The sequence below is a fragment of the Gracilinanus agilis genome, chromosome 1, assembly GCF_016433145.1.
Source record: "Gracilinanus agilis isolate LMUSP501 chromosome 1, AgileGrace, whole genome shotgun sequence".
NCBI classification, from domain to species: Eukaryota; Metazoa; Chordata; class Mammalia; order Didelphimorphia; family Didelphidae; genus Gracilinanus; species Gracilinanus agilis.
The window spans coordinates 481,956,520-482,028,608 of NC_058130.1; positions in this window are offsets into that span (position 1 = coordinate 481,956,520).

The window sequence follows — 72,089 nt, forward strand, 5'->3', positions numbered from 1 at the left end:
ATGCTTGAATTTGGCTGGAGAAAGGACCTCAGTGTCTTGTGCTTTATCTTACCTGGTGATCTTCAGAATTTTATTAAGACAATTCAAAGAGAAGCAATTCAAAGTCTTAAGAAGGCACTAGTATACTGTTCAGGTTTCATAGACATAAAAATGAGAACAGAAAACTATAGCAAGTTATCACAAGAATTATTTACTTTGACCAGATGGAATTACAACCAGAGGAATGCAAGGCTGGTTTAATACTAGGTAAACCATCTGCATAACTCACCATGTCAACAAGCAAGGTAACAGATATCACATGATTATATCAATAGATGCGGAAAACAACTTTGACAAAATACAACACCCATTCCTGCTGAAAACACTAAAAATATAGGAATAAAATGGCTTTCCTTAAAATAATAAATAGTATTTATTTAAAACCATCAGTAAGTATCATTTGCAATGGGGACAAGTTAGAAGCTTTCCCAATAAGATCAGGAGTGAAACAAAGACGTCCATTATCACCTCTGTTATTTAACATTGTACTAGAAACACTAGCAGTAACAATTAGAGAAGAAAAAGAAATTGAAGATATTAATTAGGAGACTAAGCTATCACTCTTTGCAGATGATATGATGGTCTACTTAAAGAATCCTAGAGAATCAACTAATAAATTTCTGGATATAATCAACAACTTTAGCAAAGTTTCAGGACACAAAATAAATCCACATAAATCATTGGCATTTCTAAATATTTCCAATGAAAATCTAAACAAGAGTTGGAAAGTGAAACTCCATTTAAATCATTCTAGACCAGTGATGGGTAAACTATGGCCCACAAGCCAGATGCAGCCTTTCTTCTTCATAATCTTTCAGTCATTAATAGGGCTTATTTTCACAAAAAATACAAGAATTTTGTAAAATGTATCATTGTTATTTTTTAATAAATTATATTGGCCCACCTAAAGTTTTTTTTTTCCTTTCCTTTGGCTCATGCTTTAAAAAGTTTGCCCATCTCTGCTCTTGACAATATAAAATATTTGGGATATATCTGCCAAGACAAACTCAGGAATAATATAAACACAACTACGAAACACTTTTCATGCAAATAAAATTAGATCTAAATAACTGGAAAAACATTCATTGCTCAAGGATAAGATGAGCTAATATAACAAAAATGATAATACTACCTAAACTAATTTACTTATTCAGTGTCACACCTATGAGACTACCAAAAACTTTTTATAGAGAATTAGAACAAATTATAACAAAGTACATCTGGAAGAAAAAAATATCAAGAATATCAAGGGAACCAATGAAAAAAGATGTGAAGGATGGGGCCTAGCAGTACCAGATCTTAAACTGTACTGTAAAGCAATGATCATCAAAACAATATGGTAGGGGCAGCTGGGTAGCTCAGTGGAGTGAGAGTCAGGCCTAGAGACAGGAGGTCCTAGGTTCAAACCCGGCCTCACCCACTTCCCAGCTGTGTGACCCTGGGCAAGTCACTTGACCCCCATTGCCCAACCTTACCAATCTTCCACCTATGAGACAACACACCGAAGTACAAGGGTTTAAAAAAAAAACAATATGGTACTTATTAAGAGCTAGAAGGGTGGATCAATGGAATAGATTTGGGGTAAATGACCTCAGCAAACTAGTGTTCAATAAACTGAAAGATCCCAACTTTTGCGATGCAAACCCTCTATTTGACAAAAACTGCTCAGAAATTTGGAAAACAATATGGAAAATATTGTTTAGAACAACATCTCACACCCTATACCAAGATACATTCAAACTGGGTAAATGACAAATATAAGTAGGGAAATTATAAGTAAATTAGGGCAATATAGAATAGTAAACCTGAAAGATCACACAAGAGATAGAGAACATTATAAGATGTAAAATGAATAATTTTGATTACATTAAATTAAAACATTTTGTACAAACAAAACCAATGAAACCAAAATTGGAATGGAAGCAACAAACTGGGAAAATTTTATAACAAAATTCTCTGACAAAAGTCTAATTTTTCAACTTTATATATGGAAGTAAGTCAAATGTACAAGAAATCTAATCATTCCCCAATTGGTCAAGGGATATGAATAAACATTTTTCAGATGAAGAAATCAAAACCATCAATAATCACATAAAAAAGTGTTATAAATCCCTCCTGATTAGAGAAATCCAAATTAAAACAACTCTGAAGTACCATCGCACACTTAGCATATTGGCCAATATAACAGTAAAGGAAAATAATAAATGTTGGAGGGGATGTGGCAAAATTGGACACTAATGCATTGCTGGTGGAGATGTCAAGTGATCCAACCATTCTGGAAGGCAATTTGGAATTATGCCCAAAGGGATTTAACAGAATGCATGCACTTTGATCTAGCAATACAGCTACTAGGTTTGTACTCCAAATAAATTTTTTAAAAATGTTTGTACAGGGGGCAACTGGGTGGCTCAGTGGATTTAGTCAGACCCAGAGATGGGAGGTCCTGGGTTCAAATATGGCCTCAGAAATATCCAGGCTGTGTGACCCTGGGCCAGTCACTTAACCTCCATTGCCCAGCCCTTATTGTTCTTCTGCCTTAGAACCAATACCCAGTATTGATTCTAAGATAGAAGGTAAGGGTTTAAAAAATGTTTGTACAAAAATTTTTTATAGCCATGCTCTTTGTGGTGGTGAAAAATTGGAAAATGAGGGGGTTTCCCTTAATTGGGGAGTGGCTGAACAAATTGTGGTATATGATGGCAATGAAATATTATTGTGCTATAAGGAATAATGAACTGCTTAATTTCAATAAAAACTGGTAAGACTTCTATAAACTGACACGGAGTGAAGGAGAACATTATACATAGTCACTGAAATGTTGTGGGATGATCAAATGTAACAAAAAGACTTTTTTACATATAGCAATGGAATGATCCAGTACAATCCTGAGGAACTTATAAAAAAGGATGCTATCCACATCAGGAGAAAGAACTGTGGAAATAGAAAAACAGAAGAAAAACGTATTATTTATCACTTGTTTATATGGGTATAGACTTTATATCAACATACAGTGTGTCAGAATATGACTTATCATAATCCAGTGGAATTACATCTCAGCTCTGGGAGGGGGGAATTTGAGAGAAAGAAGAGAACATGAATCATGTAACCTTGGAAAAATACTTTAAAGTAAATAAATTTTAAATAAGTAATAAAATGAGGCCAGCACAATGGCTCTATAGATCTTCAGTTTGCTCATACTGAGCTTTTAGATATAAGCTGAAAAAAAGGCATTCAGGCTTCAAGAAACTTTGGGTTAATAACTCATATAGGAAGCATTTACATTGTGAGAAGGAGAGACAAGAAAAACCTAAGGGCATGGTGGAAAAATTCTGAAATCAAGAGGATAGTCTGGAGGATGATAAAGACAAGCTTGAGCTGGGAACCTTCTTCATAATAGAGATTATGGAAGCAACAACCATTCACAGGAAGACAGTGCAGGATGGAAGAAAACTTCCAGGTTGAGGACGCTTCAGAGTCACATTAAAAATCCTGGGTGAGAAGACTTCTGAATCAAGAGTGAAACCTGGCAAGGAATGAGTACATGCATGGTTTAGTCACTTTACTTTATATAGAGGTACTGGGATGTACTAAATAATCAGTGGAAAGGGCAAGAGAAATAGAGTCAGCTTTCATAATGATATTAATAATATTTTCCAGTTATTATCCTATTTGAACTTTATAATAACCCTGGGAGCAAGGTACTATTATTATCATCCCCATTTCATTGATAAGGAAACTGAGTCTGATACTATAACTTGACCAGGATCACATAGCTAATAAATGTCTAAATTCAGATTTGAGCTCAGAACTATCCTGACTCTAGATCCAATGTCTAATCACTATAGAGCTCTATTTTGCAGGTCCACCTTCAGTAGGGTGGAATGAACTTTCAGGATAAGAATTTTTCTGTGGAATTAGGAAAATCTCTTTTAAAATTCTGACACACATATTTATCTGTATGATGCTGGATGAGTCCCTTATCCTTTATCATCTTCAGTCCCCTCTTTTGCAAAATGGAAATAAGTATACCTGATCTACAGAGTTGTGAGGATTAAATGAGGTAACATAAATCATTTTGAAAACGTTAAAGATCTGTGGAATTAACCCAATGTAACCAAAATTTAAAAGGAAAAAAAGCAAACTGGGAGAAATTTATAATAATTTTCTCTGATTAAGGTCTTGTTTATCAAATTTATAGAGAAATCAAACATATAAGATATATATCCCCAAATGAGAAATGGTCAAGGGATATGAACAAGCAATTGTCATATGAAGAAATCAAAGCTATCAATAACCATATTAAATGTTTTAAACTATTCTTGATTAGAGAATTGCAAATTAAAATAACTCTGAAGTATCACCTCATAATTACCAGATTAGGCAATATAAAAGTAAAGGAAAATGATATATGTTGGAGTGGATACCGCAAAACTGGAACACTAATGTACTGTTGGTGGAGCTGTAAACTAATCCAACTATCTGGAGGGCAATTTGGAACTATGCCCAAAGGGACATAAATTTGAGCATATCCTTTGATCTTGTAATATATCCCAAACAGATAATAAAAAGAGAAAGAACCTACTTGTACAAAATGTTTATAGGCAGCTCTTTTTGTGGTGGCAAAAAATTCAAAAGTGAGGGAATGTCCATCAATTGGGGATTAGCTGAAAAAATTGTGACATATATTGCGGATAGAATACTCTTTTCCTATAAGAAATGAATAGCAGAATGATTTCAGAAAACAGTTATAAAGAATTACATGAACTGATGCAAAGTGAAAATAAACACAACAGGGAGAATATTGTACACAGTAACAGCAACATCATACAATGATTGTGAAAGACGTAGCTACTCTCAGAAGTTTGATGATCTGATATAATTCTTATGGCAAAGACTGCTATCCACCTCCAGAGAAAACACTTGGAATCAGATGCAGATCAAATTATACTCATTTCCTTATTTAGTTTTATTTAATTACATATTATTCATTTTATGAGTATTCCCTTAAAAGAATGACCAATATGGAATTATGCTTTGTATGATGATACATGTATAGTTCAGATTAAATTTCTTACCATCTTCAAGTGGGCAGAGGGAAAAGAAGGGGGAGACAATTAAGATCTTATAGTTTTGGAAAATGAATGCTAAAAATTGATATTGCTGTAATTGGAAAAATAAAATCTTTGAATATAAAAAGAACTTTATAGTTATTGTTGTTATTACCATTATTGCTAGATATAGCATTTATATAGTGCTTTAAGATTGATACAGTAATTTACATATATTAATTCATAAGGTCCTCATAGCAACACAGTGATAAAGGTTCTATTATTATCTCCATTTTACATATTGGTTAAGTGATAGGACCATAGTCACATGTCTACAAAGTATCTAAAGTAATATTCTAAATAATTTAAGTCTTCCAGACTCTAAGAACTTTATTCTATCCACTATAACTGTGGTTTCAAACTCAAAAAAGAAACAAGGTTCCATTTTGATTTCATTAAAAATATAATTTTTAGTTTTTAATTTGAATTTTCATTTTTGTTATTTCCCAATTATATTTCAGTCTGGTGCCCCTTTGGGAGTATTGTGGGCTGCCTGCATCCTGTTTGGCTTATATTTTGATAAATAACAGCAACAAAAATAAACCTACAATAATATATAAGTTTTTCCTTATGCTGATTCCAAACCAATAATTTATGATTATATTTTTATGTTGAGTATAAAATAATTTTAAAAACCTAACATATTAATAAGTTAAGTGATGAGGTGTGTAAAGAGTAATTTCAAAATAAGTTAAAGCAGATATTGAAAAGAAAAAGCATAATTCTTAAATTAAGCCTCTAAACATGGCGAGATTTTCTTCATATCCTTTAGCTTAACATGTTATTTACTGAACTAGACTAAATAGAAGATAAACTCACATATAAGTCAAACTAAAAAAGTGAGTACCCGCAAAAAATGCTACATGCTTATATAATTGTGATAATACCATATTATAATAATTTTACTGAGTTACTTTTATACTTATTTTCACTCCAATATTATTATTGTTGTTGTATTTTATCATTGCTTAATCGGTTATTTAACATTACATATTACATTTTTTTAAATTTTCTGTATTTTTGTTTTTGGTACAGTACAAAAGATCAAAATTAGCAGACTATATTCATATTTGTAGAAGCAAGACTTGTGGAAGAGAACATTAGTCTATATTCAGATCCATATAATAAATGTTTTACAAAAATCATACTCATAACAGACTGACTACATATGAAAATCATATATCCCTTCTTGTGCAATAAAAAGAAATGTGGTACCTGGGAGATGCTATTAGCTTGGAATAAATGAATACAATGAATTTCATAGTCTAATTTTGTATTTCTAAGATGGCTTTATGATTAAGTGCAGAAAAATTTCATTGAAATAGCTTTTATTTTGTACTCAGTAGAGAGATAGTCTTTCTACCTATGCATTATATATTTTTTCTGTTCTCAATGATATATATATATATATATATTTATATCAAGCTATTTCAAGTATACAGTTTATTGTAAACACCAATTCATAGAAGTATGTTAAGTATTTTTATATTATGTATATATCTCTACCTATGTTTTTCTCAAATATTACCCACTCATCTCACCTTCAGTGCTACAACATTTATGTATGACTCATGACTCTTCATGTCAGTAGAAATAGGCAAGATTATTTTTCATTTAACCTTCCTTTGGCCATAACCTGCCCATAAGAAATGTGTGAGAATGTGTATGTGTGTATACTGCAATTCCAATCTAAAATGTCTTTGAAAAAATACACACATGCAGAAAATAATAATTCATATTTTAAGGATTCAGGATATATGTATATATATGTATATATATATGCATATATATATATACAACTGAAGATATGTCTATATTTCAATGGATTCAGGATTATATATCCATATATATACTGAGAAATTATCTATATATACATGTATATGTAAAACATATATCTCAAGTGTTAAGGATCTCAGCAATGATATTTTCAGTATTTAAACCTAACCAACTTATCAAAACCTTCACCTTCTCTGTGACTGTTATATATGTCTTTTCACAATTTTTATGCCTATCTAGGAGCTAGAGGGTTTTCTCTATGTTATTCAATATTATATGGATACCAAAACAGTACTTAGGTTGTCCATCCATTATCCCTTGCCCTGGATACATAAAAAGACCCTTCTTTCTCTTATGATATACATATCTAGGATGAAAAATGCCACTTCTCACAGGCAAGTCATCTTTGGTAATGTGCAACCGTCAATTTAAAGCCACCTCGTTCTTTCCATTGCCCTTTAGATCATTCTCAATTTTATTTTTCCAAGACCATGCTATTTCATGATTTGTAGTCATATATAACTAAAAGAGTAATGATGTTTAAAAGATGGGCTTTTGTTTCTGGGAAAAGCCCGATATCATTGGGAGAGTTTCAAAAATGTAATTCAAATCACTCTCCTTGTCTTCTTAAAACCATGAGACACAGAAAGGAAAAATAATTTTGTACCATACCTTTGAAACAAAAATCTACATTTTCAGTAGAGGAACACTATAAGTTTTCCCCATTTGATGTAAGTAAAATTAGGATTCCCTTATCCCCACTATTATTTGATATAATTTCATAAATGCCAGTCACAATTATAAAAAAGAAAAATTAGACATACAAATTGGAAAAGAAGGAAAAATCGTTATTTTTAGATGGTATGGTTATTTGCTTTGATATTCTCAAATAATCAATCTAGCCATTTACTGAGGTAATTAATAACTTCAGTAAAGTATGATTAGAAGACATGCATAAAACATAAGGATTCTATATGAAAATAAAATTCTAGAGGAAATAGTAGAAAATCCCATTTTAAATAATTACATAAAATATCTGAGAGCCAATATTACAAGACAAGGTCAAGGTACATGAAAAGAGTTTCAAATCACTCCTTAAAGAAATCAAGAGTGAGTAAAATAATAACTAGGAGATGTATTGCTGCTGATTAAATTGCACTAATATAATATAAATGATCATCTCATTGTCAACGGAAATAACTTTTTTCTGGTTCTTTAGAGACTTTCAAAAACTCAAGAAGTCTTATGTCTACTACTACTGCTATGGCTGCTGCTATTACTACTACTACTACAACTACTACTATTACAATTCTTACAATACTACTTGTATTGATTTTCTAAATTTTCTGCCATAATAAACAATCAATGTGGTACTTCATAGAATCAGAAAAATTATTAACAAAAATCATTTTGAAAAATAAATCTAGAACATCAAAGGAGAAAATAATTAAAAAAAACGGGTTGAGGAAGAATAGCTTTTTTAGATTGCACCAAAAAGAAACAAACCAAAAACATACTTTTATTAAGCCATATTCATCAAAACTAGTTTGTTGACCCATTTTTTATTTTTCACAACTTTCTTGTATCACTCTTATTTACACTCCCATTTACTTTCCTCTATACCTCTCTATTTTATTTTTTAAGTCGTATTTTAGCTCTTCCAGGATTTCTGTTGGGGCCAGAGATCAGTTCATATTTTCCTTTGAGGCTTTGGATAAAGCTGTTTGATTTTTATTCTCCTGAGTTTGTTGAATGATCTTCCCTATCACTATACTAACTTTCTATGATTAGGTTACTTTTATTGTTTCTTTACTTTCTCATCTGTTTCTTGACTTTTAACTTCATTAAAGTTGTAATCTATTTCCAGGGTGGAAGGACACTGTTACAAGTTTCCTAGTTTCTTTCTCTGTTTTTGCTGCATTTTTCAGGTGGTTCTGGGTGTTTCTAAGTTTACAGTTCTTTTAAGGTCATATGATCTAAAAAGAAGTCTAATCACTACTCTCCTGCTCCGTGTCCTATTCTGTAAGTCACCACAAGCACTCTTTTCCACCTTTAAATTGTGATTAGGGTTCATACTTCTGATTGTTCTCCTCCTCTCTCTGGGACTGTAATTTGGAACCACTTATGGGAAATGTAACAAAATTCTTTTTCTAGGACCAATAAAAAAATCTCCTATAATTTCTATCTGACAAGTTGTCCATCCCCCTTACTATCTGTGAATTGAGAGCTCAGGAAACTGAAACTAATGTTCCACAAGTCCCCACGGGCATTATTTTCTTGCCAGGTGTAGTCTACACTTGACTGTGCTTTACTGTCACCCCAATGAAATAAATCCTTTCTGCTCACCTTCCAGAGGGGTTGTAATATGATATTTCAGAAGGCAAAGGAGGTAAGATTAAAACCAAGAATAACTTATCCAGAAAAACTGAGTATAATCTTTCACAGAGAAATTGGATATTTAGAGTACATCCAAACCTTCCTGATGAAAAGACCAAAGCTGATTAGAAAAATTTATAATCAAACACAAGATCTAAGAGAAGCATAAAAATATAAACATTCAAGAGTCATCATGACAGACTAAATAAAGTAACTTTTTACACACACAAAAAGAAGAAATGACTTGCCCAAAGTCTTAACTGAAGCATAATTTGATCCTTGGAACCTTAACTCCAAACCAGAAGTCTTCCTGCTGTACTATAAATTCAAGTCCCCAATTTAATGAGTCAGTCACTAAGTCAGTATTTGTTAGATATTTTCCATTTATGTGGCATGTTATAGGAGAACTATGGGAGAATATTAAAGCCTATTTATAAAAAATACTTTTCCCTTGTATGACATACAATCTAATTTAAGAAGAGAAATAGACTATTCATTAAGGAATATCTGATACAAATTAAGTTCAAATTGTGTTGCATTCCAATTTCCATTTGGAATATGTTGCATTTTATATATTAACTCTTGGGCATGTTTATTTAATGTTTGTTTATTCCAATATCTTATTACATGTCACAGAAATTAAGGTTTTGTCAAAAATATTTCTTCATCTAATGATAAAATCATATGTTTTTGCTGTTCTTGTTATTAGTGTGGTGAATTATACTTAATAATTACATATATTTATATAAATTCAGTCTTTCATTTCTGTAAATATCCAATCTTGACATAGTATATAATCTTTTAAATATATTTCTAATAACCCTTTGTTTGCATATTTTTCCAAAATATTTTCACAAATTTTCATTAAGGATATTGGTCTCCTTGTGTTCTTTAGTGTGATAATTAAATTAAGTCTAAACAAAGGTGAGAGCACCTTCCAACTCTGGGAGGTCCTAACCCATGTGTGCTAGAATCAGAATCAACGCACCATCCCATATGCTTTCTATAGGAAAGTGTCTATTGTGATTGGACAGGAAGGCTAAGGGAAGGTGCTGGAAATGATATATATGTGACCCCTTTGAAAGAGGGAGGGGAGTGAGGCTGCAAGGGGTGTGGTGAAGAAGACCTGAGGGAGCTTCATTGGTTCGTACCCAAGACTGTTCCACTTGGTGAGTTTAAAGACTGACTCTTCCTGAACTTCTATTGGGAAACTTCCTTTTATCAACTCTGTGAGTGGAGTTTGCTCCATTCACCTCAGGGCCTCAGGCCCTTTTAACTCTTGGCTGAAGGTTAAGATATACCTGGGCTAATCATTGAGATAGATTCTTAATGTCTTTCTCTCTCTCTTCTCTCATGTAAATAAATTTACATAAAGGTCAATTTTGATTTGAGATTATTCTTTTTTTTTAAACCCTTGTACTTCGATGTATTTTCTCATAGGTGGAAGAGTGGTAAGAGGGGGCAATGGGGGTCAAGTGACTTGCCCAGGGTCACACAGCTGGAAGTAGCTCAGGCTGGGTTTGAACCTAGGACCTCCTGTCTCTAGGCCTGACTTTCACTCCACTGAGCTACCCAGCTGCCCCCTTGAGATTATTCTTAATCGAGGATTGATAATAGTTCAATCCTCTGGTAACCACCTTTTAATATATTGAACCCATAAAACCCCTTTTCCTCTTTACATTATCAAGGCCATTTTTATATCATAGAAGCAATTTTGTCATATCATCTCTTGCCATTTTTACAGATATATTGGATATTTAAATCATCATTTGAATTCTTGATATGTTTATAAATCTATCTGATCCTGAGTTTTTGTCTTTTAGAGTTCATCAACAACTTCTTCATCTCCACTCCCTTATATTAATGTGTTTAAATTCACAGTTTCTCATATTACTAGTATTGAATTGTCTTACTCTGAAATGAATACATTGAGCACTTATCCCACACCTACTATTAAAGTTTTGTTTTCTCTCTCTCCTTGTAACTTACTTAAGCTTTTCATTCAATATTTAAATGTTATGCAATTCAGTGAATATTACAATGACTGAAATTAATACTTCACTGAAATGTGATATAGTATAATTTCTCACAGTAAAATGAGAGATGAATCACTACCAATAGTGGGTCATTAGGGCAATAAAGTACTGGGATATAGTTATACAAAGAAGATGACAGATGAGAAAAGGAGTATAGAAATGAAAAGAGCACAATATTAAAGAGAAATCAATATATAAAACAGGAAGCTATGAGAAAAGAAGCTTACTAGACAAAATACAAAGGTTGAAAGAAGAGGAAATAAAAAAGATTTGCCACTTTTAGTAAGAATGAAGCTTATTAGATGATGGTTATTTCCTGAGAGTTTATTGACTCAATGAAAGAGAACTAAGTCCTAAAGGGTCCAGAACTCTCTGAGTTTATATCCCTCAAGCCCATCTATAAGCTGACAGAGAAGAAACTTCTCAGGGGATTGAGTTCAATCTTCTACTGCCCTCTTTGGTTTGAGAGAGATTAACAAATTATAAAGATTGCACTGCATCTCCTTTGATGTTACCATTTCTTAGAATTGGCTGGGGAAATCAGAATTCCCTTTTATTTGAAGAGTTTATTGGGAAGGGGTTGCATGGCATTATCACTAGAATATTAGTAGGAGAAACAAAGACCTAAAATAGATCTGAGGTGCTTGGAAGTTCTCTGGTTTAAGAGAACTTTTGTCACTAAAAGAGAATATTTTCTCAACACTCTTTTAGAGTTTTCTGAATACTAAAAAGAGTTTGTTTTATCTGAATGAGAACAGCAGAATAATATTTTGTCCATTAGGAGAATTATGAATACCAGCAAGGACACAGCAAAGAAACATTTTGCCCAATAAGTGACATATGTTGCAAATAGTTCCTTAAAGAGACCCACAATATAAGAACATAGCATTTAGAATTATGAGTTTCCCTGAGCATATGGGTTATTAATGTGCATCTGTTCTGTTTGTGCTTCTCTCTCCCAAAACACAAAGTTTATTGATAGACTATTATATTTGAATTATTTCTGATTTTGCCTCCTATTGAGTAAATATTATGTGTATTACTGCCTTGTCTATTTAAGAGTAAATGGGACCATGGTAACTGATTTTCTATAAATGGAAAACCACTAGTGGGGACTCCAGAGCTACAGTGGCAAGTAATAAGAGTGCTTCTAAACTATATGTCTATATGCACACTCAAATTTTAAGTGTACCTCTAATGCCCTGTGAGAGAGGTTGAGTTTTAGCAACATAGTCATAGAAATGACTGATAGCCTTTTTTTTAATTTAAAATTTATTTTTAGAAAAAATGTTTTCCATGGTTACTGATTCATGTTCTTACTCTCTCCCCCCCCTAAACCCAGCCCCACTCCATAGCCAACGTGTATTTCCACTAGTTTCTTCCTATGTCATCAATCAAAACCCATTTCCATAATTATTGATAGTTGTACTAGGGTGGTCATTTAGAGTTTACTTCCCAAATCATGTTCGCATCAACCCATGTGTTCAAGCAGTTGTTTTTCTTCTGTGTTTCCACTCCTGCAGTTCTTCATCTGAATGTGGGTCACGTTTTTTTCCATAAATCCGTCAAAATTGTCCTGGGTCATTGCATTGCTGCTAGTACAGAAGTCCATTATATTAGATTTTACCAGAGTGTATCAGTCTCTGTGTACAATGTTCTCCTGTTTCTGCTCCTTTCATTCCACATCAATTCCTGGAGGTCATTCCAATTCACATGGAATTTCTCCAGTTTGTTATTCCTTTGAGCACAATAGTATTCCATCACCAAGAGATACAACAATTTGTTCAGCCATTCCCCAATTGATGGGCATACCCTTGTTTTCCAGTTTTTGCCACCACAAATAGCACAGCTATACATTTTTTCCTTTGAGTGTTTTTATCTATAATCTCTTTGGGATACAAACCCAGCAAAAGGGCAGGCAATCTTTTAGCACTCTTTGGACATAGTTCCAAATTGCATCCAGAATGGTTGGATCAATGCACAACTCCACCAGCAGTGTATTAATGTCCCAAAGGTTGGGCTCTTTGGTTTTATCATACACTGTCTTGCTGATGTCACTTACCGCAAGTCTATTCCACTGATCCTCCTTTCTGTATCTTAGTCAGTACCATATTGTTTTGATGACCACCGCTTTATAGTATATTATTTGGTACTGCTAAGCCACCTTCTTTCACGTTTTTTACATTATTTTCCTTGATATTCTTGATCATTTGTTCTTCCAAATGAACTTTGTTATAGTTTTTTTCTAATTATGTAAAAAAGTTTCTTGGTAGTTTCCAATAGCCTTTCTAAGGAAAACAATATGATGGTTTGAGGACAAGTCAGAATGAGTGAGCAAGCCTAGATAGCAAGATCCATTTGGCATATTGAATGCCATATTCTCAGATAAAATTCTTTGCATGGGTGAATTTATGGTCATTTTTAAGCTACATAAGGATACATATTGTCCTGGTAAAAAGCCCACAGACACAAAATACTTCATACCAAATGGTATGATGCCAGAATAATGACATCATCATCTAAACAACCACATTTTTCACTACTTCTATATATAGAATCCAATCCCCTTAGGTTAACATATGCTTATGATAACAAGGATTTTTAGAAGTAACTAAAGTTGGTATAAATGAATTCCCAAACCTAGTTATAATGTAAATTTGTCTAAATAATGCATTACAAGTTATTGGGTATAGCCTGGGCTATTTTTCATACTCTTAGTTGATCTTCTGTATCCTGTCTTTTCCCCATTTTGTGGATGCTTCATATTACTGTACTAGTGAACTTCTTAACAGAGAGTTCTTAGGTTAAAAAACATCTTTGGTTCTCTTTTGTTTATTGACAGTGATAAAAACTTCTTTAACTGAACTTAAACTGTCCATCCACCTATCTAGTTTCATCTAAAACTATACACTTTCAAATATACGTAAAAACGTTATTTCTCTATCTCTTGCCATTAGGTACTGTCACTTTCTTTAAGACACAGTTCAAGTGTATAAAGCTATCACTGATTCAGTCCCCTTCCTCAGTAAGGTGTGACCTCTCCTGCCTCAAATTTCTGTATATATCTTTGGACTTCTAACATTTTGCCTTGCACCAAATTATCTCTTTATTTATCTAAACTCCATGTTAGACTGTTAACTCCTGTATTACATGCCTAGAGATTTATGTTACCTTTGGATTCCCCACTATCAAGCACACTGTTTTATATGTAGTAGGCACCTGCTATAGATTTTTTTCAAATTGAATTGAATTGTTTTTAACTGAATTTGACCAATTATATTAACACCCCAAATTCTCTGAAGCAAGAATAAATCTTAAAGTTATTCTACTAAATCACTTCAAAACTAGGTTCTCAAAATAGACCTATGACTTCAACTACTCTAGCTATTCTTTCAAATATTATTAAATACAAAGCATTCATTCTTGCATGTGACATCAAACTCATTTTAGGATGTGTTATGTTGGTAATAATAGAAATATTGGGGAAGCTGATTGTTAGGCTTGGGCCAGATATTGCAGCACACTCTCCTCCCACACTGACAGGCTTGAGTGAGTAGGGAGGGGGTTAGGTACTCCTTGTCCTCAAACCCCTCCCCCCAAGCAGTTGAGCTTCAGTTGAAGATGGAGTCAGGGTTGAGTTTCTTCAAGCCAGATACATCTGAGGCTAATCTTTAATAATGTTCCCTTTCTTTAATTTATATTCCCCACAGGTCTGATTGAGGACTGAGTAGTAGCTAGTTATCCTAATGTTGAGGAGTGAGATAATAAGCTGGCAACAGATAGGATTCAAGCTTGAAGGCAAAAGTGAGCAGTAAGTATCCTCAAATAATTCCCAGGCACAGATATTAAAGATAAAGCTTATATTGGTAATGGAAGGGAAAAGCAGAAGGCAAGAAGGGGGTAATTAGGATTTGGATGAGTAATGGGAAGCCCTGAACTGTCAGGTTGAAGCTGCCCCTCCCCCCCAGGAGGGAGTGGCAGGCACTTGGCTAAACTTGCTCTCTAGGCTAATAATAATTACTTCTAATCTCTATATTACTAAATAATTGTTATCTTGATGCTGGTAAGGTCTAATCCTACTAGAAAGGCTAACTTCTGAGTAGAAACCACAATGGTTTTTGCCACAATGGCCCCTCAGGTGAGCCCCCAAGTCAGCATCAACAAACAGAAAGATCTGCTCACCTCAACTCCCAAAAAGCAACCTTTTAACTACCTCTCAACTGCCCCTCACCCAAAAGGGTTCCCTGTAATTCTAGGTGAGGCTTGACCCTGTATTTTGCAGGAATTCCATGCTACTATCCTCTACATTACAGACCTCCCATGAATCTATAATATGATTTTCTTAAATGTTCTATAGGTCTTCCTTACTCTCTTGACATTGTGAATATACCAAGTATTGATATATTTTGGTCCTATACAACTCTTCATTGACCCCATTTAGGGTTTTCTGGCAAAGATACTACAAAGATTTGATATTTCCTACTCCAATTCATTTTACAGATGAGAATTGGGAGAAAGAAGGTTAAGAGATTTACCCAAGGGCACACAGCTAATCAGTGAATGAGGTCAGATTTGAACTAATAGGGGGGGAATAGTCTTCCTAACTTCAGGTCTAGCACTCCATCCATTGCACTACCTAGTGACCCCACTATCACAAGAGAATTAAAATATCCAGTGATATCACCATTATTCTCTCCATATTAACAACCCATTTTTGTTTTCATTCATATAATTCTAGAATGGCATCTTTTATTCAAGTTCTTTGAAATTCCCTGTTTGTACGACACTGAAGCTTCCGATGGCATATACCAATTTATTGCATCTATTTCAAAGTTCCATCTAGCTCAACTTCAGAATTACTCACACAAATAGGAATATCATATGGCATTTTCACTTTTTAAAAGTTCAGAATATCATTTTGAAAATAGTTATGTTTTAGGTATTTCTATTATTTAGAATTGCTGTTTTGTAGCTAAAATATTAAATGACATCTGTCTGTTGCTGGGACAATATAACCTTTGAATTTTAAGATCTGAAAAGGGAAGTATGAAGAAAAGACATAAAAAAAGTCCATGTAAGATTGGAAATAAAACAATGCCTTCTCCTTTGGTCCATCAAAGAGATGTATTAAAACAGCATTATTTTAACATATATATCCTGTTCATTCTGTTAGCTTCAATAGAAGGGAGCATGTGTCAAAACAAAGAAGAATATGAGATTGAGTTGACTTTTATTTTGAAGTGTTGTGGTCAGTTGGTTTGGTGGAAGCAGGAGATTTAAATAAATTTGTCAACAGCTTCACAGCCTTTGCAAGCAAAATTTGTATCATGCCAAGCACTATCATAATTTTGCACACAAGTATGACTACTAGAGAGGAAGAAGATCATGGAAACACAGTAATGTTGAAAATTATAAATTGGCAAGCTATGATCTTTACTATTGTTTAAATTCCAAATTTGCTAAATCTTCAAGTCACTGTTATCTTAATAACTCATATTGTAAAAATGGCAAAAATACATAAAAACATTCTGGTTATGTTGCATTACAGATCAGTGAGCAGTCAAAGAGTATGCTGACCTTCACATAGTAACTGTTTAATGACAAAAAGTAACTCTGATTAAAGTCTTGTCTTAGAAACCAGGGCAACATGAAATTACAGAATCACCAACAGAAGAAAGCACAAACTCAAAGAATAAGAACACCAGTGATGAACAAAGGAACATCCTTAGTAAATATTCATAAAAATACTCCTTTTATTAGTAAGGTTTCCCATTCCAAGACTATAACTAAATATTACTAGTGGGTATATAAATACCAGGAGATTCCTGATTCATGAGTGCTTACTTTATAGTTAAATTAAACATTTTATTCTGATGAAAAGATCAAGAGAGAAGGCATCAATTTAGAAAATATCTTCAGAAAGTCAGATTTTTTTGGTGACTATATGTTTTTTGTTTTTTTGCTTGCTTTGTTTTGTGCTATTTTATTATAACTATTAGTAAGGTTTGGCCAATATGGGAGACAAAAATTTGACCTACCTAGGAGCTGAGTTCTGAACTAGAGGGCAAATGATTTTGAGACAAATGATTTTGAAGTAAGGCAGTAACAGCCCTGTTTTAGAAGACCTTAGCCTTAGCCTATGTTATCAATACCACAACTAAATGAAGAGGATAGATATTTAAATTATTAAAGAAACAACTAGTGTACAATTACATTTTCTAGAATCTGTTGATGATAACTAGCCAGAAAGAGAGGTAAGGGAAAAAGGAAACTACCTTTTGAAAATGACAAAGTATCAAGCCTTTCTCATGAAAGCAAGAAGTAGAAGAAAGTTCAAATCTAGGTATCAAGATAGGAAGAGTAGATCTCAAAGTGAGCTAGTAATAGTAAAAGTCATGTTTTCTGAAGAGAGCCCGAGTTTTGAAAGGGGAGTTAAAATAGTGATTTCTTTTGGGTGGGAGAATAAAAAATAAATTTCTGACCTAGAATCTAAATTTCCATTCCTTATAGAAGTCCAGAAAAATGCAAATTCCATACAATTGATAAGTATTTTTTCCAGAATAGTGTCTTTTAGATGGTGCTGAAAGCCACTATTACTGTAACTATTTAAACCTCTGTAAATCATGAAACTATAAACTATATCATCTTCAGTATAACTTAACTGGCCTCTCATCCCCACAATATGTCCTCCCTGAACAGCTTCAAGCAACATTTTCTTTACATATTCATATGCACTTATTTGAAAATCAGGTATCACATTGCATTTATTTAAAGGGTTACTCTGTGTCAGACACTGTGTTAAAATCTGGAGGTATGAAGAAAGTTTAAGATAAAGCCCCTAATCATAAGGAGCACACATTCTAATGAGGGAGACAACATGAAAAAATGTTATGCATGCATTGTATAAATTGGCAGGATTTGAGTACTGTCTTAAAGGAAATCAGGGAAAGGAGGAAGAGGAGGAAAAGGAGGAGGAAAAAGAAGGAGAAGAAGGAAAAAGGAGGAGGAGGAGATAGAGAAGGCTATACAAGGAGAATGGCCAACATAAAGAAAAGTAAGGTAATGGAGTATTCTATTTGCCAGTGTACCTGTAGAATACAAAGAGTGGGGTAAATTGTAAGAAGACTGAAAAAAATAGAGAAATGCCATATTTTAGAAGGCTCTAAAAGCCAAATATTATGAAGAAATTAATAAACTTAAAAGTTAAAGTAGATAGAATTCTTAAGAGTCTTGGTGTACATAGATCAAATTCAGGAATAGGAAAAATAATAAGGGTACAGAAATACAGGGTACAGAAAAAAAACATTTTTTCTCATGGTACCAGCAAAGTTTTATTTGGACATAGAGAAATAACAATAGAAATTACCAACTCTAATCTATTATGTAGAAGATAAGAATATGGCAGTTCAATACAACCAAACCAAATGTCAACCAAGTCTCACAATATATATGTAATGTTTTTACGCATAATCTTCACCTTTGCAAAAAATGAAGGGAGATACATTTTTAAAATGGCTTTTAAAAAGACTTTAAAGGAGATCTAATCCAACAACTTTCTCAAGCAGAAATCACCTTTGCCAAATCCCCAACACTTGCTTACCCATACTGTTTTTAAATAGCTGCAGTGTTTAGGCTTGAGGTAAAAGGGTAGGGCATATGGGAGATAGCAAAAAGATGACAGCTGCTAAATTCACTAGATAATCTCATTCCATTTTCAGACTATAAATTATCCAGAATTTCTTTATATTAAGACAAAACCTTTTCTTTTGTTTTTGTTTTTTTTGGTTGTTTTACAGTTTGGGTTTCAGACACTTATAGAACATCTATCTGGATCTATGTAGCAACTGATGATGTGGGACTGAAGCTCACAAGAGAGAATGAAGAGTTGGAGATAGACATTTGGGGCTCTTCTGCAAACATCTATTAATTTAGCTCATTGTAACTGGTGAGATCGCTGAGTGAGAGTGAGCAGAAAGAAGAGAAGAATATAAAAGAACAGGAGTTTGGGAGACTCTGATTATGATGTATCACAGAGACGATGATTGAATGAAAGAGAGTTAGAAGGATCAAAAAGGTAAGAAAATAATTATGGAAGCTGAGGAAAGAGAAACTTCCCATAGGGAAGGATCATATTTTCCATAGATTCAGAAGATATACAAAAATCAAGAAAGATGAAGCCTAAATACTTCCTATATAACAATTAATAAAATCAAATGTAATCTTGGGAAGAACAAATCCAATTTACTGTTTTAGCTCCATTTACTGGTAAGTTTATTTTACTTTTATTTTCTCTTTTTCCCTAACACGAGTCAGTGCAAATTTAATAATAATTTTCTACATTGTGCAATCTAAATTCTCTCTCTCTCTTGCCTATCCTTCCCTCTTCCCTGAGATGCAACGTAATATGATACAAGCTATACATGTACTATCATACAATACATATTTCCAAGCTCATCATAAAGAAGACACATATCACTTATACTAGAGAAAAAAGGAAATTAAGAGAAAAATGGTATGCTTCAGTCTGGATTCAGACCCCATCAATTCCTCCTTTTGTGGCAGATAGCTTTTTTTGGTTCATGAATCCCTTGTAGTTGTCTTGGATTTTTGCATTGCTGAAAATGGTTAAATCATTCACAGTTAATCATCCTACATTATTGTTGTCACTCTCTAAAATATTCTCCTGATTCTGCTCACTTTACTTTGCAACAGTTCATATAAGTTTTTCCAAGTTATTTTGGTGATTGTCCAATTTGTCATTTCTTATGAAACAAAAATATTCCATTACAATTATTTACAACTTGTTCAATGATTCCCCAACTAATGAACATCCCTCAGTTTCCAGTGCTGTCACCATAAAAAGAGCTGCTATAAAATATTTGTGCTGATGGTAAGCTTATAAATCATATTGAAAAGTATCGAAGAGTTAAGTGGAAATGGAGGAAGTAGAGACAATGAGTATAGAGTTTTTTTTTTCTTTTTCCTTTTTTTCCCCCTAGATGCTTAGCTATGAAAGAGAGTGAAATCCTATGTATGCTTTATAGTCAATAGGGAAGGAACCAGTAGTTGATGACAAATGAAAGTGACAGAAAACAAAGGATAATAATCAGAGTAAACAGGAGAGAATAAGAATCAAGAACTCTAATGAACATAGCTGGATGAAATCATACTAGAGATAGAATGCATTATATCTCCAATATCTCCTTTTTCTTTATTTCCCATGTCCAGATTTTATTCCTTACCCAATTCTACCTTTTCTAATTTCTAAGTTACTTCAGTGTTCAATTCAAGTACCACCTTTGACATGAAGCCTTTCCTGATCAATGTAGATGCTAATGCTCTCTCTCCCATCTTTTGTCTATTGTTTCTCTTTTGTATATACCTAAACATTTTTACATATTTACATGTTATTTCTTCCAACTTAATTTAAGCTCCCTTCCTCAATAGCAATGACTGTTTCACTCTGTTATTTAGTCTTATATCCCTAATAGGATCATAGTTACTAGAATATAATAGGTACTTAATTAATACTTATTTGATTAATTGAAGTAAATGTAAGGAAGATGATCTCTTTCAGGAATTATTGATGTGTTTAAGGCAGAATGATGATACATAATTTTGATTTAGAGAAGGAAACTATTTGGTACAGTGAATGGAGAATAGGGCCCAGAATTAGGAAGTCATGAGTTCAAATTTGATCTCAGAAAAATAGCTGTGTGACTTTGGGCAAGTAACTTAACTGCTGCCTACCTCAGTTTCTTAACTATAAAACTATATAATAACAACACCTACTTCTCTTGGTTATTATGAGAATAAAATTAAATATTTGTAAAGTGCTTTAGAACATTTAAAGCATTATACATACATGCTATATATAGAAATTGGAGAGAGATTTTATAATAGATGGTATTAGAATGATTGAGGGAGAACATCAAAGGTGTGTTTGGGTGATAGACAGATGTGTGTGTGTGTGTGTGTGTGTGTGTGTGTGTTTATGTCTAGTTGAGTTAACCCTCCCCCTTTCCTGGAGGTTTCAAGAGGTTCATCCCTGTGATGATATTGAGAACAGGGATGGACAATAACCAGTATTCAGATGAAGGACCTCTATGGGTCATGGTATGGATGGATTTCCAGGACTTAGCAAATTGCCTGGACCCTAAGAAATCTTTTTCTCAACTCAGCTCTGTCAGGGAAAGACTGTAATGATGGTCAACTTTGGGTTTGATATAAGCAAAACTTAATTAGAACAGTCTCCCATAATTACATCTTTACCTTCTTCTCTAATATATTCCAAAGAAATATCTTATATGACTGTGTATCAAAGGGATAGTTTATTATAACAGGTTCAAGGAAGGGTTAGGATAATGGGATCAGGAAGCCCTATCTAACACACAGGCAGTTTGGAGTCTCTTTGGTTTAGCAAAGCCAAGGGCTGAGGCTTCAAATGTTCTTCTTCCTTCCTCTAATCTGTCAGCTATTCTTATTCTACAGACAGATTGCAAGTATCTCCCTTTGGATGGCACAAGTAGAATAAAGGTCTTCAGTCTGTCTCAGCAAGCCTTCCTAGTCAAAAATCCCTCAAGCTGCTGTAGATATCTAGTCAGCCTCTTTGTTGGTTATTTAGGAGAAACCAGAAACACTTTCAGGTCTTCACGTACAAGGGAAAGCCTCAGGTATCCAAATACTGAATCCTGAGGTGAGGTCAAAGTCCTCCATCCATCCCACACCAAGTCCAGGGATGAAGTCCCTACTCCCATTCTATTTCCCAAAAGTCTCTCTTGCTTCTTCCAACTGTCATTCCTGCCTTTCCAGCCTGATAACATTTCAAAAATCTCCTCTCAGTGCCAAGCTTTTCTTACAATGGTTTCCATTTTCCCAGTGAAATTGAAAGTGAAGTTCTCACCTGAGCAATAAAGAGTGGGCATGGTAGCACAAGAGATCTGAGGAAAGAAGAGAAGGTTTGGAATAGCTGCTGTTCAGAGTATGATGGAGATTATCAAGGATTAAAATTAAATTAAAAGATTGAAATATAGCAGTGAGGATCAAGTTGATATTAGAAAGCTTTTTTTAATAGGCAATTCAGCAAAGTGTGCAACTACTTTAATCTGCCATCAGCAATCTTCAAATAGAGATGGAGATGAAGGTTACCAAGGGTCATAGTTTTCAAGGCATAAGTAATGACAAAGTGTCTTTGAATCAAGTGATTCAAGGAAACAGGAAATTTAGGTTAAGTGATTATCTGTATTGTTAAGACAGTGAAGGAAGGAAAGTAAGGATATGATGGTGACAGCCTAGGAGAGTTACGGGTTAAATTATACAGAAGGGTCATAGTGAGGACCAAAGTTAAGTTTTGGGAAAGCGAATTACAGCAAGAAATTTAAAATATATGAGAATAGTAACATGATAATGAGCAGGATATCAGAGTTCCGGATTATAGGAGTTATGGAACAAGAATATCACCATTGTTTAATTTTGTTTTTGTCCAGATTTGTGTTTTAATTGATTAATATGGGGAAATGCCTCTATGAAAGCAAGTCAGCAACTGTTGAACAACTTCATAGTCTCAAAGAGTTATCTTGAGTAATTAAGAGGATGTTACTTTGTGATATTCACACAACTACTATGAGTCATAGAATTTGAACTCAAGCCATCTTGAGGTCTGCTCTCTATCCTCCATGCTATTCTGCTTCTCACCAATGTACATAATACTTAATTATTGTTTGGCTGTTCTCTGTGTTCAGCAGGAACTTGGTAAGTTTTGACTAATTGTATGAATGATCATTTAATTAGACTCAAAGAAGCCATGTCACATCCACAACTTCTGTACCTCTGACATTCCTATCTGAAATTTCAAATCAAAAAATGTAATCATTGCCCAATAGAATTTAGCCCTTATAATTTATAATAAGTGCTTAGTTGGTTACACTCTTGAGTCATAGATCAGATTCATGACTTGCACACCCACAAACAAGGGATCCACTCTATTAATGTAAGATCTTGATGAGACTGTCCCAACAGATCATAAGAAACCACATTCATTTAGGCTTCATATTTTTGGACCTTGTATTTTTGAAGGTAAAAGTGAATGGTTGTAAAGTAGCCTGAAAAGCTAATGAACAGCCATATCATATTATTATTTTCATAGGTTTTATAAAAGTCTTTTTAACTACCTCTTTCATAAATTGGTGCTAATGATCCTTTGAATCTCCCAATATAAGACAGTATGCTTAGACAAAGCATTTTCAAAAAATTCTCAGGGAAAATAATTTATATTGATTATAATTCCTATTCTATCTCTTAGTAAGAGAATTTGAGCTTTCCTAACTTAATTTTTCAATATAGGTGGGGGAAAAAGTCCAGATTTGTTAAGGCTATGTGGAATAAGTTAGAGGAAAAGGGAACATCTCAAAAGGAAAACTCACATACCCACATGATATGATCATAGACAATAAGCCATCTCTAATGACTCATTCTCCTTCATATAAATTGAACAAGAAGATAAGGGTATGCACTACTTTCTCCTCTCACCAGAAGAAATTACCTGCAATGATATGTTAATCATATTACTCAACCCATCCATTCGTAGCAACATCATTTTCTTCTTCCTTGATGTTATGAATTTATCTTATTATTACTACTCTAGCAAATAAGAGAAATGAACAAGAACATTTTTTAAATTGCTTTGTTTTTCCCCTTATCTTGACAAAGAAGTTAGGAGGTTTTTGGAGCTACAAATTGAGATCAAGTGACAGAATGTAAATAAGAGTGAAGAATTTGTTATGTATCATTAACATTTTCTTATTAATATTATTATGAGATTATGAAAGAAATCATCATAGTTGAAAATTGTATTTAGAAAAGATTTTTTTGGTCATAGATTCTTGTAATTCTCTTATTTTGATTGTTAACTCAATCTTCTACTTTTATTTACTGGCTGAAAATATTTGTCCTTAAAATCAATGATTTAAATACAAGGTAAATTTCTGTGTTTCATTTCTTCCTTATCCTCACAAAGGGTATTCTTTGATGTAAACTATAAAGATGATTCCCTTTTTTTTAATCTATCAGTTGAAACTAACCATATTTTAAAACCTTTACTGCATTTACATTATGTATGCATGCTCTAGTGCTGAAGCTAATGGACTAGGATGAGTCAGATCCCCATATAGTTTTTATTCCTTTTTTTTTTAGTCTTAATTTCTGTTGGGAAAATCCAGTTACTTGGCCAATATTTTTTAAATGAACTTTATAAATCTCCTCACGTAAAGCACAAGCAGCCAAATCCATTTAAATAGGAAAAGTTTTTCTTTTTTTCTCCTAGAGAACTTTTGCATATTTCCTGTAAAAGGAGAAATCAGTTTGGTACTGCATTGCTTTCACTGAAAGAAAATTAAATTTCAGTATCCCAGTGTTCATTGCACATGTGACATGTGCTCCATGTGATTTCAACCTATATGGGCATCATTCAGTACTGGGAGTGCTAAGGGGCAGAGGAAGGTCAGGAAGGCACAAAGAGAGTAAGAGAAATCAAGCTGAGCTTGCCAAATAAAAAGGGACTCAAATGGCTTAATTTCCATGTGTAATATTTCATTCTAACTGCAGGCTCAATAGAGAAAAGTGTCCACTCATCTCCCCACTCACCAGTGCCTTCTATACAATAAAATTCCAATTCATCAGGTTAGGGCTCTTGCTTATTAACATGCACAGACCTGATAAAGCTCATTAAGAACCATATGGCCAGGAAGGTGACATCCAAGATACACTGGTAGTTATGATATAGTTTACATTTATATAGTTCCTACTATATGATAGGAACTATGCTAAGCATTATTTGAGCCTCACAACAACCCTGAAAGGGAGGTGCTATTTTTATCCCCATTTTATTGATGGTAAAACTAAAGCAGGCACTGACTAAATGAGTTGCCCAGGGTCATATAGATAGTAAATGTCTGGGGCTAGATTTGAACTTAGGTCTTCCTTAACTTCAGACCCAGATTTCCAGCTGTTGCACCACCTGTTTTAGAGGTCAGAGTGGCAGCTGTAGAGGAGGTGGTGGTAGGAGTATAATATTGTTGTTGTAATATTGTAATATAGTATTGTTCTATATAGTATCATTATATAATATATTTAGCTTGCTTAGAGCATATTAAAATTTTATAACAGTGCAATTTTTAAAAATAACTAGTTCTTATTTGGGATTTTTCAGGATTGTAAAAATTTTTGCACTTAAATCCTAGAATCAAAACTGGAAAACAAGGGAATGCCCTTCAATTAGGGAATGGCTGAACAAAATGTGGTATATGTTGGTGATGGAATACTATTGTGCTCAAAGGAATAATAAACTGGAGGAATTCCATGTGAACTGGAAAGACCTCCAGGAATTGATGCAGAGTGAAAGGAGCAGAGCCAGAAGAACATTGTACACAGAGACTGATGCACTGTGGTAAAATCTATTGTAATGGACTTCTGTACTGGCAGCAGTGCGATGACCCAGGACAATTCTGAGGGATTTATGGAAAGGAACACTACCCACATTCAGATGAAGAACTGCAGGAGTGGAAACACAGAAGTAAATCAACTGCTTGAACCCATGGGTTGATGTGGACATGGTTGGGGATGTAGACATTAAATGACCACACCAATGCAACTATCAATAATATATAAAAAAGTCTCGACTGGTCACATCTGTTAAAACCAGTGGAAATGCCTGTTGGATATGGTGGGAGGGTTTAAAGGGGGGGTGAAGGGGAAAGTAAAAACATGAATCATGTAAAAAATAAAAAAAATAAAAGTCTAAAAATAAACATATAAAATAAAAATTTAAATGTTATCTCTTTAAATTTAATTTTTAAAAGAGTTATGAAATACTGACAACTCTTTGTAAGGCATTGTCTTTGTGGCACTTGAATAGTATGTCTACCTAGAAATGGATAGATGGATCTATTTTGAATCCCCAAGTACTGCAAGGTTCAATGAGTTATTAAGGCTTTTAACATGCTACTGTGGAATTTTGATGTAACAAACAAATTACTTAATTTTAGAAAATAAACTAAAAATAGATAATACTGGAAGGATTTCATTTCCTTATCTGCTATTTCCTAAATTATTCATTTAGGAAGATGCTAGAGATATAATAGGTCTAGGTTTCATGAAAGAATTTGAGAAAATCCCTTGTAAGATTCTTAAGGACAGGAGTAAGATATAGTATATAAGTTACATGATGGTAAATGAAAATAGATTTAAGATGATCTGTTTAAATAGTAGTACTAATGAGTTCACAGAAACCTAGAGAGCATTCTCTAGGAATGTGTAAAGTCTTTGGACCTAGGCTTGTCCTGTTCAGCATTTTCATTAGTGACTTATAATTAAGTTGTAAAACGCACAATTATCAAAAATTTGCTGATGAATTAGAACTTGGAATGGTATCTAACCCATTAGATGAAAGAGTCAGAATCCAGAAAAGTTTTGGCAGGTTGCAACAATGGAACATATTTAATAATATGAAAATTGGGAAGTGTAAGTATAGACAACAATAGATTTATCAAAGATCATGGGATTTACTTGTGCTGCTCAGTCAATATGTATCAATTGTGGAGTAGAGGAATAAAAAAATACAATACTTATCAGAATTATAAGTATCCAGAATGAGCCTTACTTCAAATACCAGAAGAAAAACCCTTGGGTAGTGAATAGAATTTGGAGAGGCTCAGGTTAAGGGTAGATGTAAGGAAATAATATCTAACAATGTGAATTATTCAAAAACTGAAATTTAACCAAATAAAAATAATATTCTGGCTGCCATTCATGATATACTGGAGAATTAGGCCAAATATTCAGATAATATTCTGTCTTTTGAGGCTTTATCTGAATAAACTCAGTGAAGACCTTCATTCCTTCCATGAATGGCAGCCAGAATATTATTTTAATTGGTTAAATTTGGGGCTGATATTGTTTTAAAAAAACAGAAATGACCTTTTGGGAAACACTGCATGTGTTTGTTCTTCAATCCACTGAGAAATACTATCAAAGCTGGAGCAAACGTTACCTGTTTTATTTCTTTCAACTACTAATAATGTAGTTATTCAGTCACTTTTAGTCATGTCTGATTCTTCATGACCCCTTTTAAGGTTTTCTTATCAAAGATCCTGAAATAATTTATCATTTAATTCTCCAGATTATTTTACACATGAGGAAACTGAGGCAAACAGGGTTAAGTGACTTATCCAAGGTCACATAGCTAGTAAGTTTCTGAGCCTAGATTTGAACTCAGGAATATTAGTCTTCTGACTCCATGGCTGACACTATATCCATTGTGTCACCTAGTTATCTCACGATTAATAATACTGCTTTCATCTTTGCTTCCAAAAATGTGGATATGGATAAGATTTAAAATTCTAGGGCTTCGTTAATCTCACCAGGGACCATTTTTCTCCATATCATTTGGATATCATATCTTTTTCTTGATATTAGCCATGTAAAATAGGATTCCTGGCATGTTAACTCTGATATATACTGAATTCTTAGTCAAATGTGTGTGGGAGAGAGAGGAGACAGACAGAACAGACAGATACACAGACAGAAAAACACAGAGATACAGACACAGATTTGGTTGCTTCTCTGCCCATCAGGTAAAGTAGAAATGTCTTTCTAATCATCATTCACTAGAGAAGTTAAAAACCAGCCCTTCTTCATGCTGCTCCATCTTCCAGAGGACAAAATAAAGAACACATAAATGTACAAAAAAAACTTTGCCTTGCATTCTTTTTTTTCCCCCATCTGGAATAAGAGAGCAGACAAAGAGATAAAATCCTCAAAAGATTATGCTTTCATTAAGGTCACTTCCTGACAGCATATTCTGTCCTTTTAGAATATTTCAAAGGTAACCATTTAAATAAATGTTCTAAAAAAGATCTTTTTATAAGGAAACAAATTGTTTCAAAAAATTCTTAGAAATTTGTCATGCACTGGAATACTTTGAAAACTTTAAGGAACTGAGGGACATTTTCTCAATTTAAAAATTGTTAAATAATCCTATCATGCCTCAAAATAATATAATCTTTGAGATATTCATATGATATTATTTTATTTCCTACAAAATAACAATATAGCATATTAATTAAGGCACTAGTAGTAATGATGATAGACAGCATTAGTATAGGCAACACCATCTATGTTGATCTTTAAGAAAGGTTATGTATATCAGTACTGGACTGAAAGCTATTACTAACAGTAATCATGAGACATATATGTTATTAGAGAGATAAGGACAGAGAGAAAGCCAGTGGAATACATTAGACACATAAAATATGAAAACAAATAGTAGATTAATTGGTAATTTGATAAAACAAAAGACCTCAATTATCACGGTAAGAATTCAGAGTTTTACAAAAGCATTTGGAAAAACTAGAAGGCAATATGGAAGAAATTTTATTTAGACAAATACCTCACATGATATACCAAAATAAATTCTTATCTAATTTAGATATAACTGAATAAGATATAACTGATATAGTAACTGAATTATTTACAAAAATCACATCATAAGTTATAGAAACAAGAAAGAAATTACTTTTCTGATTTATTCATTGCGAAGAATTCATTAGTAAGCAAGTAATACATGAGATTCCCCATTCCAAAATGAATGATTTTGATTATATAACATGTTTGCACAAACAAATCTAATGTCACAAAACTTAGAAAGTAAATAGACAACTGGACAAAGAAAGACTTTACAAGTTTCTTTAATGAATATTTCATTCCCTACGAATATAAGGAATTGATCTAGATTTAAGGAATTGTCAAAGGGTATGAAACAAAGTCTCCAAAGGAAGAGATCCAAGCTATCAACATATGAATATCATATGAATAAACTATCCAAATCATTTTGAGAAAAATACAAATGAAAACAACTTTAATGTTCTGTCCAACAACTATCAGGTTGTCAAATATGACAGAAGAGGAAAATGGCAAGTGTTGGAGAGACTATGGTAAAACAAATACACTAGTGCACTGGTGGTACACTTGTGAGTTGGTTTAGCTATTCTGTAAAACAATTTGAAACTATGTCCAGAAACTTACCAAAGAAATAGAGGAAAATCTACATATATAAAAATATTTCTAGTACTTCTTATTGTGGGAAAGTAAGGATGCATCCCTATTGGGGACTAGTTGAACAAATGTGTAAAATATGTGTAAAATGGAATCTTATTTTATAATAATGAAAGGCACAATTTCCAAGATAACTGGGAATACCTTCATGAACTGATGCAATAAAATTACTAGTTACTAATGGGGAAAATTATTGATTCATAATATTATCGAGCAGTGATGGTGAACCTTTTAGCCACTGAGTGCCCAAACTCCAACCTTCATGCCACAGGTCAGCCACTGACTTACCACAGACAAGAGGAAAAGGAAGCCCTCCCAGTGGGCTTCTGGGCATAAGGTTGGGTGATGTGAGAAATGTTCTCAGGTACACATAGAGAGAGGGAGGGGAGCAGCCCCTCTGGCATGTATGCCATAGGTTCATCAACACCATTATAGAAAAATCCAACTTTGAAAGATCTTAGAATGATAATGATAAACCAAGAGACCAAAAGAATGAAGATTAAATATGCCACTCACTTTCTGATAGGTTGTAAATTTTAAATATTGAGGGAGATATGTATTATCAGAAATGAGTAATATAGAAATGTATTTTGTCAGACTATGTAGATAGCTATTAAGGGATTTTTTACGTTTAGAGGATAGTAGAAGGAAAATGTAATTATAAGCACTTGTCATGAAAAAGTTAAATGAAAAAAAGAAAGGATACAGATTGAATAAAGAGAAAACACAATGCGGAGAAATACAGGTAATCTATCTTTTCTAACCCTATTCATTGTGCATAATAGAAATAAAATGTAAGATGTTGATTAATCAAAGCATGTATTTAGTTCCATATAGAAAAATAATTTCTACCAATTTACTTTTGTAGCTATCTGGTCTTTGAGATCATGTTTTGTGCTATGGTGGTTTAAGTGAAGTTCAGTTAAATCTTTGTATGCAGCAGATTAAACTAGGATTTCTGTTCGCCATTGCACTTAATGCCCATCTCACTCAATCTTTCCCTCTTCCCTTGACCTCCCCAGCCCTCCCTTCTTTTGATTAAGTTCTTTTCAAGTAATCAGCTGATTCCAAGGGAGGCATTTGAGTGAAATCAACCATAAAATTATTTGCATCCCTTCTTAATTTCCAGAAATTTACTAGGGGGTGGAGGAGAGAGAGAAGGGATAGTGATTATCACCTTAAGGAAAGAAAAGAGATTGACAGTACTTTATCACTAGCCATGTAGTTACTTACTGTATTCAGTCTTTATTGGTTCTACATCCTGCCAAAAGCAAAAGCAATCTAATTTGAATAGTCTGCTACAAGAGTAAAGCATCAATAATTAGCTCCATGGAATTGCAGGTTTTTTTCATTTAGTTGAATAACAAACATCTCAGCCCAAGTCCATGCTTTTTCTCCATCTTAGACATTCACTCAAAAAGTAGTATATATGGGTACTTATTTTCTCAACCTTCTCACTTAAACATCAACTCAATGACCCAAAGAGTCTGAGTGGGAAATAAACTTCAGAAAATCTGTTTGGGATAGCTAAGTGACACAATAGATACCATGCTGGGCCTGGGGTCAGGAATTCTCATCCTCCTGAGTTCAAATTTGGTCTCAGACATTTACTGGTTGTGAGACCCAAGACAAGTAAATTAACTCTGTTTCTTTCAGTTTCCTTATCTGTAAAAAAACATAGAGAATAAAATGAGAAATCACATCAGTACCTTTGGCAAGGAAATTGCAAATGGGGTAGTGAAGAGTTGAATATGATCTAAACAACTGAAGACCAACTTCTCTTTGCATCGGGGTGGTGAAGGGTAAAATATTTTCAGTTATCAATATAACTTTAAAACAATCTGAGTTAGAAATAATCTAGCCCTTCCAGCAGAAAGAGAAGGAGACTGGAAAGTCAAAGAAATCCTGGAATGCTATGTGGAATCAAAGTAAGAATTCCATCAAAGGGTAAATCTCACATTACTGTTTAGATGAATAGTAAAGGGTTTTATATAAGTTTAATGATACCTACTTCCTTTAAAAGCTACCATCTTCCTTCAGTGACCATCTCCTTTGCCTTCCCTATTTATGATTTTCTATAGGTCATTCTTTCAAAATAATTCTTAGAATATGAGTAGAACATTTTTATTTTTCAAAAAAATCCCCATTTATATTTACTTGAATAATTTCCTACCCCTCTGTGAAAATCTGGGTCTTGATTTGTAGCCATGTTTGACTACTTTCATTAACTTTTAGATTATCATCCTATTTACTAAAAACTGTGACTCACCAAAAGTTAAATGGATTCTAAGTTTTCTAATATTCATCTGTTCTTTCAACTATTTGTACTTAAAGCAAATGAGAACCATAAGAAATGTTGTAAATAGGTTCATAAGAGGGAAAGAAACAAAGAGGAAGAGGAAAGTTATTTCCAAGTTATGAAAGATGGTGTTTATATGCAGATTCTCATTCTACTTAAGTTTCAAGTGTGGCATTTAGATAACTTTAAACTGAAGGAGGAGGAATAGACAATCACCATAGCTCTTTATGCTGTTATTAATTCTAACACAAAATATATAATAAACTTAGAGAAAAAATTAGAGAAAATGGCATAACATGTTATCAAACTTAGGAATAAAACAGAGGAAGCATGATAGAAAATGTTTCAAATGAAGAAAAATTGGTGGAGAAAGGAAAGAAAATAAATTGTTTTCCTGGAAACATATTAGAAGTATTTAGAGGAGAGTTTGAACAAGGAGTTTGAGAAATATTGAAAATCTGGAAATGAGGCAATAATACAATATAGCTGAAAATTTTCAATTATACAAACTCCTTCCAGAGCTCTCTTTCTCTGCTAAAAGTTGAGAAGATGATACATTTTTGACTTACTTTTATGATAAGTTTTTCAAACACTAAAGGAAAAAAAACTTTGAAAACTGCTAGATCTATTTTTCACCCACAAGAAAGATTTGGTTGCTGAATTTTTTTAAAATGTATGCTTCTAAGTAAAAATGACCACTCCATTATAGAACTCAGGACAGATAGTAAAAGAAAAGACATGTAAAATGGAACACTCACCCTAGTTTTATGATATTATCTGCTTCAATATGAATCTATTCATTTATGTATGTATATATATACAATTGCATAGGAACATAAGCCTATTTATTCATGCATGTATATATTAATGGGTGGATATGTGGTACAGTGGTAGAGTGCCAGGTCAAAAGTTAATAAGATATCTTCCTGAGTTCAAATCCAATCTCAGACACCTACTACCTGTGTGAATCTAAGCAAATAACTTAACTCTGCTTCATTTCCTCATCAGTTAAAAGAGCAGGAGAAGGAAATGGCATGATATTCAAGTATTTCTGCCAAGAAAACACCAAATGGGGTCACAAAGAGTTGGAAATGACTGCAAATGATTGAATGTGTTTATGTATGTATGTACCCTTGTACGTATGCATAAATGTATGATATGGCAGAGAATCAAACTTCTGGCTAAGTGTTAGGATTTTTTATATTGAAAAAGAGCTAATTTCTGTATCAAGGTACTACACATAAGTCCACAAAAGTCTAAGCAAAAGATTATAAAAGATGACTAAACATAGACAAAGTACCATAAAGATGATGATAGAAATGCATTAGCTAAGGATTTTTATGAATTCTGAGGCAGCAAAAAATATATATTGTGATTTTTGCCATGGTTATTGTTGTTGTTGTTTAGGCTATGATTAATTCTGGGGAAGTTTATATGTATGTATGTATGTATGAATATATATATATGTATATATATATAAATAGAGAGAGAGGGAGAGAGATTAAATGAATGATAACTGATAAGAGGGAAATAAAAAAATAAGTATTGTAATCTTCAAAATAGGAAGAATGGAACAAAACAAAAAAGATGAATGAGAATGGTAAAACAATTTAAGTGAGTAAATCATGAGAGTATCTCATAAGTTCAAATATCAAAACACAGATAAATTATATCTAAAGATCCTAAAAGGAAAACTAAGAGTGATTACTATCCTATCATTAATGCTCCTTAAAAGATAGGGAAAATGGAGAAGATATAAGAGGATCACAAAAGAAATAATATCCTATTTTTTTTTCAACAGAGAATTCAAAATATAGGCCAGGAAACTTGACTTAAATTTCTGATAAACTTCTAGAATTAATTTCAAGAAATATAAGCACACCCTTAGAAACGGAAAATATAAGTACAAAGCTCACATTACATGAGGAAGAAGAGATCCAGACAAAGTTCTCATTCTTATTGATAACAGATTTAGTAGATCAGAGTAATGTTACTATAAGCAAAATATTTGAAAAGGTTTACCTAATATCTTTGTATAGACAATGGATGAATGTATAGATGGAGATAAGTAAAAACTTAATTAGATGAATTTGCAGCTGGAAACTAGACTCAAAATATCATCTTAAAAGATTTAATATCCACCAAGAAGTAAGTCTTTAGAGGTGTGTCCACAGAATTTTAACTTTGCTTTGTACTATTTATTACAGTGTGGAGAAAATATAAATCACTATTATTCTACAATATTTTAATGGATTTATCTTCCAACTAAATGGTAGCATAAATCTAGAAGGTTCTCAACCATTTTGGAAGAAGAAATAGAACACTAACAAATTATTCAAAGATATATAAAAGTTGATTCTCCTTTCCTCTACCATAACAACTACTTGCTGTCCTTGGATGAAACCTTGAAGTTTTGTCTAAAAGGACTCCCCTAAGTATTATACACTTATTTGGTTTCTACTCTGTCTTTTGCCCTTGAATAGAGACTTTTTTCATTCTTTTAAATTCTTCTATTTGCATTATAAATATAGTACTTCCCCTTTTCTCTTGATTGATCCCTTTTTCTTTACCTCTTCCTCTCCTGTGAAATGCTTTAGTTATCTAAGTTCTTAGTTACCTTTACTAAGCTACTGCAGAATGTTACTGATTGTGTACTCTAAGTGAATTGCCATAATTTAAAAAATCAAATCTGTGCAAATCTATCAGCCTTTTATATCTATTTAACATATTAATAAATATATTTGCTTTCAATTTAGCATCTTATTTTTGACATATCCAGGGGTCTGTAATAGATGGCTATGGTTTCACTTTATCAATTATTTCCTTTTTATTCTGTATATAACTTACTTTGTATATATTTGTGTATTATGTTCCCCATTAGATTGTAAGCTCTTTGCAGATAAGTTCTCTTTTGCTTTTTTTGTATCTTCAATGCCTGGGACAAAGTAAGTGCTTAATTAATGCTTATTGATGGGTTAAAAAGAATTATCCAGCAATACTTTATTGCTGTCTTAGATAATGGCAAATGACAAATTTAAACAATTTTCAGTTGAAGCAAAGATGAACTACATAACTAGCTTACTAGATAAGAAAGTCAGCATGTTATTGAGCCTTCCCAATAAGATGGGGAATGAAACATGGATGTCCATTATAATAAATATTATTTAACATACTATTAGATATGCTAGGAATAGAAATAAAGAGAAAAGAAAATGAAGGAATCAGAATGGGCCAAGAGGTAATAAAATATCTCTGTTTGTAAATGACACAATGGTATATGTGAGAAATGCTAGAAATTCAACTAAAATGTTATTTAAACTACCAGTAATTTTAACAAAGTAGTAGGATATAAAATAAATCCACAAAAATCATTAGTATTTTTATATATTACTGACAAAGTCCTGCAAAAAGAGATAGAAAGAAATACTCCCCTTAAAATAACCACCAATAGAATGAAATATCTGGGAGTATATCTGCCAAAACAAAGATCTATATATTTGGAGAAATACTAATTATTCAAGGATGCACACAGCCATTTTAATTATAAAGAAAATCTTATCCAAACTAATCTACTTATTCAATGCTATACCAATTAAATTACCAAAATTTATTTTATTGAGTAAGAAAAATACATATACAAATTATTTGGAAAAATAATCAATCAAAAATATAAAATAATTAATGAAAAATAAAGGAAAGAAGTCCATTATTACCCATTTTTGAATTGTATTATAAAATAGTAATTATCAAAATTCAGTAGTATTGGCTAAGAAACAGAAAGGTAGATCAGTGGAATAAAATAGCTATACAGCAAATGGCAGTAAAAGACTATAGTAATCTTGCCTTTAACCAAATCATAGATCTAGGTTTTGGGGATTAGACAACACTATTTGGTGAAAATTGCTGGAATAAGTGAAAGCTTGTTTAGCAGAAGCTATAGACCAATATCTTACACCATTTACTAAGATAAGAAGAAAAAAAAGATGCAAGATCTAGACATAAAATGAGATAAAAATAAATTAGAAGAACACAGAACATACTCCCTATCAGATATATGGAGAGGAGAGGAATTTATGAGTCAACAAGAAATGGGAAGCATTTTTGTGAAATGTAAAATAGATAATTTTGAGTACATTAAGTTGAATTTTTCAACAAATAAAACAAATGCTGTCAAAATTAGAAGGAAAACAGAAAATTGGGAAAATACTTTATACATATTCTCTCAATGGAGGTCTTATCTAAAATAGAGAACTGTGTTAAATTTTTAAGAATAAGAGCCATTTATCTTCCAATACACAAATAGGTACAAAACATAAACATATAATTGTCATATGAAGAAATAAAATCAATATGCAGGTATAAGAAAAAATGTTGTCAAACACTACTGATTGGAGAAGTGCAAACCAAAACAATTTGAGATATCACTTCATACCCATCAAACTCTAAAATAAAAAAAGTTCAAAATGACAAATATGACAAGATGTAGAAAAATAGGAATACCAATACAATGTTGGTGGAGCTGTGAACTGATCCAACCATTTTGGAAAGCAATTTAGAATTATATCCAGAGAGTTATAAAACTGTGTGTACCTGAAACTCTGCAATGGCATTGCTAGATTTGTTTCCCAAAGAGATCAGGGAAAAAGATTATGAACTTACATGTTCCAAAATATTTATAATATCTCTGTCTTTGTGATGGCAAAGGATTGTAAATTGAGGGGATGAACATCAATTGGGGAATGACAAAATAAATTATAGCATGTGATTGTGATGGAATGCTCCCGAACCATAAGAAATGAAGAACATCATAGGAAATTATTTTTAGCTGGAAAAACTACCCAAAATAATAAACAGTGAAATGATTAGGACCAGGATAACATTATACACAGCCAAAGAATTAATGCTGGAAGAATAAATTGTGAATGTTACCTACAGAAAGTGAACAAAAAGATGAAACATGAAAGACTTCACTTATATGTAAATGTTGGCCCCCCTGATTATTTTTCTTTGAGTAGAAAAATGCTTGTTTTGTCTTGTTTTTTTTTAATTTGAAATACAAATAATTTTTAAAAACATTTATTGAGTGCCACTTATGTGTCAGGCATTATATCCAAATATAAAAGAAAATTCCCTGACCTCAAGATACATACACTTTTTGGGAGAGACAGAAAGTAAACATATGTACAGAGCAGACTAAACTCAGGATAAATAGAAAATAATTAACAAAAAGGAGCTGAAATTAAGTGGAGTTAGGAAAATCTTCCTTTACGACATGAAATTTTAATTGGAACTTAGAGGAGGTCAAGGAAGGCAGTAGCCACAGATGAGGGAGAAGGACATTCCAGAGATGCAGAACAGTCAGAACAATGCCCAGAATCTAGAGATGGAATGTCTTGTATGTGGAACAGCATGGAGGTCAATGTCACTGGATTTAAAAGTATGTGATAAAGAGTAAAGAATAATAATTGAAAAGATGAATGTTAGCTAGGTTATGAAGGACTTTGCCTGTTAAATGAAAAATTTTGTATTTAACCCTGAAGGTAGTAAATTGATTGAGAGGATTGATATGGTGAGACATGCTTTAGGAAAATCATTTGATGTTAAATTGAGGATTGTAACATGGGGATGGCAGGGTAGAATTCCTGCAAGATACAGAGTCAAGCCTCAACCCAGAATTCCAGGCCCCCCCCAGCTCTGGGTGAGGAACAATTTGGGGCAGTTAGGAGCAGTTGGTTCTTGAGGTTGGAAGTGAGCAGGTCACTCTGCTTGCTGATCCCAGTTCTTGATTGCTTTGGAGGCCTTGTGGCAAAAGCCATTTTGGTTCTTCTCTGCTGCTAGCCTGTTTAGCTGAACTAGACCTTTCCAGCAATAGCGCTATTGTTAGCATTTAATTATTTAGATATTAGAAGTGATTAATTATAGGCTTTGATGGCAAGATAGTTATAAAGAATGCCTCTCCCTCCTGGGGGGAGGGCCTGTTTCTACCTAACAATTCAGGGCTTCCCAGATCTTATTCTAATCCTTGACAAAACTTCCCTTCCTTCCCTTCCTGATTTATTAGTAAACCTTCATCTTTTGGGTGCAGTTCCAGTCTATTATTTTGGGAATACTCACATCCATCTTCAGCTAAGTTTCCTTCAGCTGTCCAGCCCATACAAGTCAGATTCATCTGTCTCTGATAACTGCAAGACATCAAGCTTCTCCAATTATCCCTTAGTCAAACCTGTGGGGAAAATAAGTTGAGAAAGTCAACATCATTAGAAATTTGCCTAGCCTAGCCTTCCCAGAAGAGGTCAGATCAAACCTCCATTTCCAACTGATTTCTAACTGCCTGTTGAGAGGGGGGAGGAAGGAGCACTTAACCAGTTTATGCCTCTCCCTCTTCACTCAAGCCTGTCAGTGGAGGAGGAGTGAGTCTAGCAAGTTACTGAAGACTAGCATATCTTCAGCTTCCAAATATCTCTGTTAAAATCTATATAATGGGATGGATCCAAAAGATAGAGATTTGAGTCCATGCAGATATGTCAGCATGCTATTGCATACTCCAGGAATGAAGAGGTGAAGACCTGACCCAGAGTGGTGACAGTATCAGAGAAGAGAAGATGTATTCAAGATATGTTGCAAATACAAAAATGACAGGCCTTGGCAATAGATTTAATAAGGGAGTTCAGGAGTAAGAGATAGTGAGATGAAGATAACACCTAACTTGTGAGCCTGAAGAACTGTGAGAATGGTATTGCCATCTTCAGCAATAAGGGAATTAAACTATAGTATAGATTTGGAGGAAAATATAATGGACTGTTTTGGACAGGTTGAATTAAAGATTTCTAATGGAAATCCAGTTTGAGATATCTGAAAGGCAGAAGGAGTTGCACTATTGGAAGTCTTCAGTGAGGTTGGTGTAGGACAGAGTAGATTTGAAAACCATTAACACAGATATGGTATATGTGGATTGGTGATAATTTGAATAATAATCATGGAACTGATGAGATCCCCAAACAATATAGAGGAAGAAGAGAATAGAGCCCAGGAAAAAAAATCCTATAGCATACCCATGTTTAAAAGGCAAGATCTGGTAAAGATTCAGCAAAGGGAGGACTTCGTACATAGGTAAGAGAGGGGTATCTCGAAAACCTAGAGAAAAAAAGAGTATCAAGGAGACCTTGGACTGAGAAAAAGACATTAGGTTTGGAAATTAAGAGATCATTAATGACTTTGTAGAGAACAGTTTCAAGGTTAGGGAAGATATTATTCCTCCTTAATAAAGACCAGAACTCCCTCCCATCCCATATTATGTAAAATGGAAATGTATTTGCAAAAGCTTTTGTATGGTGGGTAAAAAAATATCATGATTTAGATAGCTTAGTAAATGATGCCTTTCTTCCATTTAGATCTCCATATCTATGGCAATCATTAGAACTAAGTATTTAAGTAAAATGAATATACAACTAGAGCATCAAATTGATGTATCATAAAGTCATCATAAGATGTTAACTAACATGTTTAAAAATATTAAAGCATATTTAAATATTTTAGAACATATAGGTTCTTTTCCCTTTTCTCTGATCACTTTAGAAAATAAACCTATTAGTATTCTTCAATCAAAAGCCATACACAGTGTTATAACCATATGGGCACAATTCCAGGTTGCTCTCCACACAAGCAAGTTAATTTTTAAAAAGCATGGAAAGGCCTACACAAAAGTAAAATGAATGATGAACTGATATAAGGGAAATATAGCAAGACATAATTTTATATGTAAATATATCTGTTAAATGATGGTTTCTCTACTACAGGGAGGTTAGTGAAGGCATTTCAAGGTAACTAAAATTTTTAAAGCATATTTAACCACATTGCTCTTGTTAAAATATTCTAGTTTATATTATCATATATCATTTACTATATGTTTGTAGGAGGAAAGATGGTACTTGAATTATTTTAAAATAAAATTATTTAAATATTCTCACTTATTTCATACTTTCTTTTTTATGTATTATTTTGAATGTTTTTAATTCAGATCATATGTTTGTATAATAATAAATAATTTATAAGTATTTATATATTGAGGGTGTATTGATCAAAAAATTTTAGTGATAGGACATATGATTAAAAATACTTGAAGATTATAAATAAAGGATTAGTTTCTGAATTAAGAAGACCTTAGTTCAAGTCTAAAATCTGATATATAATGACTCTGACCATAGTGAACATATTTAATCTTTCAGTGTGACACGCAAGTTTCTGAAAGTATTTATTACTGAGCAGTTGTAAATCTTCATTGACAAAGAGGATTTCCAAACTGATGATTCACTATCCTGATAAATTTACTGGTCTAGAATAAAAATAAAATAAAAGTTCCTGAAAAGACTTGGATTAACAAGGGAAAAGACCAAAAATATCTACTGGATTAAAAATGCCACCTCACATTAAAAATATGTAAAGTTATCACACCCAATTTGTGTAATTTAATTGTATTTATTTTTATAACTAAATGATTTGTGAATTTTATAAGTTCAAAATATTTCTAGTTCACAGATGGAGGTCTAAGACTTTTTCTAAAGGTAGATAGCTAAATAGACAATTCTAGTTTAAATATTGTCTTTCACAACACATTTACATGTTTGGAGATTGATTTAATTTTAATGAATACACTTTGGTGCCAGTGATGAAGCGAAAACATATTGACATTTAATAAACAAAAATTCTCATGTTTTAAGGGATTGAATTCAATTCATCTCTAGTTACCAAACATTTATTAAGTACTATATAACAGTCTCTTCTTGGGTCTAAGGATAGAAAAATATAAAGGAAATAGCCCTTGTCCTTTAGAATGTTTCCTTTTTCTAAAGGGGGAAATGAAATTTATATGGATAAGTCAAAATAAACTATATAGAGAATAAATTCCAAAAAATATGGCACCAGGAAGTCATTACCAAGTAATAAGGTAGGGAAAGGCTTCCTACTAATAGAGGTGACCTTGAAAGGAATTTAGGATTCCAAACAATGCAGGTGAGGGAGAGAATTCCAGGTCTGAATAATGGAATTGAGTCAGGAAATAAAATGCTGTAAGCCAGTTTGACTTAAATGTGGAACGTTTGAGAGGGAATAATAAAAATCAGAGTATGAAGAAAGACTAGCTCCAGACTATAAAGGGCTTTAAGTGCCAAATAGAAAAATGTCTATTTTATCTTACTGGCAAAGAAGTAGCACTGAAACTTCACCAGCAAGGTAATCACATGAACAAACTAGAACAAGACAAGACATAGGGAAAAATCCTGAAAGCATATGTAGAATAATTAAACACTAAGAAGCAACCAAATGAAATTTTTACACACACACACACACACACACACACACACACACACTCACACACACACACACAAACTTGCCATACAATGATAGGATTTAGGCCTCTAGGCCTAGAGATTATACTAAAGCCAAGAGGGGTTATATAAATTGCCCAAGTTGACATCACAATCAAGACTGAGACTTAAACTCAGGTCTTCAGACTGAAAATTTTCTTTCTACTAATAACACAGTGTTACAAACTACTCTGTAGTCACTAGGAAAACAAAACTCTATAGAAGTTGTTGATATAAGTTTAAAATAATTTGGTTAGAGAAGAAAATGACTAATAATCATCAATAGGAACCACTATCCAATGGACAGTGTAAGCCAAGATATGTAAGTCAAGGCCCCCCAGGATCAGTAGCAATCTTCTCCCTTGCTACCATGCCTAATTCACCCTAGCCTTGAAACTATCAGTTAGTTCAGTAACCCTTCAGAAAATTCATCTTTGCAATTGTTTTTGTAGATGCTCAACCCACATATCAGTCACAACTATTTCTGAAGACTCAGAGAAGAGAGTTCTTACCATCAAAGTCCTTGGTGCAATCAAGATATGATTTGTAGCTATATCTTTAAGATCAGTGGGCATTTTCATCAGTCATATAACTGAAATCTTTTGTGTGTTATCTCCAACTATTAAAATGTGAACTTCTGTAACAATTTGAAAACATAACTAAAAGGCTATAAAACTATATATATATATATGTCCTTTGACCCAGAAAAACTACTATTAGGTCAAAGGAAAAAAGATTATTTGTACACAGAAAATTATAAAAGCTTTTTTTATTGTGATGGGAAAGAATTGGAAACTGAAAGGATGTTTCTCCATTGGGGAATGGTTGAGCAAATTATGGTATTAGATTATGATAGAATACCATTGTGCTATAGGAAATGACAAAAAGAATGGTTTAAAAAATTTTAGAAAGATTTCTATGAGTTGATATGAAGTGAAGTAATCCAAAACAGAGGAATATTTTCTAAGTAGCAGCTATATTGCAAAGATGTTCATCTATGACTTAGCTACTCTTATCTAAGACATTCCTAAGGACTCATGATAAAAAAAAAGCTATCCACGTCTGATTATGAAGATTAAAGCACTTTTTTTTTACTTTATTTTTCTTCCTTTTTGCAACACAAGTAACTTGGAAGGTTTTTTGCATTACTTCATATATACTTGATATCACATTGTTCCTTTCTCAGTGATTGAAGAGGGACTGGAGGGTGAGAGAGAATTTGGAGTTCAAAAGAAAATGGATATTATTTTTTAAGTGAGCTCCTAGAGATTAGGGGATGTCTTGGTTAATTATTCATATTTCTGTAATGTAGCATAATGCTTTGCACATAAAAATCACTTAATAACTGTTATGTCATTGATTCCATTTGTGTAGTGGTTCATCGCTGTGTTTTTCTTTAAACATTATCTAATTGTTTTAAAGTTATTCTTTTGCCTTTGCTTCAGCAACCTGTCCTTGCCAAGTTCATTCTTGAGCTTATTAATCAGTCCCATAGAGTACTTTTTTCCCATTTCTGCTTCTGTTAATACACACCCTATTGCTTATATCCTTTATGCAAAGAGTTGTGTTCTTTCTCATCACTTTCAATATTGCATATTTAATTAAAACCTTCTTCATTGTCTATCTTTATGAAATCACAAAAGCAACAAAGCACTACATTTATTAGAAGCTACTGATAAAAGAAAAACATCCTTTCTCTTTTTAATTTGTCATATTACAGAACATCACAAGTCATTTTGGAAATGTGAAAAGCCTTCTGAATATGATATGCTGAATAATCATAGAATGCATTTGCATTTTGTAGCTATTCTGTTAGAGAACTTAAGTGTGTGCTACAATATTTGCTTTGAATGGAAATTCCAAATGCCTGAACTGATTCTTTGAGCTGTCAGTTTTTCTAGATAGCATTTAATCCAGCCTCATCATTTTTATATGGTTGAAACAAGTTAAGTGAATTCCACAGCTAAATGACATTAGGGTCCCTAGGACAAAGTACCCTCTACTCCTAGGGCATTGCTTTGTCTATCATATGCAACTTCCTGTCTTCATTCTTGCTAAGAACTTGAGTGCTTGTTTGAATACAATCTATTGAACTCACTCACAAGAGTTTACTTTGCATTTTTTTAAAACACACACACTTGCTTAAAAGGCAGAAAAAAACCCTAGGTTTTAAAAATCCTGGCACTGCCACTAACTGATGTTAATAAGTTGGATATAATTCGACATTTAAATTTCCTTTTCTGTTAAACAAATAACTGGATGAGGTGTTCTCAAAGACTTTTCTTGTTTTAAAATCGTCCAGTTCCTCAGGGTGACAAGCCTCAAAAAGATCAAAATTTGCCAAACATACATAAGTCTTATAATTTTATCAAGTTGTAATATTTGCTCATTATTATAATGTTTATTGATGTTTTCATTCAGTTAATTTTTCATCAGTGCTTATTACTTTAAAAGAATGTTTTAATACAACTCTAAAAAGTCATCTAGTTGCCACAATTAGAATAAAAACATTTTAATAATTCAAATCAAGAAGCATTAAACACTCACTGGATCCTGTTCACATAAGGTAAGATATGTGTCTTATTTAATATACAATTACGAGACAAGAGTGAGTATAGAAAAGCTAATTTGGTGGAAATACCATGAGGTAAAATTTATGTTTTTGATTTAATAAGTACCTCATGCTTGAAAATACCTTTAAAAAGTTACAACACTGAGCATTGTGCTTTGCATATTTTTGGGTCTCAATACATTCTGTTGAATGAAGGAATGAATACTAAGCAAGCCAGGCTCAATAGAGATATGAAGGTTTGGGTTTTTTTTTTTTATCTCTTATATGTTCTTAGGAGTTGGTAAAGGAATGAAGATTTAGAAATGATCTAATACATATTTTTGTGATAATTGGTGAACCTTTTCAATATCACATGCCCAAACTGCAACTTCAAGCTGCTTCAACACCCTAAAGGTAGGCAGCGAAAAGAGCTCATATTCTGCTACTGTGCTGAGGGGTAAGGTAAATGAAAAATGTCCTGGAATGCTATGGAGAAGGAGAATGGCCTTCTGTGCCCCCCAGGGCATGCATGCTATACATTAGCCATCACAGTTATAGGAGCTTGCTCTGGAGGCAAAGAAAGAGGAAAGGATACTTGAGAAAATGATAATGATATAAGAAGCAGAAGATATCCATAAACTTTTTAAAAGAAATTTATAAAAATAAATGCTCCAATACTTTCTTTTTTGGCTACATCTGTGACTTCACTTGTGTAGAGTACTTCAAGTTAGGGAAGTCGCTCTGCCCATGTACATTTATAATTAATCTGCAATTTATAGTCATAGAAGTTTTGGGGGGGGCATAAAAATATCAGTAAACTACCAAAGTAAAGCAATAAATCATGAAAAATGTGTAGAAAACCTGCCCTAGTCTTAGAAAGACTAGCATAAACTCCTATTCTCTGGTAAAAAGCAACTGTGTGACCTCATCTTGATCAAGAAATGGAGACCCTTGAGAACTTCCCTACATCCATGCAGGATTTAGAAAGCAGAGGCAGTATTCTTACACAAGTCCTCTAATTCAGGAACCAGTAATCCTTCAACAACACCATATTGCCTCTCAGATTCTGCTTATTTGTGAAATTTAAAAATTATTTTTCACAAATGATTTTTTATATATATATATAGGACCAGGACAGAGAAGTTTTGGGTGTGAAAATGACTGTGATTCTGCTATTTACTAAAGATGGCCTCAATATTAATATTCCTTCTACTACTGCTGTTTACTATTGTATCCATACTTTCTCATGTTTCTCAATTCTTTTTATTCATGGTGTTCATAAATTCTCAACAGACAATGTATTTCTTGTACTAGTACCCTCTCTCTAAGCGTCATAACATTTCATAGGAATCAGAGTAGCACAGGGTCTATGCAATGATTATACCTTGCTTTGTTTGATAATACTATTTTTGTAGGTGACATAATAAGGTAATATGTTGGAAGCAGGATGATCTGAGTTCAAATCATGTTTCAGACATTTATTAACTGTGTAGCATTGGGTAAGCCAATCACTTTCTCTGTGATTCCATTTCCTCACTTGTAAAATAAGGAAGATTCACTTAATGGCCTCTACAACCTTATTCTGTTCTAAATCTATGATTCTTTATCATATTGTGTTCATAAATCATCATAGACAATATGTGACACAATCATCATAACTTTCATTTATCTCACCACTGTCTTCTAAGTCTCTAAAATACTAATTTTTGCCTTAGATGTGTGTGTGTGTGTGTGTGTGTGTGTGTGTGTGTGTGTATCAAGCAAGATGAATTAGACGTAATGATATAGAGAGGCAAATCTGACTCCAAAACTATCACTGAAACCTGGCAGGATGAGACAAATGGTTGAAATATAGTTTCATAGAAATTTTATTAAAGGAAGTTAATTTAAGAAATGGGAGTTGAAGGCAGTGGAATAGTATTTTATATTAAAGAAATATACTTGGAATGAAATTTAGGAAGGAGAATGAGGGATCACTAGTAAAAACATTTGGTTAAAAAACAATGAAATCCCACTAGAGGCAATATTATCATTGGAATATAATACAGAGAGGAAGAGGAAATGGATGGGAAGATTAGGAGGCAAACTACAAGCATAGTACAGAGACATGATTTAATGCAATAGTGATGGATTGAATTGTCTCCTTTAAGATCTGAGCATAATTATTTAACTTGTCTTGATGATAATTTCATCCTTCATAGAGAACTGATTCTTACAAACAAGGACAGACTGTTTACTAAAGTAGAAATGATGAAAACTTTAATAGTAAATGACCAATGCATCTTAGAATTTATGGAAGAGAAGAATAGAAAAATTGTTCGCAGTCTTACACATATCCTAGCTAGGGGGAGAACAGATTTCAAATGTTTCAGAGAAAGAAGAAGTAAGTACCTGGGGAATAAAATTCTATAGGTTAAGTTAATGCATAAAAGATGAGAATGAAATCCTGAAGCCAGAAAAAGAGAAGATTCCAATGGGGAAAAAAAGGGGTAGATCCCTTGATCTCTCCTTTAAAAATTAAGCAGTAAGTACTCATAGTATATTTTGATTAAATTTTTTCTGATTCCCATCTTCATCCTCATATACAAAAGTAGATGTCACCTTTTCAAAGCATGGTAGAGATCATTTGATTCTTTTTATAATAAACCTCTAGACTGCAAGAGGCAAGGAAAATAAGAATTTATATAGCTCTTACTATGTTCCAAGCACAGTGCTATGTTGATTACAAATATCTCATGTGATCTATACAGCAACCTTATGCAGCAATTATTATCCTCATTTTACAGATGAGGAAACAAAGACAAATATAGTTGAGTAGTTTGCCCAGGATCACAGAGCCAATAAGTGTCTGAAATCAAGTTTGAACTCAGGAAGATGAGTCTTCCTCACTGCTAGCCTGACACTATCCAAATACACCACCTAGTTGCCCCAGGCCAAATAAAGAAATATTTAAAACATAAAATGTTATATCATGTAGTATACATATATATAAATTATATAAAAATAAAATATAAATTTTGTTGAGTCATAAAAAATAATAAAATATATCAGATATGTATGTGTATTACATACATATATATCACTCAGATTTTATCAAATATATAAAGCATCATATCATAAAACATAGAATATATAGAATAAAATACATTTTAAAATATTAATATTGCCAGTGACTCATAGAAATAGGACACAAAAAGATATCACAATATGTATACATATATTAACATTAGTCAAATATACAAATCTAAATTTTGCCAGTGATACATTAAAATAGGAAGCTAATAAAAATATTACCATTACACACACAAACAGTCTTGGCCTAATATATATACATATATATACACATACATACATACAAATATACATATATATATACACATATAATTTTATCAGTGATAACTAAAAACAGAAACCTAATAAAAAAGGAAGGATAGATAGAAATAGATAAACAAATTTAGAAATATTTAGAGATGAAATATATAGATATATCTGTTACATTTATTTATCTACAAGTATGTTTGTAGATAGATAGATGGATAGATGAGAGAGAGAGAGAGAGAGAGAGATAGAGAGAGAGAGAGAGAGAGAGAGAGAGAGAGAGAGAGAGAGAGGGATGGATGGATGTTTGGATGGATAGGAAGTTTGGTAGGTAGGTAGGATGGATAGATGCTCCTCAATTTTAGTCAAAGGGGGTTGTAGGTGATAAACACAAGCCTTCTTCTGCTCTTAGGTCCTTCCAAACTAAAAAAATATATAATAAATATGGCACTTGTCCTTGACAAAGACTTCAGCCTGGCTTATGGAGGTTTTTCTAAAGGATTGCTAGCTTGTGAGTTACAGGCAAATAAAGCAGTTTTCTGTATTCTCAGTGTTTTATTATGGAGGACATCAAGCAGAAGAAAACTCAAAGCTCATACCATGCTCAAAATGTTCGCTAATATATGAATCTTGTTGGAACAAATTTGCTTTTTCTAACTACATGTTATTTTAGAGCTGATTATGTAAAAGTGAATAAATTATAAAAGGGTAGTGAAGGGTTAAATTATGAAGGGTTTTAAAAGACAAAGAGGAAATTTAACAGCCAATGTTTTGGCACACTTTGTTGGTTTCTTCTCCAATATATCTTCCGATCTTTACTTTTCACTCATCAGAATCACCCTAGTCCAAGTCCTCATTACATCTTATCTGGACTAGTACCATAACTATTTTGTTCAGATCATTTCTGCCCAGTTTCTCCTCTCTTGAATTCATTGTCTCCAAAAGATGCTCAAGTGATTTTCCTAAAGCACAGGTTAGGACCCTGTCACCTTGCTCCTCAGGAAACTTTAGTGACTCCCTATTGCTTCTAGGATAAGGTAAAAACTCGTGCTGTTTACATTTGAAGCTTTTTCACAAACTAGTTCCAACATATCTTAATAGAATGCTTACAAATGACTTACTTTCACACACTTCATGCACCAGAGACCAGCCTAGACTGGGAATGATCTCCCTCCTCCACTGTACCTCTCAGACATCCTACCTTCCTTCATTCTGCTTCAGTACCACCTCCCAGAAAAAGCCTTTCCTGAAGTCCTGATTGCTAGTGCTCCTCCCCAAAAAATCATTGTGTTCTTTTCATATTCACTTATCTTTCTTCAGGTTTTTTTCCCTTTCCAAGAAAAGATGGCCTTCTTGATAACAGAACATTTTCTATTCTTGACCTTGTATCCCAGTTCATTGGCTAGCTCAGTGTAGGTATTTTATCAATTCTTGTTGATTTTGAAAATGGTGAAAATCATCCTTGCAATTCATACCTTACAGAGATCTCTTGAGGAAAGTACTTGGCAAATTTTCAACAGTAATAGATATGAGCAGCTATTACTATTTTTATTACTGAACATTTATAGAACTTTATATTAATTTGCATAGAGTCTGAAGCAAGACAATGGTAACACCTCCATACTAAGAGATAAAGAAAAAGACTACAGAAATTTCATCACACTGATCTCCCAGCCATCCTGCTTTCGGTTAATCTGAAGACTAGAAAATGAAAAGGTCAAGCCCAACGTGTATACTCTCAGAATAGATGTTTAACACAGCAGGAGACATTATTACAGGCCAGATACCTAGATTGCAACCTGAAAATGCAGAGCCACTGGCATTTTGGAAATCGAACCTTTCCAGATTTAATTACTATTGTGTATGAAGATGCTATGGATAATGAATCAGACCGTGACAATTACCACAGGCTTTTTATACACAGAAACACAGGGGAAAGTTCTTGTTTTGAAAATTGCATTGAACTGAGAAGATAATGCTGTAGAGTGGGTTTGTACTGAATAATATATTACTTGATTGCCACAGATGAGAATAGATGATAGCTCAAAAGCCCTCCTTTCATTCAAGTTCATGTTTTGCAAATGCATTGCATTACATTCAGGGGCAAAAGTTTAAATTCAAGCTCCTTTGTTAATTGTGAAATAAATGCATCTCCAACAGAGAGGGGACTTCTCCTTTCTTTGGACCCCTTGCAGTGGGTAAGTCTGCAGGATTTATTTTGACTGAATTATTTTTTTCCATTTATTTCCCTGGCCTCTAGCAGCTGTATAGTCACTATTAGAGGTCTATTTGGAAACGAATAAGCGCCTGACACCCTATAATAACAAGATATACAAGCCTAGCCTATGAAAGTAAGAATGATTTGTTAAAATGCAACTTCCTGATGAGTTCTTTCAGCCCTATTGCACATAAGATTTTAATACAATGAAACAGTAAGTGGTAAGCAAGGAAAATAAACACAAGTTCATACCTGGGGGAAAGAATCTGGAGCCACTTCATCTCCAGTTGTTGTAAATGACTCCTAAAATTGAAAACATTCAAAACTTTTATGTCTGAGAAAATTGAAGTAATCTGCATTATACTGCTTTTAGCATTTCACTATTGTTTACATTTCAAAAAAGAAATTGTTGAGCTTTTATGTGTTAAACACATCAAGAACCAAGTAAAAATATATAGAGTTGATTAGAACCTATGATTACAGTAACATATTCTAGATTCACAAAACACCTGAAAATTGTCTAAATTGTTAAATTTTGAGAATTTCTTTTCAAACAAATATAATTTTCAAGATGACAAAATGTATTCATATGAGGATTTGTATACATGCAAATATGAAATATGTAATGTACACACATATATATGCATATGTCATATATGTATATGTGTGTAGATAGATACATGCATACATAAATACATATATACATACATACATATAGATACACTTACAGATATTGTCTATTTGTGTATATATACATGCCTATAGCAAATAGTGTGCTGGAACCAGTTAGGATCATTTTCCAACAGATGATTGTTAACATTTTCAGAGTATTTATACCTTGGGAATCAGCTAATATCAGGGCTTCCCTTACTGTTTTGTTCATTGTTTAAACTTGAGAGTGTTAATAATGCAGATTAAAGTTTGAACTATATCTTAAATACATTTTTGGTAAAGCTGCTTGTTAAACATTTACAAACACATCCCTGTATAGGTAAAGGTTGGGGTGCATATGTCTATGCCATAGCAGTAGATCTAGAGAGGCAATATGTAATAGTGGATAGAGAGGTAACTTTAAAGCCAGGAAAATCTGAGTTCCAATCACGCCTGTGAATTATTTGGCAGTATCACTCTTGGAAAATTGTTTAACCTCTTATTGCTCTAGGCCAGCAGTTGCCAAACTTTTTTGGCCTACCACCCCCTTTCCAGAAAAAATATTACCTAGTGCCTATGGAAATTAATTTTTTAAAATTTTAATAGCAAGTTATAGGAAAGATAAATGCACCTGTGGCCATCACCACCTTCCTGGATCACTGCAGCACCCACCAGGGGGCAGTGGCACCCAATTTGGGAATCACTGCTCTAGGCAATTCTCTAAGTTTCTCTAAATTTTAGAGAAGGTGCCACCTTTCAAAAGTATAAGAAATTTCCTTGGAAGGGAAACAAAATCATAGGTCTGATGTCTATTCCCTCTAATTTATATCAGCTTCATAATGAGATAGCTGTGTTAGAGTTGGCCTTTTTTCCCCACAAGAATGGTGATACAACCAGAAAGAAACACATGACTGATGAATCTATAATTAATTCCTTGACACTAAAACAATATCAACAGTCTGTATTTTCTTACTCATGTTTGGAAAATTTAGAGGTTTAACATTTTAAATTTAATTCAACATTGTGCCTGATATATACTAGGAGCTAAGTTAGGTATTAGGGATATACAGATACTGAAATGAATCTGCATTCTCAAAGATAGCAGTATTACTTCCAACATACATATTGCCACACATTCATATTGGAACAATCTTGACCACTTTTTGTCTTCCCATAAATCCATCATATCTAATTCACCCAGTGAGTTAAGCTCCATTGTCTTCTCCAGCCTGGTCCCTGGGCAGTATAATGAACACTAGATTCAGATTTCTTCTCCTCAATGAATTTCTCTCTAAATTTTTATAATCTTTTTAGAATCAGTCATCAATGGTTGGCATCCAAGTAGTCTGTTATACTCTCTATCTTCTAGTAATTCAAAATCCCTTACTATAAGTGTAAAAATCCCACCATCCTGAAATCTACCCCCATTTTAAATCCTGCTATATATTTTCTTATCTTCTTCATCCTGCCCTATACATATTCCCTCACTACAGTTATTCTCTCTCTCTCTATCTCTGTCTGTCTGTCTCTGTGTGTGTGCGTATGTGTCTGTCTGTCTGCCTGTCTCTGTCTCTGTCTCTCAACTTCCTTCATTCTATTTCCATCTACCTGTTCTTTCTATGATTTCTATATGGCTATGTCTTCTCCATTCTTTAAAAATTCTTCAATACACTGAAAGTACAAGGGTTTAAAAAAGAAGTCTTGCTTGATTCAACCATTCCTGCAAGTTTTATCTTACATCTCTGCTTTTCTCAGTAAAATTATTTTTTAGTCAACACCGATCTCTTAATGCATTGTAATTTGGTTTCCAACCTCATCATTCAATCTCATTTTTTTAAAGTTACCAATCACTTCCAATATCTTAGACTTTTCTCAGTGTTTCTTGGCCCTTCTATAACATTTAACAGTATTCTCTAAATTTCCTGGATATTTTTTCCTCTCTAGCCTTTCATGAAATTGTTCTTTCCTGCTTCTCTCTTATCTTTCTGACCACTCCTCAGTCTTTTTTGATTAATTTTTATCCATATATCATCAACTATTAGTGTCTCCCCAAGATATTGTCCTGAAATATTGTCACTTCTTTTACTTCTCTATGCAGTGTCACTTGGTATTCTGATCAAATTCTGTAGGTCCATGAATCATACCTCTTACATGATTCTTTCATCTTTTTATTTAGTATAATCTTTCCCTTAAGCTCTGGTCCCACATTTTGAAACATCTTTTCTTAAAGTGGATGTTTTATAGGCATCTCAAACTCAACATATCCCAAAACGGATTCATTTCTTTCCTCTAAAATTCTCCCCTGGGGTGTCTAATGATTGGTGAATGACTGAACACATTGTGGTATCTGATGATAATGGAATACTATTGTGCTGAAAGGAATGATGAACTGGAGAAATTCCACGTGAACTGGAAAGACGTCCAAGAATCGATGCAGAGCAAAAGGAGCAGAACCAGATAAACATTGTACACAGAAACTGATATATTGTGGCACAATCAAATCTAATAGACTTCTTTACTAGTAACAATGCAATAACCCAGGAAAATCCAGAGAAATTTATGAGAAAGAATGCTATTCAGATTGAGAGAAAGAACTGTGGGAGTAGAAACACAGAAGAAAAACATATAATCAATTATGTGGTTCGATGAGCATATTATTGGGGATACAATATGTATTGAAATATGAAATATGAAAGACCTCCAGGAATTGATGCAGAGTGAAAGGAGCAGAGCCAAAAGAACATTGTACACAGAGACTGATACACTGTGGTAAAATCGAATGTAATGGACATCTGTACTAACAGCAATGCAATGATCCAAGACAATTCTGAGGGATTTATGGAAAAGAATGCTACCCACATTCAGAGGAAAAACTACAGGAGTGGAAACACAGAAGAAAAACAACTGCTTGAACACTTGGGTTAATGAGGACATGATTGGGGTTGTAGACCCGAAAAGACCACACCAATGTATCTATCAATAATATGTAAATAAGTCTTGACTGACCACACATATTAAAACCTGTGGAAATGCAAGTTAGATATGGTGGGGGGAGGTGTTAGGGGTTGAAGGGTAAAGTAAAAACATGAATTATGTAACCATGGAAAATTTTTCTAAAAATAAAAATTATTAGAAAAAAGAATGCTATCCAGATTGAGAGAAAGAACTGTGAGAGTAGAAACACAGAAGAAAAACATATAATCAATTATGTGGTTTGATGGGCATATTATTGGGGATTTTTACTTTAAATAATCACTGTATTATAAATATTAATAATAGGGTGATAGGATTCAAACAATAATACATGTATAGCCCAGTGGAATTGCTTGTCATCTCAGGGAGGAGGGAGGGAAGAGAGCAGGGAAAGAACATGAATCATGTAACCATGGAAAATAATTATTTTTAAAAAATAGAAAAATAAACCCCCACTCCTGATTTTTCTTATTAGTGTTACAAGTACTCCATCCTCCCAGTTATCTAGTATCACAATTTTGTTGTCATCTACAACATCTCACTCACTCACTCCAAATATCTGATCTCTCGCCAAATCTTGTCATTTCAATTTTCACATCTGTAATGTGCTTCCCTACTTTCTTAGTACATCTAAGCACTAGACCCTTTGGGTCACAGCCTCACCATATTTTCCCTGCACTATTGAAATAGCCTTTTAATTGTTTTCCCTATGTCATCAATCCCTATTCCAAAACACCCTTAACTCAGCTTCTAGTTATTTTCCTAAAGCATAGGGACTAAGCAATCCCATTACTAGGCCAACTCAAATAGCTTCCTACTTCTTTATAAATAAACTACCAAAGCATAGATCTAATCGTTAGTCACTCTAATAAGCTACCTGTTATCCCCAAATGAAAAGTAAACTCTTCTGTTTGGCATTTAAACCTTTTCACAACCAATGAGAACCAGATTTAAATGTAACTGGGAAATATTTTACAAAATAAATAATGCAATATTGCATAGATAATGTGTTCATTTGAAGTGTTTCTAAATCACTATGCAGCTACTGGGAGTCTTATTATTGTTTAGTGGCCCCATTTCTATTTTATTTTGATACCCCTGATCCAGAGTACCTCACCATCTCTATAAAGAAACTCTCCCAGACATGAACTCTGAAAAGTTTCTTCTCCATGACAGAAGCAAATACTTTTGCTTGCATATCTCCTTACATATACTATAATTGAGAATAATCATTAGAAAGTAATAGAAAATCATGCCTTTGGTTTATATTTTTAAGAGTTGTATAATATCAACATATGTATATTCAGTTTGTCAAAGGAGAACCCTAAGGTAACATTTTATTCTTTTGATGAAATGTTTTTGTCTCTTTTTAAAGTCAACAACAATAACCACAGTATCATCTTTATGCTCTTGTCTTTTTCTCAGTTGTGTAATTATACAGATTCAGTTGTTGTCTTTGGTGTCTTTTCCTTCTGATACATTCCCTCAATAATTCAGTCCTTGAAACATGTCTCCTACAGATAAATATCTTTTGTTTAGTCTTATTTTTTTCTACTTTTGTCTTCTTTAGGGACATTTTCACTTTGCTGAGAAGCCCACCTGGGACTTTGATGTTAAGATTATATGCAGTGAATATGATGTTTTAGATGGTGAATATAGTTTGTTATAAAAATATTTTTTATATTTTCCCCTTTTTCATGTTTGTTGTCTTCCTTCAAGTTTCATCCTTAAATGCCCTCAGCATGACTTAGCTTAATTGGATGTCTTACCAAGTTTTGTGTTTTTTTTAACTGTTTTTCCCTTCAATGCTTCTGATTCTTTTATAGGATGATATTGCTCATTATCTTCTAGCAACCATCTCTATAAAATTGTACAAACATTTTTATTCCAAACTAGTGTTACCCTTGGTTGCTATCTCTCTTCTCTTGGCAAATAAGTCATGTTTCCTGTCTTAGATGCATTTTAGGCTATTTGGATCTCTTCCTCCGCAAACTGATATATATGAATGCATACAGAGCAGGATGATACATTGATTTAAAGGACCTGGACAAAACTTTTACAGGATGGCCAGGGAGAGAATGGTTGTAGCCTGAATCTTTTAGTCTAATACTCTCATCAATGAAGCCCCTTGAAAGGTCTTTTTACAAATTCATAAACACTGTAATATGAGAAAGTCCTTTGATGAATTTCTTGTATCTCTTATATGAATGATCAAAACAACTTCTTAATTTGTCTCAATATAGAAAAACTCTGAACCATCCTTTCTTTAAGTTATACTTATCTCCTGTTACCATTTAGAGGAGAAATATCCAGATTGATATGGTTCATTCCCTCCAGTAATATGTCAATTTTTATCACCAAATAATCAGTCACTTAGTAGTAAACATTCCCCAAATATATGTCACACAAACTGTATTAAGCTCTAGAGATGTACATTATGGTAAAAATATCAATCCCTAGTCTGAAGGAGGTCAGAGTCTTCTTAAGGGAGACCATCAAAAAAAGATCTCAAATTCAAGAGTAAGTTAATGTCCAGAGAATGCCTAAAAATTAGATGGTGTTTGGCATTTTCTGTACTTTCCATTACTATGCTATCATTATTGTAAAAGTGAAAAGGTACTCCAAAGGAATGAAGGTCATTTTGTCTATTTCTTTTTTATAGTATTGCTAAGGTCTAAGAATTCATGATCAAGTGACCAGCTTAGTGGTAATGAGTCTCTCCATCTTTAAAGTGTTAGTCCTCAAAAAGCAGAAGTACTCTCTTACAATAATTGTACTGAAAAGTCTCAAAACATATTAGACCTGGACAGAATTTACAAGCCACTGGCTCACATTTTTAAGAGTTCACAGTTACTTCCACAAAACAATGAAATAGGGTAGGAATTTATGGTGATGTTAGAAATAAATAGATGAAATGGCACCTCATGCTTGACCTCATAGAATATACAGTACAATACTTGGAGGTTAAAACATTCACAGAAATATGTCTAAGACTAGGTAGAATTTATTAAGTGTAAATGAGGATTCCAGGCAGCATTATGTAAAATATTAGCATGAAAAGATAATAATTATAGTTAATATTTTAATTTCACTCAAAGGTTTGCAAAGCACTTCAATATGGTATCTCATTTTGTTCTCACAACAACCCTGCTAGAAAAGTACTACTATCCCCAGTTTTCAAATGTATAAACTAAGGTAAATACTACATGACTTGCCCAGAGGCATACAACTAGTAAATGTCTTAGGTTAGATTTGAACTTAGATCTTTCTGATTCCAGATATAGTACTTCATACTCTGAACTATGTAATTACCAGTAGGTATTAAAACAACTTCTGGCAGTGGTCATCAGGGAAAGACTAATAGACATGTCATCACTAACATGAACCTCAAAATAAGGGAGTGAAGACAATAGTAAATCATGTTCAACAGCGGTCAGTTCTAAATAAGCACACAGCTGGGAGTAAAGTCAAGATGACAAGAAGGAGCAAGGGAGAAGTGAAAAATAATTAACCCAGTTTATCAGGAGCTTAGTGTCTATGAAGGCAAAAATTTCCAGGAAAGATTAGAAAAGAAGGCTAGAACCTGATGTCTTAGGATCTTGAATGCTAAGATAAGAAGTTTATACTATATTATTTAATAAACAAGAAGTCATTTATTTATTTTATTATTAATAAAGGAGTGATTTAGATACAAAAGCTGAAATATGTAAGTTATCTGACTGCTAGTTGTTGTTTACTGTGAAATATAAAGGTTGAGCTTATTCCTCAGTACCTCTTTATGAAGGAGGGATATGAACCTGCTTCACAGTGACCAGTGCACTGTTCAGAATCCCAGATTGTTTTTTAAGAAAACCAGGACAGGGTTTGTTTGGAAACAATGTAATATGAAGGGGAGGATTAAGGAAGTAGGATTCCCTAGCTCTAATGGTTCTAGCTAACCACCAACCTTCCTAAAATCTCCTCATAGAGATTTCTTCTTTAACTTCCAAGCTTCTTAGGCCCTGACCTGACTGTCTAGATCCCAATGACTGTCTGGCTACCCTAACTCTATTTAATCCTCCCAGATTACTTGTTTAATTAGATTAAATGGTCATATCAGGTAGTCATACTGATCCTTTTATTTTAGGGATCAAACCCTATTTGGGCTAGGCCCAAGATGGCTTCAGGCCATCTGGTTTTTCTTCAATGGCTAGCTGGACACAGATCACAGAGCAGCTGGTTATTGTTAACTTGGAAATAAGTATAGAACTTCCAAGTAGTTAGAAAATCCACTGTTTAATCCAGAAAAAGGGATAGGCTCATTAATCTGGCCACCACACAGAGTCATAAGTGAAATTCCATATAGAATTAAAAGCTCTGAGACTCTGGGAACTGTATCCCTGGAAGAAGACACCATACTAGATGCCAACTCCAAAGAGATACTGAACGTGAGAGTCTCTTATACCTTTTTGGGAAGCTTACAAAGGCTAACCACAAACAGATGTGTAGACTTACTAACATTCAGCAGTTATGACATTAGAGAATGATCAGTTGTAACAAATTAAAGGCAAAGGTCAAACTCAGGAGTTGGGCTTCTAGAGAGGAAACTTTTATCCAACAGAGAAGCCTCCAAAACAAAAAGGTGCTTAACATTCAAATCAAAATGTGTGTGCTTAGTACTGGGATTTCTCAAAAGTAAGTGTAAACTGAGTCATACAGAAATCCATGTTGACAATACAATCACTCCAAAATAGGCTGGAACACAGGTACATGACAGGATAGGGCAGATATCTTCTCTCAAAATAGGAGAGATCTAAGGATAACCAGATAGCTGGAAATCAAGCACCTTTGGCTTCCCAGGGAACAGACAGGCTAACTCCCCTAGGCTCAGACAATTAAGCCACACAGAAAATTACCTCTCCAATCACCTTGAGGGACAGGAACCAAGGGCCCCAACTGCCTCAGTGTGTCCACTTTTAAGAAATCCCCTGATTCTAGAAGAGCTCTTTTTGTTCTGTGCATGCAACATGTTCTCTCTTTGCAAACTCTCCTGTCTATTTTCTATTTGCAAAGTTTTCCTCTTCCTTTTCCCCCTCCCAGAGCTGACAAGCAATTCCCCTGGTTAATAGATGTCTTATGACTCAAAACCTATTTCCATATTATTCATATTTGTAATAGACTAATCCTTTAAAAACCAAAACTCCAAATCATATACCCATATAACCAAGTGATAAATCATATGTTTTTCTTCTGCATTTCTACTCCCATACTTCTTCATCTAGATGTGGATAGTGTTCTTTTTCGTAAGTTCCACAGGATTGTTCTTGATCATTGCATTGGTATTATTAGAAGTCTATTACATTTTGATCATTCCACAACATTTCACTTTTTGTATACAATGTTCTCCTGGTTTTGCTTATTTAACTCCACATGAGTTCATGTTTGTCTTTCCAGTTCTTATAGAAATCAAGCAGTTCATCATTCCTTATACCATAGTAGCACTCCATTACCTTCATATGCCACAATTTTTTCAGCCATTCCCAAATTGAGGGACACCTGGTATCATTTTCAATGAGATAATTATGGAACTTACAAGGCTGTTCAAAATTAACAGTAATGAAAATGTAGCAACAGAATCTTTTGTGCCAAAAGTAAGGAAGAGAAAGTAAATAGGAAAAATAAAGGAAAAAACCCATGAGAGTGTGGTATCATGGAAGCCAAGTCTTAATTTGGCAATAGACTCTTTAGAACCTGTGAGTGAATAGTTTTTGCAATGTTTCATATATACATGGTTTGCCCTTCTAGTGTATAGAAAATTGGGTATAAGATTAGCTTCTACAATTCAGATAGGCAACTCTGAGCTGTACTTTAAAATCTATGATTTACATGAGTCATGTCCCCAGCAAAAACTCACACATATATCTGGAAACCAACACTGTAACCTGCAACATCTACACATTGTAATCATTCTACTAATTTGCTACGTGTTCCTTTCACTATGAAGTACTAAGCCAAGATACATCAGTATCCTCCTGTATCTGTCTCCTGGTGGCACCAGAAAAGAGCTGAGAAAATGCATCTCCCACTCTTTCTTGAAGATATAGAGGACTGAGAATGAAGAATGTCACATATATTATCAGATAAAATTTATATATTAGTATCAGTGGATTTTTTTCTTTTTTTTGAAAAAGAAAGATCAAATGGGTATGGCAGGAATCAGAGATATATTTGGAAATAAAAGAGAATAAGAACAAAAGTCAATAAAACTCAGTAAATTTGCTTTTTAATGATGGTACAATCATCAGACACATGATGAGTGTTTGTATCACATGTCTCTGGTTCACTTTCCTTCCCAGGAATCTTCTTACCAGTGTTCTCCCACCACCACATACATATACAAACATATACACAAATTTTTAATTCTGGAGTCTTAATTAATTTGCTAAGGCTACTAGAAAGCATGTGTCAATCTATTCCTCTATAGCAGGGGTCAGCAAGGTACGGCTCTTGAGCCACATTGGATCTTTTGAGGGCCAGATATGGCTCTTTCTGCAGGAGCCATAAAGTCAATTTTTTTTCAGGCGCTATTACAGGAGCATGCACTGTGAGCACTGTACGGCTCTCACAAAATTACATTTTTAAAAATGTGGCGTTTATGGCTCTCAGGGTCAAAAAGGTTGCCAAACCCCGCTCTATAAGTTTTCTGAAGATCTCTAATTTTCCAAACCAAAAGTCCCCTTTCTGGCTACCATTCACCTACACATACTGCTTCCCCAGGAGAATGAAGCTTCCCTGAGGATTTTATTTCTATTTTTGTATTTGTATCTACATGTTGCAGGGGTTGGCACAGGGTAAGGACTTTAACAAATGCTTTGTTATTCATTCATTCATTCATTCATGTGCCATCATAGGGAGCATTTTAAGATTATCTCTCCCTAGGTTAGAGCTAGCTGTTTTTCCCTTTTCTTCAATTCCTACATGCAGCAATGCCCTTTTCATTATCACTTTACTTGTAATGATAGAGGAAAAACTAGATTCCTAATAAAGAGTGAATGGAGAAAAAGTAGATGCAGAGTATCTGGAATAGTGTTTTTCTAGATGTTCAAGACTATTGAAAGGAGAGAGACTAATTAGGGGGGTAGGAAAGTAAAGATTTTGTCTTTGATTTGTTTTTAAGGGACAAGACTGGAGGTAGTGAACTGTGGTGCTCCCGATTCAGCTAGATAGCCAAGGAGACAGTGTTGACCCTGGTGTCTAGGAGAATCACATTGCTGATTTCAAATCTTTCCTCAGACCTTTTAAAATCTGTGTGACCCTGGAAAAGTTGCCTATCTCTTTTCTCCTCAGTTTCCTTATCTATACAATGAGATAGAGGAGGAAATGACAAAACACTCCAGGATCTTTGCCAAGAAAATCCCAAATGAGATCACAAAGAGTTCAGAAGCTACTGAAACAACTCAAGAACAACAACATATTATGAAGTGGGATAGAAACAAATAAATGTAAACAGTCCTTACCCTCAAGTTGTTTATTCTGATCAACATTATATATCTTTTTTTATTAGCAAAAACCCATCTTATTTCACCCTTTCTGCAAACCTTGACAACTAATAAAAGCAAAAGAAAAATAAGACCCCCTGTTGCAAACATCTATATTTGATCAAAACAAGTTTCTACATTGATGATGTCCAAAAAAAGTGACCCATTTTGCATGCTAACATATTCATCTCTCAATCCTTTCAAATATTTTTTACTATGCAGTTATCATTGTATAAACTATTTTAAAGATTAAAATTACTATACATTAACTATTATATTTTATAAAGTTTATTAATAATAACTAAAGTAAAAAAGCTAGATAACCCAGCCCCAGTCATGAGAGAAGAGTGAGAAAGGTGGTGCCACACTCAACTATATACAAAACATGACCACACAACAGTGGTAGAGAGTTTAAAAGGAATCCTTGGAAATACTGCAGGAATTCTGGGGAACATAGTTCAAAGGTATAAAATTATCTAATTATAAACTATTTTGTTTCTGTTCACTCAACATCAGTTTATATAAATCTTCTGAGGTTTTTTCTAAATTCTGTTAACATTTCTTATGGCAAAATAAAAATCCATCATATTTATATGCCATAACTTGTTCAACTATTCCTCAAACTAGGATAATTCTATACTCATTAATCTCTTTACTGCATCAGAAGAAGCTATAAACATTTTTGTATACCCATAAATTTTGTTTTGCTTAGGACTAATCTTTCCCTTAATCTACATGGTATATGATTCCCACTTCTTCCATTTCCCTGTTGAGTGAAATGTTTTTCCATAGTCAAATGTGATTGTTCTTCACTTTTTGATCAGTTCAGATGAAAGTGCACTTAAAACATGTAATATTGTAAATTTGGGAGTCCTTGAACTAATTTTGAGGTCCCTGATCAAAACTTCCTGTGGACAATTAGGGCTCTTTCAAACTATATTTCCCAAGAGCCAACTGGCTTCCTCTCTTGGGTAATCATGTGGGCAGGAAGCATAATCACATAGAGAAAAGTATAAAGAGTGAGGACTGGATTGGTACTTCCTCTTTTGTGATTGTGGAGTAGGAGCAAGGAAAGGAGAAGCAGGTAATGGCGGGTCCATTTAAACTAATTCTTAACAGGCGCATTGCTTCATTTTTTTTCTAATAGCTATCAATAAACCCTTTAAAACCCTAATATTTTTAAATCTATACTTTTATATTAATTTTATTTCTTACAAACATCAACTGCTTTTCTCCCCATCTCCTTGTCTTTATAAATATCTAATTGTCTCTACTGATTATGTCAGAAAATTTCTTCACTTCTTTCTTAAGGAACAGCTTTATTTCTTTCATTTATTTACCCTCCCAAATTATTCTTCTTCCCATTTCCAATTTTTTTTAATTCATAAAGACAAAAGAGTATCACTACCATATGTTTTCTAATTAGATTCCCTTTATGACCTCTGGTGATTATAGGGTTCAGGAAAAACTCGTGTATTATCTATTTACGAATTGAATATAAATAGTTAATCCTTGTTTATTCCTTTATGATCATTCACTCTTGTTTCTTCTTTGTATTATCTTGCCTCATATGTTTAAATGTCAAAGTTTCAATGAAACTCTTGTCTTTTTATTAGAAGTGTTTTGAAGTCCTCTGTTTCTTCAAAGATTCATTTTCCCCCTATATTATTTTACTCATACTTGATGGGTATTCTCAACTATGGCCTGATATGCTTTCTGAAGTATCATATTCCAAGTTATCCATTCTTTAATAGTAATATCTGCTAAATAATATGTGACCTTTCCTGTGGCTTCTTTGTACTTAAACCTTTTTTTTCCCAGTGGCTTGCAGAATTTCTTTGTCCCGGAAGCTCTGGAATTTGGCTATAATGTTCCTGAGAAGCTTTCATTTTTAGGTTTCTTTTAGGAGGACAATGTTGGATTTTTTCTATTTCTACTTTGTCCTTCCATTCTAAGATATCTGAACAATTTTCTTTTTAACATTTCTTGAAATACATTTGAATTCTTTTTGTAGTCATAGCAAATCATATATTACAATGATTTTATTTTTTTCTCCTCAAGTTCTTTTCCAGGTCAGTTGATTTTGCTATGGGATACCTTTCTTTTTTTTCTATTTTCCAATCTTTTGACTATTTCATTGCTTGTTGCTATTAACTCATGAAGTCATTGGATATTTGGTTCATCCTAATTTTAAAGGAGTTTCTTTCTTTGGTGATGTTTTGTCTCTCTAACAGCGAAGCTACTGATTCTGTTGCTAAATTCTTCTATGTATCTCATTTCCTTCCTATTTTTTTCCTCTTTTTTCCTCTTTCAAGTGCAAAAAAAGCAATATTTAATTCCTTTTAAAATGCTTGACTCATCTCTTCCAGGACCTTCAGTTGAATTTATGTTCCAAGTATGCATTTGTTGGAGGTTTTGCTTTTAGATGTTTGAAAGAAATATTTTTCTTCTTCTGGATTTGTGCATTGAATATCTATATTGGAATAATAGCTTTTTATATTATGATTCTTATGTTTCTTTGTTTTCTTTTTTCACTATTACAGTCTACTTGCCGACTTCAGACTCAATGTTAGGTCTATGCTCCATGCACATATAGAAGAAAGGTCTGGACTTTCTTGCTGGGGACCTCCAAATTTTTGGTTCTTCCAATGTGAACTGATCCCAGGTATAACCTGATTGCCTTCCTCTTGGTCAGTGTTCTGTCATTATGTTCAAACAAGAGTAGACTCCTGCTAAAAAGGGAATGCTCTGTGAGTCATCTATAAAACTGCTGTTTCTGAGAGACAGAACTATAGGCTCCTTTTTGATCTGAGATTCCTGACCTATTTATTCTTTAGTAGTTTTCACTTTGGTGTAGAAGCTAAAATTTACACTACACTATGGTCCTCAGTAAGTCACATTGCAGCTGTTTGCTCACTACTCTAGAATACCATCACCAGGTACATGTTCCCTTATCATTCCTCCCTTAATCCATGATACAGAACTCAGAATTGGGATGATAAAGGTTCCATATTCCATTCCTTTTCAGGTGCCCTAGAATGGTTCTGAGACTTCCTCTTGCTTGGAGTACACAGCTTCTTCTGGCACTAGAGTACTCTGTAAGCAGCATGTATCTGGCAAGACTCCATACTTCCCTGTCTGCTTGTCTCCTTATATCAACCCGGCCTGGAAAAATGACTCAATTTTACTTTTTCTTGGATTTCCCTATAAAGTTTAGGGTTTGGTTCATTTTCCAGATTACTTTGGAGGAAGTATTTTTGGAGAGCTTAAACTCATTGTAGCTTTCTGCTACCTTGCTTCTTGACTCCCCAAAGAATTTCTTAATTAAGCTATTTTTCTGAGGATTTATTATTCCCATTATCTTGGTGTGGGAATGGTAGAAGAGACAGTTCATTGATATACAGGCTTACTGAAAGCTCAAACTTCATCAGCTTTACAAGTTTGGAGGCTTTAGAAATAGGTGTGGAAGAGGGCACTTCCTTTGTTTTAGTATTGCTAATAGGAGAGAAAAGCACAGAATTAACTCAATATCAGAGTGGAAGAAGAATGAAAATAAATAAGCCCCCGACTATTTAATGAAAGGCAGGGAGACCTAGACAGCTTAGCTGGTGGAAAGTCAGGAAAAGGCCAGAGGATATGTGAGTCAAAAATGGGGAAGTACCCTGAACTCCCCTGCTCCCCAGTGGCCTGCTTTCTGTAGGGCAGAGAGCTTTCCAGAGTATGAAATTTGGCTTGGTCAGGGCAGATCCATAGTAGCTTCCCTTTGGAACTATTTCCCTTCTATAACTATATAGCTTCCAATGATCATTTTCACATAGTGAATGCTTAGGCGAAGCTTTGTGTTTTTTTAATTGTATATAAGCAATTAATTATATTTCTGTGGATTAAAGATTGTGGTTATTGTTTTTGTTGTTAAGTTGCATCTGATTCTTCCCATAAATGATATTGTCCATGAGTTTGTGTTTTGATTTGTTTTGTTTTAAGATACTAGAATGATTTGTCATTCCCTTCAGTGTATTAAGGCAGGGATTAAGTTACTTGCTCAGGATCACATAGGTAGAAAGTATTAGAAGCTAGATTGGAACTGAAATCTTCCTTACTCTGTCTGGATCCAGCTCTCTATGCACTGAGCCTTCTAGCTATTCTGGAAAAAGGATTATGATTTGTCTATTTCTCACAATTCCAAACAATAAGATGATACAATGAATTCTGAAGACAATAATATTACTTGAAAAATCTCACATTTAAAAGTTTGTAAAACTATTCATCCAATAACTCATTTGAACTTCACAACAACCAGACAAGGCAGATAATTCAAATTTTATTTCCTTATCCCCCAAAAAAGAGATGAGGAAAATGAAACCCAGAAACAGTAACTTCTCAGTCACTCATCTACTCAGAGTAAGAGGTAAAATCCAACCTCAGAATTCTGATTTTAGTTTCAGTTTTTTAGATAGCTTGCTCAACAAGAATTTTAATGAAGTTTACTAATGCAACTAGAAAAAAATGATTCTTTTCTACACTGCCTAAATTTGCTGGCCACCTGCATTTAATGGTATAGAAGTTTCTGACAATATGTTCACTTGGGAGTATCCATTATTTAACATGCCCCATGGCAAATCATCAGCATTAAGACTAATTTTGGTATTCCTTCCTGAGGAAGAAGGAGAAACAAAAGGTTATATTAATAGGTGAGATTTAATGTTTATATTCTTAATTTTTTTCAAAATTTTAGAGCTTTGTACCAGTAAAATATTTTAATTTAGTTTCCAGTCTCATCAGTGATTCTGGTCCATGTTCAGAAGTGCAAAGTCAACACATTAAAAACATTTTACTACTGAAAACAAAACAGGTTGGTTCTTTTAAACTTTATAGATTTTGAATTATGACTCTCCATTTGATCGAATCAAGTGAACACAAATTTGGTACCTTAGCAGAATGAAGTTGGGACTCACGTGTGAATGGTCCTTTGGTAGTAGGCTGTACAACATATTTATTGAAACTAAAAAGAAAAAGCAGAAATGTATAAGAATTAGGTATCCTTAGGTAAAACTTTCTTATAGAACTTCAGCCTTATTTTTGAGAAAGGAGATGTCACCATGAGTAACAAAGACTAAAACAAAGGATGATTGTTTTAGATTGGCACAAGTATCAATAATATGTGGTGCAAATCAGGGTTATGTTGAATCCTAAAGTATGATGATAATCAATACTGCCACCATATTACTCTGTAGAAAGGAAGCTTGTTAGCAAATAGGCATATATGTGAGTGACATATCTAACCAGCTATGACTTTGTTTTTAAAATTATTTTCATAAAACTTCCATGGAATTAACTACTATGAATTGTGTATGAAAGATATGCGAGGGGAGAAAGTTCATGAAGAGAGGGTATAAATTTCCGAGTTTGAAGATCCTTAATTTCTATGAGATTCATTTAAGGCCCAAGGATTTATCTACTAAGTTAAAAACAGGTTGCGATATTCATTGGTAGAGGAATCCAGCCTGAAACAAATTATAGGTCCCTCATGTAATTGTAGGCAATTATTAAGGTATCTTAGGAAAAGGGATGTGTGTGTGTGTGTGTGTGTGTGTGTGTATAGATAGAGAGAGAGAGAGTGAGTGAGGGGGACAGATGGATAGAGCAATGGTGTTAGACACGGAATTAAAAAGATACAGATTCAAATCCTGCCTTAGATGATTACTTGTGTGATTCTTGAGAAGCCATTTATTTTCTCTGAGCCCCAGTTCCCTCTTCTATAAGAGGAGAGAATAATAACATCTACCTTGTGTGAAGTTCAAATTAAATAATATGTAAATTGTTCTACAAACATTAAAGTGCTTCATAAATGCTAGATATTATGCTTACATATGGATTTATGCATATGTTATAGTTTATGGTCTTTATCTAATCTATGAATTCATATGGACCTTGTTACTTGTTCCTCAAGGCTCTAAATCCCCTATTCTTTCTTTATAGTCTCTCTCAGTGCCTAAATTTTATCACATGGGTTTAATTATCATCTTCATGTAGATAACTACCAGTCTCCTGAGCTGCTTCCTAGTATCACAATCATCTATTGCATATTTCAAACTGGATGTACCAGAGACAATTCAAACTCAGAATATCTGAAGCAGAATTTGGATGTGAGAGCTTGTCAAGCCCTTTTCAGGGCTGCTTTTCTTCTTTGGTGTACACCTGCCACCTAGCTCTCACCTATGGCTCCAAGAAGCTGTAGCATGAGCAGCACAACACCTTAGTAAACTGTGTCAACAGATGGGTGAAACCAGGTTGAGGGTAACTGATAGACTTCAAAACCTTTGGTGAGTTGAGGACAGTTTCTACCTTAGGAATGCAAAGATTTCCCCCAGAGGAAGGCACAGATGAAAACAATTTGTTCCAAAGGCCACAAAGGCTGCATAAACAGGCACTGTAGAGTACTTAGAGATTGGTTAGACATAAAAGAAGCCAACATCATCCACTGCATCCTGAGTCGGCACCAGTCATCTTGCCACACAAATCAATAACTCTGGAAGAAAGTGAAACTAGTGATTGTTCAATTCTACCTCACTAAATTTGAGCCATAGACTTCAAGAAAAAGTATTCAGAAAATTAAAATTATTAGTAGTCATTTTCCAGCAGGATATCAAATAAGAAATGCTACGTTTTCCTTAGAAAGAAATCCATGTGATTGTGCATTAGCTAAGGGGGGTTAGGGGCATTTGGGAGAGAGGGAAAGAACACGAAACACGTAACTATAGGAAAATATTCAAAATAAAATTAAAGAAACTTGAAAAAAAAGAAAGAAATCCATATGCAAGAAATACTAGCGGTTTTGCCATACCCAAGAAGTTCTATGTGGTTCAGCTTGAAGAAGGAGTTCTTTTTCCTTCCTTAAATTTCTTCTCACTTCTGATATTGGAGAATGAGCACATCTCTTTGAATATGGAAAAATGTTACTCCACATTGACTGTCAAGATTGCTTTTTCATTTCCTTTAGCATTTGTCGGCTGCCTGATTAAAGCTGTCAGATCTTTGTGACTCTTTCTCATGTCAGGAAAATATAAGATGAGCCTAGCCTTTTCAGATGTGCATCACTGAGTCAGCAGCTTATTTTTTCATTTCATATGATAGTTAATGGAAAGATACATGCTTTTTTGCTTCATTCTTTGTCTTATAAGTAAACTTGGTCTCACACTGTACATATCAACAAAGTACATTCAAAATGCCAATTTAGTGGGTAGGGGGAAAGTTTTCTTCCTTCAGAAGAAAGCATTAAAATAAATAGTGCAGAAATAGGACTAAATTAGAGCAGTCTATCTGGGTGTGTGCTGGAGCCAGCTCTAACCAACTGAAGATAGCCAGTTGTTTTACACTCAGAAAATGGTAAACCCTACAAATCAGGACTTGATTTATTATTTTGATTATTGTCTAGATTTAAGAAAGGGATAGAGAAAAATGATGATATGCATATTGAACTTAAAAATATGCCATGTACATATTTTTTCTAGACAACTAATTGGCTGTTAATCACTTATGGGAATAAATTGCCCACTGTATTTGCCATTTATTTCATTCTAGGGAATTAAATAAATGTTTTACTTAAATATATGTGAAATTAGTAACCAAGAAGAGAAAGTCTTCAGCCCTCTATTTCACATTGCCATCCATCTCTCTAATGAAAGTAATCAGTTTTTGAAAGAATTTCTCAGAGAATAAATCAAGTATATTTGAAGAATTATTTTACAAGGGAGATAAAGATTAGTAAGCTTTCATCTTTCATATAACAATGTAAGAAACAATTCTCTTATAACACTCCAGTGAGGTGAGTTTGGGAGGTAAATCAGGAATCTATTTTATGGAATGGCTGAGGATGAAGGAACAGTCAGAGATATTGTTTTAGCAACAGTCAACTACCAGGACTTGAATTAAAGTATTCTGATTTGAAGACCAGCACTCCTTCCACTATTCAATTTTGCCTTTTATCGTTTTGACCCTCAAGGAATTTATGTCATAATATTTGTTCTATAGGAGCTTATAAAGAATATTTACATACATGATTAAATGTAATATGAAGTAGAAAGAGATAAAGGCAAAAGAGAGGCTTAGAAAAAATGATATAATTATTGAATAGGATTGTAGGGATTTTGGAGAAACCATAGAGGTTATCTAGTCGAACTCCCTCATTTTACAGATGAAGAAAATGAGCAGAGTAAGAGTCTCATCTAAGGCATATTGGGGGTGGGAGTAGTATGAGGAAGTAATTAGTGACTGAGCTAGGATTCAACTCCAGATGTTTTCATTACTTGCTAGTCTACCACACTCTCTCTTCAGAGATGTCACTTTAATCTGGTGAAATCATAAAAGGTTTCAATTGGGATGGGCACCTGCATTGAACCTTGAAAGAAGATTCATATTTCAACAAGCATATATGTGAGGGCAGAGTTTTCCAGGCCCAAGGACACACTGAATAAATACTCAGAGGCCAATGAAGGCACATCCTATCAACAGGGGAGAGTTAATATTCAAATCTGACTAAAATGCAGTAGTAATACATAAAGTTGAAAAACTATGTTGGAAACAAATTGTGGGGGGCCTGAAATAACAGAATAAAATATTTTATCTTATAAGAAAAGAGGTGTCAAAATTTTTGAGAATGGAAACAACATGATCACACATGTGAATTAAAACAAAATTTCTTCTGATTCAAGTTTCAAAAAAAGTGGATTATCATTACTGACCTATTATTCCTGAAGTAGATATAACGTAATCCTTTTTCTGTAGATTAGGCATGAGTCATATTCCACCAGGATAAGATTTATTTGTGAGATAAGAAGCTCTTAAATGCTTACCAAGTGCCAGTTACTGTGCTAGAACATACAAACATGAGCAAAAAGAAAGATAGTCTTTTCTTATAATCGTGTTTGTTTTTGAGGGCCAATATTGCTATTGTTCTCAATACGTGATTGATATATCTAGTATGCCCTGCATCAGCAAATTTAGTAGTTATATCAGATTACTTCTTTCCCTCTTTCCCTCACTACTTCCTTTTCAGTTTCAATCTCTCTTAACCAGAAACTCAATCAGATGTCAAGTCATAGCCCTGGCCCTTTTTTGTTATGCCTAATCCCTGACCAAGGATCTTTCATTCTTGTACTTTACTAAGATAAAAAATGTGATTTTTATCATGGCATCTTCTTGGTCCATTTACACTTTCTTAAATCTGAGATTTCCTTCTAAATTCCAAATTTTCAATTAGTAGGAGTAATGAAAACACTACCCATAGACCTTTGTTCTTTAGCTTCCTTCTTAGGACTTCACAGTCCCTACTTATTTTCTTTTTTAGATACATTTTGGCAGCATCATCAATTCATCTATCATCAATAGTGAGTAATAATTGGCAGGAGTAACATTTTTAAGAAAATGTGTTCCATCATATCCTGGAAGCAAGGGAAGAAAATTAATCGAGCAAACCTAACTGGTCAGCAATATTGAAAACTGCAGAGAGGTCAAGGACAAAGAATTTTCTTAAGTTAATGAATTGAAAAAATTAGGAAGATATTCATAAATATTAAGAGAGCAGCTTAAGTATAGTAGAGGAAATGTGATTCTGGTTGCAGTGAGTTGAAAAGAGATTAGGAGATAAAGAAGTGTGTTATATAACTTTTTATTTCTTTTTCTACCTTTTTTATCAATTCCATATAGAGGGAAAAATTTTTACAATTTCTTTCTGAAATTTTATGATTCAGATTCTCTCTCCTCCATCCCCTGAGGTGGCAATTGTTCTATGACAGTTTATACCAGTGCTTTTATCCAATGTATATTTCCCTATTTCTTATGCTGTGATAGGAGACACATATCACACATACAATCTATAACTCAAGAAGAAAATAAAAGTGAAAAATGAGCTGTAATCAGATTCCAACAGTTCCTTCTTTGGATTTGAATAACATTTTTTTTTAATCATGAGTCCCTTGGGGTTAACTTGAGACCTTGTTTTGCTGAAAATAGTTTAATCTTTCACAGTTGATCATCATAAAATATTTCTGTTACTCTTCTGGCTCTGCTAACTTCATTTTGCATCAGTTCATATAAGTCTTTCCAAGTTTTTCCAAGCACATCATGTTAATCATTTTAAAGCCCTACAGTATTCTGTTTCAACAATATATCATAACTTGTTCATCCATTTCCTAATTGATGACACATACCCTCAGTCTCCATTTCTTTGTCACTATAAAGAGAGCTGTTAAAAATGTTTTTGTACAAGTAGGTCCTTTCCCCCTATATCTGATTTCTATGGGATAAAGACCTAGTAGTGATATTTCTGGGTCAAAGGGTATTCGTAGTCTTATTGCCCTTTGGACATGGTTCCAGATTGCTTTCCAGAATGGTTGTATCAGTATTAGATAACTGCTTAAAGTAAATTTAGCAACTTCTCAACAGAAATATTTATTTTCTTCTTTTTATTGTGTCCCAAATATCTAGCATTTTATAAATACATGTTGACAGAGAGAATGATGTGAGATGGATAGCGTAGAAGGGTAAGAAGGCTTTTATGAGAATTTTGGAAGTCTGAGCACATTTCTAGTGGTACATTTGGAGCATGCCCAGATTTCATAACGTGAGACATTCTAAGTTCCCTAAGATCTGGCTGATTGTGACCTCCAGAACACATATTGTCTTTAAAATTGGAGAGAGTGAGGTTGCTCTCTCTCTATTCTCCTTTCTGACTCACGGTTTTTAATGCTCTGTCCAGAGAGTGATTATAGAACAAGTGCAATGCAGGTGTCATGAACAAAATCTGTAAGCAGGAACTTCCTTTCTCTGCTTGCTATCTCTTTATCTCTGAGAAATGGGCCTGGGAGTATTTGTTCCTGATCTATTTAATTTGTCCTCAGTTTTAGCCGAGCTTAGTTGTGATTCCTAGTCGACTGGGAATTCAAACCATGGTGACCTCAGAACCAGTATTCTACAAAAAAAAAAACAGTTTGGCCAGTCAGCCCGTGGGGAACAGAGTGAAAAATCAGGGTGCCTCAGCATTGAGCCTGCTTTGGGGGTGTCAGACTTGGAACTGTGAACATGCCCTATAGGACCTGAGTTAAACTACAAAGCTAATCCCCTCTCATCTGGAGAAAATGAGGTGGTACAAAAGAGGGAAAATAATTGTGTTTCCCATGTTTGAGAAAAGTAAATTTACATGTTTTTATTATATTTTTAAAGAAAAAAATTTTGTAAAAGATAATCCTATTGTTAATAGGTAAATGAAACATTAATACAGCAAACTCCCCTTTATAAATGAGAGATCACCACTGAGGGTGGCTAGAGCCTAGATATATTACCCAAAGTCCCTTAAGGATATCAGGTAAACAGGAGAAAGGATTAAAAAGGGGGATGGGAGTAACATATCTGGCCTTCTAGAAGTTGGGGACTAGAGTGGCCAGTGCTATATAGGAAGGATCATACAAGATAAATTGGGACCCTTGGTTTTGCTAGGACTTCTGAAGGTATTTTTTACTCATGAACCTTTAATTCTAAATGGCCTAGACTACAAGATTCTTGAGAAAATTAGCAAAACAAAATGTATTGAGGAATGATTTTTTTCCTCCAGTGAGTATTCCCTTAGTGTAATTTTCAAGTCAATTCTATTAGCGTAATTTTGAAAACTCTTCATTGGTTGATTACTTGGTTATTTAAATCTCCTCAAGGCTATTTTTGTGTTATTTTGAATTCTTATATAAATATTGATAGACTTTTAAG